This window comes from Diabrotica undecimpunctata, chromosome 1 (assembly GCF_040954645.1).
Source record: "Diabrotica undecimpunctata isolate CICGRU chromosome 1, icDiaUnde3, whole genome shotgun sequence".
Lineage (NCBI taxonomy): Eukaryota > Metazoa > Arthropoda > Insecta > Coleoptera > Chrysomelidae > Diabrotica > Diabrotica undecimpunctata.
Window position 1 is genome coordinate 121,329,467 of NC_092803.1, and position 72,089 is coordinate 121,401,555.

Sequence of the window (72,089 nt, forward strand, 5' to 3'; positions counted from 1 at the left end):
AAGATCTTGTAACAAAATGACTTTAGGGCTTATAAAAACTAATATTATCTTTATCTTAATGATTTTATATATTTTTTTATTATTATAAAACAGTTGTTTAACAAACATTGCTTTTATGAGCAATCATTTCTTATTGCAGAAAATTATAGAACTTATAGGTACCTTTCTTCTGTAGAAAATGATAAACATATTCCAACTTAAAGCAATTTTATTTCTATTCATAATAACAAAAGTAATAAATGCTTGTCTAAATAATCATTTTTTGGCATTTTAAACACTATGATTAAAATTCAAATTTGATGCAATAGCTGAACACAAAGCGAATACCAAAATATTTCAAAGGTTTTTAAAGAAATCTAAGTAATAATGCGGAACACAGGTTCTAATATTATATTATCAAATTCAACATTTTTTCTGTGATTAATAATTTTGGTTTCCATAAAACTTTCTTCGCCATACGAGTACTTATAAAACAAGGTAGTGGGATCAGATTTTTGCAGTTTAATAATTCGGAGAGTGGAAAATTTGACGTGCTTTGGAATTGTTATGTTTTTATTAAATCTAATTTATTGTCTTTATTTATTATTAAAATATTCTAACATTTAATTTATTTAATATTTATTTCCACTTATTCTAATTTATTACAGTCTTATACACTTATTCTAATTCACTAAAAAACACAATAATTTATATTAATTTATTTTACAACTTATTCGATACAACAATTTATTTTCGACTAACTGTTCTCAGCAAAGTTCCCTCTTTAAATATAAAATGCCGTTAGTTTTGGAATTCCCTCGAAGCAGACATGAATTGGCTCGAACATGGGGGAAGACCGGTCGCAGCGGTGTTGACCTGAATTGCCTCGAATGAACGGGAATCCAGACTGGTTTTTTTATAGCGGCTCGGAGAAAATACTAGAACAGAAAAGAATAATATTGTAGTATTATTATAATTCTAATTTATTGTTTTTATTTATTATTAAAGGTTCTATTTATAACACTTACAAATTTATTAAAGTCTTTATTACTAATTTATTTCACAATATTTATTTATCACGTACAATTATATTTTCGGACTCAAACTAACTGTTCTTCAAAAACTTTCGTGTTTATATATAAAATACAGTTATTCTCGAAGTGGCATTGGACCTTCCAGAACTTCTCCGATCGTCGTGGAGCCAAACAGGTCTTTTACCGTAGGGGACTAGACATTTCTGCCGGCAGGTATATGATCTGGAAAATACTTGAGTAGAAAAGATATTAGTAATAAATATTGTTTACAGTTTTGAGTCATATGACACGTCATTATCTATCGTAACATTGCCCCCCTCTTAAAAGATGGTTCCTCCTGGAACCTTGTCGGGACTGGAACCGGAACGGTATGCTGGTATCGGCAACTGGACCCTCTTTTACAACTTCCAGTTGTATAAAAATGACAAGGGACGGTTTTCTCTCCGCACCAGTAACTATGCGGATTGCAACAGACTAACACCTGGACTTCGGTGTCTTTAAAGATCTCCTCCACCATATTTCGGATAACCCTCCAATCTAATTGGCGGCACTCCAACTTTGGCATGGCTAACTTTTGCACGTCGGACTCTAGTACGTGCTCTCTCAATTGAAGTAAGGCTTCCCATCTCGGTAGGTAGGTTAGTCACGGGCAGTGTCTTTTGCATCGAGCAAAAAGACAAAAGAGGGAATCTAATCGTTATGAAAAGGAGACCAAAAAAGTGGCCTCTGATGGCGGACATATCCGGAAATGCGAATGCGCCAAATTTAAATTTCATGACACTTCACAATAATCATACAGTGGTGTAGGGGTTCTAATTTATCTATTTATTTGTTATATTACATAATATTAATATTACATTATATTAATACATAATACACTTAAAATACTTTTTTTAACACTAGAACACAATAAAGTTTTAATTAAATAATAACAATAATAGTCTAAAATGTGAAACAATTGTTAAAAAACTTCAATTCAAATACAAATAATCTTTCATGTGACAGTTGGGACAAACAATAACATCAGCAATAACATAACCCAACTAAATTTGATTTCTTAAACAAGGAAAGAGCCTCTCTTTCCTTGTTTAATGTGGCCTCTCAAGATGGCACTTCCTGTCTATCAATATTTTTGCCCCCACTACCTTTACATTCCCTCTTTTGTCTTTTTGCTCGATGGTCTTTTGTTACCAGGTAGAAAAGGTAACGTGATGCATCTTGGAGTTTCAAGGCTTTCCCGGGAGCTGGCATTTGGCATTAAAGTTCTTGCTTTTCTTCAGTGGTAACACCATGTCTTGCTTTACCGCTACCTCCATAGGCAACCATGAATTCCTCAAACGTGAGGTCAGACACATCTTGGACTTGGTTTACTTCCAATTCTTCATCTACGTCGTGGTCACCTTCGAAAGACGCCAGCCGGTTATGGTGTACTATCATCGGCTTTCCCCTCGGAATCTTGCTTATTCGGTAGATGACATCGTTGATCTGACCATAATGAGGTATGGACCTTCCCAAAACTGCTGCAATTTGGGAGAACAACCTTTTCGCTTCTTGGGATTATAGAGCCAGACTTTGTCGTTCTTCTTAAAGCAACCCTTTTCGGCTTGTGTATCGTACCGTTTCTTCATTCAGTCGCTAGCGATCTGAAGATGGGGACGGACCAACTCATGTACATCGTCCATTCTTCTTCGTAATTCGATCACATCATCCTCACCTGCTACATCTTCTCCAGGTCCACACCCAAACTCTAGATCACAAGGTAGTCGCATTTCGCGTCCGAACAGGACTCTGGCTGGTGTCTGGCCTGTTGATTCATTAACAGCAGATCTGTAGGCCATTGTGAAGAACGGAAGATATTGGTCCCAGTCTCGCTGATGATCGGACACCATCTTTGTCAAATACTTGCCAACTGTCCTATTCATCCGTTCTACCATACCATCCGATTGCGGATGATATGCTGTAGTTCTTGTTTTTTCATGCCTATACTATTGTTACGATAAATTCTGACCCTAAACTGTAAATATTATGACTAACTCTTTTTTTTGTTGTAGTTATTCGAGAGTGCGACGATCTCTCATCGAGGACCGCAGACTGGTTTTTCTGGTCCCGTTTGGAAGTATCGAGTCGTGGAAATGACTCATCATAGGTCTTTCGGCAAAACAGCAGTCTATGTTCGATGTGTTTCGAGAAACAGCTGTTTTCATTCTCGAATAACAGGACTTTATATTTATAGAGGATTTTTCATTGAGGGAGTCAGTTAATTCTGACTCCCGCGGCCGCGAATTTATTGTCACGTTCGCCTTTAAATAAATTATGTATTATTGAGTAGTTAAATAAATTAATATCAGTTATCGTGCTTTTTAATAAATTAAAATAAGAACCTTTTAAATAAAGACAACAGTTACATAAATATCATTTCAATGGTGTCGGAAGTGAAATAAAAGTAAATTAGACTTATAGTAATCATAACAAGTATTTTTCCGAAGAGAATAAAATAAATTGTGAAAATGACTACGATTTATGAGCTGACAGTGACCAATTTAAGAAGACATCTTGAAGACAGAGAATTAGCTTCTACCGGAAAAAAGGCTGAGTTAGTCCAACGACTAAAGAACGCTTTGCTAGAAGAAGGACTAGATCCAGAGACTTATATATTTGAAGATGCTGTCCTCTCGTCGATTTCGAAAGTTTCTGGAGATGTAGCCAAAGTTTCTGGTGATGTAGCCAAAGTTTCCGGTGATATCGCATCATTAGAGAACAAAGTTTCTGGCGATATTTCGAAAGTTTCCGGCGACATCGCTTCTTTAGAAAGCAAAGTTTCTAACGAGATTTCTTCTCTGAAAAGCAAAGTTTCTGCTAACATCTCTAAAGTCACTTCTGAGATATCTGCTCTTGACGATAGAGTGTCTTCGTTAAAAAACCAAGTTGCTGCCGATATGTTGGCCTTCGAAGAAAAGATATGGAAAGAGATGGAAAGGAAGATGGAGGAAACAGAGACAGCAGAGTAAAAAAACAACCCGATTACAATAGAGACAAAAGAAGACGAGACGAAATGTAAGTTGGAAATACGGCCGAAATTTGAAGGAAGTGGAGGTTCTGTCCATGTGAAAGTCCCAACTTTCGATGGAAAATCGTCATGGAACAACTACATGAAACAGTTCGAATCAGCTGCAAGAGCGAATGGATGGTCTGAAAAAGAAAAGGCTGTAAACCTGACTATCGCTCTTAGAGGAGATGCCTTAGATGTGCTGCAGACCACAAACCATACATTTTCACGTAAATGGTCAAGGTCAAGACAGCGAATTACTTGCCTTTCCAATACAGAGATGTCGCCTTCAGTCAACTGTCTTGTCATATTTAACAATTGACATTGACAATTAAATTGTAGGCTATTTTTTTATTTATTTAAATGTAAATAGTTGTTTAGTTGTTTACACCATGCGTTCGATCATCCCATGTTGTGTTTCCACATGTAAAAAAAACAATATTTTGCTTCATAGGTTCCCAAATCCTAAAAAGCATCTTAATAGATTTCAGTTTTGGTTGCAGAAAATTAATAATCCTGAACTTTATTTAATGAAACCTGAAAAAGTTTATTCCAATAGACGAGTGTGTCATCAACATTTCGAGAATATATATTTTTCGGAAGGTTGCAAAAGATTACATACAAATGCAATTCCGACTTTAAAGTTATCAGGTAAGTTATTTATCTAAAAAATCCTACAAGTTATTCTTTCAAAATTTTCATTGAACTAAATGTTAAACATGTATTACAAAAACAGTGCTGTCACATGATATTAAAGTTTAGCCTTTTGAACAAATTGGAAAATGAAAATATTGTAAGTTTTTAGTAAAATTATGATTTTTGTTGTATTGGTATTTCAGCCCTAATTACAATACAACACTACCTACTACCAAAATTTTCAAATATATATAGATTACAGTAACTTTCATATTTTCAGGTAATGGAATAAATCTTATTTCCAACCATATGATTAATCCTGGAGAAACTGAAAAAGAGGACAAGATTGAGTTAGGTGAGTATGACTCTTCAAAGTATTTTAGTTTCATCCATTAGACTAAAAAACATTTCTCTTATAGTTATCTCCCATGATCATTCTTATGCTTGATCAACGAGATGTATGGAGCAAGAAAACTACAGAGACTATGCAGAAAGTATGTTTCATGCACCATTATTTCCTTTTATAGAACTAAAAAAAGTTATTTTTAGATGTGGGAGTGTTAAATGACCATAACTATGCATCATGCAGCAAAGAATACAATTCTGAAGTAACTGTTGACACTACCATTCCTTTTAATGAAACTACAGGTGAGTAGTATGCAGTAGAGTGCATATAAGTATATTGTTGTGGCTTATTCTTAACATTCTCTCTAAAAATTCAGAATGCCACAAACAAAAAGCTATAGAAAACACAACCTTAGTAAACACAATACACAATGTACACTAAACACAATAGTCAACCTATTGCAACAGAAATATGAATGCAAAGGAGAGCTTAAGGCGCAGGGCATGCAGACAACTTTTAGTCAAACAAGTATTTAGTTGTGTATTATAAGTCTATAGCAATACATTGAAGTGTGCATACTTTCAACTCGCTAGTTGCTCGACTAAAAGATTAAAAGACCTCCTTGATCACCTTTTGACTGAATAGTAGAACAACTATCAATCAACTCAATTTCCATGGTATTAGATGGCCCAATGCATACACTCAACTCAACAGTTGTTTGACGATTATTCAGTTGAGAGTAGCAACTGGCTAAATTATTATGGACTTCTTATATACAGTTTTTTTAGTTCTTTTTTTATATTTTCTAATTCTTTTACCATTTTGTTTGTATTGTTTCACATGTGTGGGTATAAAGGTTATTTAACTTTTTCTATATTTTTATTCCTTAAATACTATATTTGCATTAGGAAAGAATCAATTATATATCTATTGATTTGCTCTCACTTAATACAATTTTGGGTATCAACAGATGCCAAACACTCAACATCAAAAGTTCAATTGGAACTCTTAAGTTAGTCAATCTCAGTGTAATCAAATGAACTTTTTCTGAACAAAATTGACCCAGGAAACAGACCTCGAGAAAGTTGTACAAATGTTTAATGTTATAAATGTACAACTAAGTAGAAATCATTACAATTTTTAATGATCAAATTAAACTGTATCTTTACTATATTATTAAATGATATATTTTATTTTCAGAACAAGGCCCGAAGAACATTTTAAGACAATGTGGAATTAGAAGAAATGATCTAACGCCTAAAAAAAAAGAAACTTTATACTGAAATGAGGCGATTATACAAAAAGTATAATCATACCAATATTTCAAAGTTATCTTTTAAAAAGCGATTAGCGGAATCAGAAAAATTCCAGAAAACATTTTTTCTACAAGAAAATATTGACAAACTGAACCATATGTCATCATTATTATTCAAATGTCAATATAGAGAAGCAGATAAATCTAAAAAGCAACGTCGTTTTACTATGGATGAGAAAATAATGGCTTTAACCCTGTACAAACAAAGTGCTAGATCTTACCGCTTCCTATGTAAAATATTTATTTTACCTAGTAAAGCTACTTTAAATAGATTATTAATTAAAATTCATTTTGAACCTGGCTTAAATAACAACATTTTCCAGTCGTTGGAAAAAAAAGTTCATAAACTTGATGACACTGAAAAATTTGTGTCAGTAATTTTTGATGAAATGAGTCTAATGCCAGGATTGAATTATAATGAAAGGCAGGGTTTTATTGAGGGTTTTGAGGATTTTGGAGATGGTAGAAGTACCTACATATGTGATCATGTTCTCTTTTTTATGATTAGAGGTATTAAATCAAATATAAAAGCTCCAATAAGCTACTGTTTTTCTAGTAGAGGAGGAGCAAAATCCACCCAACTAAAAAACGCCTTAACCAGTGTGTTGCAAAATGTTATAGCTATAGGTTTGAAGCCCATAACAGTAATATGTGACCAAGTTGGTGTAAATGTAAGTGTGTTAAATTCTTTAATGAAAGACACAAAAAAGAAATACTTGGAACAAGGAAGAAGTGACAAATATGAATATGGTTTTTTTGAAGTAGGAGATTTCAAAATTTATCCAATACTGGATCCACCTCATTTGTTAAAAGGAATAAGGAATAATCTTCTAAAAAAAAATTTACAATACATGTTTCAAAACACAAAAAAAGTTGCAAAGTGGCAACATATTAAATCATTATATGAAAATGATTGTGCTTCTGAAAATAATGAAGGCTTAAGGGCACTGCCGCACATCACAGATTTACACATTGAGGAATCAAAAATGAAGAAAATGAAAGTCAAATTAGCTGCTCAAGTTTTTAGTCAACGATTTTCATCAACACTTATGTTAGCTAGTAGACTTGGTAAGTAAATTTGACAAAAACTGCTGTTGCAGTATCAGTTTATTCTATTGTTTTGTTTCAGACAACAACAAGGTTATTGGGGAAGGTGCAGCAGATACTGCCAGACTTCTACTCTTCTTTGATAGATTGTTCGATTCAGTGAATGGTGGAAGAAAATCTGCAGAGCGAGGAAAAATTCTGAGATGTGGAATAAGTGATACATCTGATCATATTAGATTTTGGACAAATGAGGCTTTGCCCATGTTGCAGTCAATGGTATTTGAAAAAAAAAGAGTACATGACCAAGCTCGTCCCCCGAGCCTCAAAAATTGGATATTTACAATTAAAAATTTAATTTCTATTTGGAATACCTTGAAAACATCTGGATTCAAATACTTGTTACCCAGACGTTTGAACCAGGATCCCATCGTTGTTCCCATGTTGATCCCATTGTTTTAACACTGATAAAACTGTAACTATGTCGTTTAGAGTAATTTTACAACCTCTAATGCTTAACAATAGTCTAATAAATATCGCAAGTTCAATTAAGTTTTTGGGACTTTTTATTGACGATACCCTAGATTTTACTTTAAGAAATATAAAAGATTTATTAATCCTGCTCTATTAATTTTAGAATTCATTTACTTAATTCACAAACACATTAATACTTTAATAGAAGGTGCTATTTCCAACAAGAAATGTAAATGCTGCAGTTTATTTGACATGATCAGCTTCTGACTTAACAAAAAATTCCATCAATCACAATGCCAGAAAATTGTGCAATAATATATCTGTATACATAACGGTTTATATATCTATAACGATTTATATTACATTGGGAAATGCAACAATGCTCTTTTGTAAGAATGAACTATTCAGTAGCGCAATTTTTGAACAAACTTTAGACTTTTAGTATTTTTTATGTAGATAGTACTTAAGATAATTTTAAGTTATTGTATAATTACTGAATAAAACATTGAATTGTCTTTCTTTTGTTTTAATTTCCTACATTTTAAATTTGCAATATTAACCAGTATAGGTTATCTGTACCTTTTATTCAAAAATCCCGCAAAATTTCTAGTTTGAAATTCCCGCGTAACTATATTTTGTCAATTTAGTTGCCTTTCCAATTAAGAGATGGCGTTCATTCGATCCGAAAGATCAACATGGTCGTGGAACGTCTATGTGCTGCAGACCATAGCCGTAGAGGAGACGGATGATTTCGAACAACTGAAGAAGAGGTTAAATATGCGATATGGTCACGAACATTTGGAGCATGTATATCAGTCACAGCTTAAAAATCGAAGACAAAAGAAAGATGAGGCTCTTCAAGAATATGAGGTAGATATTGCCAGATTAGTACGATATGCTTATCCAACAGCTCCCGAAGACATGATGGAAAAGTTGGCCGTTCAAACGTTTATTGATGGTCTTCGTGATCATGAAATGCAGAGAACACTACGATTAGCTCGTCACAAGACGCTGATTGATGTCTTATCCGCCGCCCTCGAATACGAGTCAGCTACGCAGGCCTCTGGCGGGTACAGTAAAGTTAGGACTGTAAAAGAGGAAGGAGAGGAAGATAAACTTGACCAGCTCGTTAATATGATGAAAAGTATTACATGCAAGAAAACGAAGACCATAAAATCAAGAAACTCACCATCAGGAAAACCAGAACGAGTCGGCTTTAGGGGAGCAGCTTCGACCCGGAACTTTTCCAAAGACCCTCTTATACTAATAGCTTCTTTGAAATGTCGTGAAGATAGTGTATATGTAGATGGAGACATAAATGGTAAAAAGCATACGTTGTTGGTGGATACCGGAGCGACCAGAACCATTATACGCCCAACAGTTATAAACAGCCGTAAGAAACTGTTACCAACGAGGTTGCGACTTTGGACCGCTACAGGTGAAAATGCCAACATTCATGGAGAAATCCAGGTACAATTGGGAATTGGAGCAGAAAAGTTTGTCCATACTGTTATAGTTGCTGACATCGAAGAGGATGTTATATTAGGAGTGGACGTAATGAATATGCATGGATTCCAATTGGATTTTAAGAATAAGGTAATCAAAGTTGGCAACGAGGAGGTATTTCTCCATCCAAATAATGACAACACTGTGCAAGCAGCCATTAAAGAAGATACAGTCGTGCCTGCGAGAAGCGAAACGATCATAATAGCGCGGCTACAGGGAATTGTGGACGAAGGGAGACCTGTTATGATGGAGCCTTGGAACCACGACGATGAGGTTGGCCGTGGAATCATAATTGGAAAGGAATTGGTGATTTCGGCTAAAAAAATTCCTGTGAGACTTATCAATGTCAACGACTACCCAGTGACCATAAAGAAAGAGACAAAAGTAGGAACTTGTGTACCTGTGACATCCATAATCCGTCAGGCGACAACATCTGATAATTCCAACGACAAATTCGACCAAATGGTTGCAGTTGCAGGACAGTCTCTGAATCAGATTGAGAAAAGGAAATTAAGGGAATTTCTTCGGCAGTATCGTGATATTTTCGTACCGAAAGGAGGAAAGACGGGAAGAACTACCGTTGTTAAGCATAAAATTGATACTGGTAATGCTAAGCCAATTCGTCAAACAGCTCGACGATTACCACAGGCGAAAAGAGAGGAAGCTGAAACGATTGTTCAGGAAATGAGGAAAGACGGGGTGATAGAACCTTCTACGAGCCCATGGGTCTCTCCGGTGGTCCTGGTTAAGAAGAAAGACGGAACGACGAGGTTCTGTGTGGATTACCGTTTGCTGAACAACGTTACCAAGAAAGATAGTTATCCTCTGCCTCGGATCGATGACACATTGGACACATTGGCTGGAAGTAAATTGTTTTCTACTTTGGATTTGAAGTCTGGATACTGGCAGGTAGAAATGGACCCAGTAGATAAAGAAAAGACAGCCTTCACCACAGGATCTGGATTGTGGCAATTCAACGTTATGCCATTTGGACTCTGTAATGCTCCTGCGACATTTGAGAGGCTTATGGAAAATGTGTTGAGAGGATTATCTTGGAAAACATGCCTGGTTTATTTAGATGACATAATCGTCTTGGGGGAGACATTCGAAGATCATTTGAGGAATTTAGAAAACGTTTTTAATCGACTTAAAGCTGCCCAATTGATGCTAAACCCCAAGAAGTGCCAGCTATTTCAAGGTAAAGTCAATTATCTGGGTCATATAGTCAGTAAAGAAAGAGTGGCCGTGGATAAGGGAAAAATCGATTCCATTAAGGAATGGCCAAAACCAACTGACAAACATCAAGTGAGAAGTTTTCTTGGACTATGTACTTACTACCGGAGGTTTATTAAGAAGTTTGCAGATATCGCTAAGCCATTAACGCGACTTACAGAGGAAGCAAGAGAATACCGCTGGGATACAGACTGCCAAAATGCCTTTGAGACCTTAAAAAAACATCTAATAACAGCACCAATTTTAGGGTATCCACTGCCAGAAGGAGAGTTCATCTTAGATACGGATGCAAGTAATGTGGGAATTGGAGGAGTGCTGTCTCAGATTCAAGGAGGACAGGAACGAGTCCTCGGATATTTTAGTAAAGTTCTTTCAAAACCAGAACGGAATTATTGCGTCACGAGAAGAGAACTTCTGGCAGTAGTGAAATCAGTAGAGCACTTCTATCAATACCTCTATGGCAGAAAGTTTCTAATCCGAACCGACCATGCCGCCCTTAAGTGGTTGATGCAGTTTAAGAATCCAGAGGGTCAGATAGCCAGGTGGATCGAACGACTCCAAGAATGCGATTTTAAGATCGAGCACCGGGCCGGAGTTAGCCACAGAAACGCTGATTCTCTCTCCAGAAGGCCATGCCCAGCAGAGTGTTCCCACTGCAACAAAACGGAATCCAAGGAAGCAGCAGTGCTAAGAACGACGATTGTCAACGACGACTGGACGCCTACTAAGATAAGGGAAGAACAAGAGAGAGATCCAGTTATACAGAAAATCCGAAAATGGAAAGTAGAAAACTGTCGACCACCTTGGCAGGAAATATCAAACCTATGCTCAGTAGTTAAGACGTATTGGGCCCAGTGGGACTCATTTATCATCGAAGATGGCTTGCTCAAACGAGTCCTGGAAAATGATGACGGTTCAGAGAAGAGAAGACAGTTGGTGATCCCAAAAAGCAGAATAGCCGAAGTACTTCGTCAGTTACACGACAGTCAATCAGGAGGGCATTTTGGTGTAAAGAAAACCCTTCAGCGAATTCGGGAACGGTTTTATTGGATGAACAGTTCCGACGACGTAAAAGACTGGTGTAAGAAATGTACTATTTGTGCTACGAGTAACGGGCCTTACCGAAAAAGGAGAGCTCCTATGAGACAATATAATGTTGGAAGCCCGTTTGAAAGAATAGCTTTGGATATCGCTGGGCCATTTCCAGAAAGTGAAAATGGGGGCAAGTACATGTTGGTAGTAATGGATTACTTCACTAAATGGGTCGAGATTTACGCACTTCCAGACCAGAAGGCCGCCACCGTTGCAGATAAGTTGATCCAAGAATATATCAGCCGATTTGGAGTGCCTTTGGAGATCCATAGTGACCAAGGCAGGAACTTCGAAAGTGATCTATTCCAAGGAATATGTGATAGACTAGGCATGAAGAAAACAAGAACTACCGCGTATCATCCGCAATCGGTAGAACAATGGTATGGTAGAACGAATGAATAGGACAGTTGGCAAGTATTTGACAAAGATGGTGTCCGATCATCAGCGAGACTGGGACCAATACCTTCCGTTCTTCACAATGGCCTACAGATCTGCTGTTAACGAATCAACGGGCCAGACACCAGCCAGAGTCCTATTCGGATGCGAAATTCGACTACCTTGTGATCTAGAGTTTGGGTGTCGACCTGGAGAAGATGTAGCAGGTGAAGATTATGTGATCGAATTACGAAGAAGAATGGATAATGTACATGAGTTGGTCCGTTCCCACCTTCAGATCGCTAGCGACCGAATGAAGAAACGGTACGATACACAAGCCGAAAAGGGTTGCTTTAAGAAGAACGACAAAGTCTGGCTGTATAATCCCAAGAAGCGAAAAGGTTGTTCTCCCAAATTGCATCAGTTTTGGGAAGGTCCATACCTCATCATGGAGAAAATCAACGATGTCATCTACCGAATAAGCAAGATTCCGAGGGGAAAGCCGATGATAGTACACCATAACCGGCTGGCGTCTTTCGAAGGTGACCACGACGTAGATGAAGAAGTGGACGTAAACCAAGTCCAAGATGTGTCTGACCTCACGTTTGAGGAATTCATGGGTGCCTATGGAGGTACCGGTAAAGCAAGACATGGTGTTACCACTGAAGAAAAGCAAGATCTACTCGCGCTCCCCGATGACTACTCGCTGGCCCTTACCATCCCGGCCAGTATCAAAGACGCACCAGGGTTGGCATCCGTCTTTCGAAGGAAGTTTGGTCGAGTTGCAGAACTTCAATGCCAGGTGCCAGCTCCCGGTAAAACCTTGAAACTCCAAGATGCATCACGTTACCTTTTCTACCTGGTAACAAAAGACACTGCCCGTGACCAACCTACCTACCGAGATGTATGGGAAGCCTTACTTCAATTGAGAGAGCACGTACTAGAGTCCGACGTGCAAAAGTTAGCCATGCCAAAGTTGGAGTGCCGCCAATTAGATTGGAGGGTTATCCGAAATATGGTGGAGGAGATCTTTAAAGACACCGAAGTCCAGGTGTTAGTCTGTTGCAATCCGCATAGTTACTGGTGCGGAGAGAAAACCGTCCCTTGTCATTTTTATACAACTGGAAGTTGTAAAAGAGGGTCCAGTTGCCGATACCAGCATACCGTTCCGGTTCCAGTCCCGACAAGGTTCCAGGAGGAACCATCTTTTAAGAGGGGGGCAATGTTACGATAAATTCTGACCCTAAACTGTAAATATTATGACTAACTCTTTTTTTTGTTGTAGTTATTCGAGAGTGCGACGATCTCTCATCGAGGACCGCAGACTGGTTTTTCTGGTCCCGTTTGGAAGTATCGAGTCGTGGAAATGACTCATCATAGGTCTTTCGGCAAAACAGCAGTCTATGTTCGATGTGTTTCGAGAAACAGCTGTTTTCATTCTCGAATAACAGGACTTTATATTTATAGAGGATTTTTCATTGAGGGAGTCAGTTAATTCTGACGACCCGCGGCCGCGAATTTATTGTCACGTTCGCCTTTAAATCAATTATGTATTATTGAGTAGTTAAATAAATTAATATCAGTTATCGTGCTTTTTAATAAATTAAAATAAGAACCTTTTAAATAAAGACAACAGTTACATAAATATCATTTCACTATCACATATTCCTTGGAATAGATCGCTTTCGAAGTTCCTGCCTTGGTCACTATGGATCTCCAAAGGCACTCCAAATCGGCTGATATATTCTTGGATCAACTTATCTGCAATGGTGGCGGCTTTCTGGTCTGGAAGTGCGTAAATCTCGACCCACTTAGTAAAGTAATCCATTACTACCTTCATGTACTTGCCTCCATTTTGTCCAAAGCTATTCTTTCAAACGGGCTTCCAACATTATATTGTCTCATAGGAGCTCTCCTTTTTCGGTAAGGCCCGTTACTCGTAGTACAAATTGGTTGCCAAGTTGGTCGACGGTTTTCCTCTTTCCATTTTCAAATTTTCTGTACAACTGGATCTCTCTCTTGTTCTTCCCTTATCTTGGTAGGCGTCCAGTCGTCGGAACACTCTGCTGGGCATGGCCTTCTGGAAAGAGAATCAGCGTTTCTGTGGCTAACTCCGGCCCGGTGCTCAATCTTAAAATCGTATTCTTGGAGTCGTTCGATCCACCTGGCTATCTGACCCTCTGGATTCTTAAACTGCATCAACCACTTAAGGGCGGTGAACAAATTCCCTTCGTTGGCTCAGTGAAGATGTTCGTTCTGTTGTAATGGAAACACCAAATAATAGTAGCAGAGTTTATTGTTGAGACGTACACTATGGGTGTAGACCCGGGATTACTTTGAGTAGAGACTGATGAAGTTGATCGTTGAAGACTATATGTTCGTTGAGAGAATATTGATTGAATGCTTCTCTAGTCAAGAGATATTAGTTTTATATAAATTCTATTTGGGTCAATATTTTTCGCGTACCTAGCGTGATATGTGTATTTAATTTATGTAAATTGTTTAACTTTGTCAGTACTTTTGACTGATGTCCAAATTATTATTTATAATTGACCAAATGTGTATGTAACCTAATTAACTACGTGTGTGTATTTAATAACAAATAGATTCATTCGGTCTACTGGGTGATAAAATTATACTGTCCAATTTCGGATATGAATTATGAAGATTTGATATTGGACATACTGCGGAATCGGGCAATCTGGCCCAAGTGTCAATACTCAAAGTTTACATATAAGTATTACATAACATAGTAAAATTCAAACATGATAAATTATAAATAGTTTAAGAATAATCAATAATCTTCCAACCGTACCCTAGCTATCAATGTCCGACTCTATCTCTAGATTAAAATTAGGGCAATTGGATGAAAATGTGGAAAGTGGGATGTCAACTTGGGAAGTCGACCGTACATTGTTGTGCCGATTACTAACTAATACAGGTACTTCCTGTTCGTTAGTCTGAGTTTGTGGATTCCCTGAACGACATAGTCGTGCAACAGGACGGTACTTCCATAACGTGAGTATCCCAATTATTACCATTATAGTAATGATCCCGGTGGCCACAAAATAATGCCAATTAGATTCGTGAATCGATCGCCATTGCGTATGCGTCATTTCTTGTTCCAGACTCTCCTCCTCAAGTAACACATGACGTAGCTCTCCTCCTGGTATGTCAAGGTAGGTGTTTAGAGGCGTGTTAAACTTGCGGGGTGTCCTCGCCACCAGTTGGGCCACGGGAGTGATTGGCGACTTCAGGTAACTCGTCACTGCTCTGTCCACCCCACTGCCAGTGGGGAGTAATGTAATATTTTTCGTTTGGGCGATACATTTGGGTGAAAGCTTCAGGAATGTGACTCGTTCCAGTACTCTTTCGCTCCGATTTCCATCGCAAATAATGGATATGTGTATCGTGACTGGCGTGATAACTAGCCAGAGGTTGGGAGTACCCATCTTACTCCATTGAGCTGTCTGTATTGTCCTGGCTACCACTGGACATGTGCTATTCTTAGATCGCTCATAAATTTCTTCTAGTATGCAGTTTGGTTGGGTATCCATGTTTCTTATAGCCGTTGGTGAGCACGCTATCTGCGCCTTTGTCAACAGTAAGCACCTTTCTCTATCTTCCGTGGTCAATTCGAAGTAGTGCAGTGTGTTATAATCTACGACCAGTAGATTCCTTGGGGCGACAAATGTGCGCAACACCGACCCCTCCACGTTAAGTGGTATGGCCGTGACTTTGAGCATGCTGTACTTATTTTTCCCTGTCACTATGAAGTAGCCGATGATTGTTATATATCTGTCGTCATGACTGACTTCTGTTTCTATAATGGGTTGTCGTCGTATTTCGACCCCTTGAGGCAGTATCTGCCCTGCTTTCCCTATTAATTTGGTTATTTCACCCGGTTTCACTATATCAATGAAGTGTCCGTGGTTATAGTGAAGGTTTAATATTCCCTCGTAAAATTGAGTATATTCGTTTATGAAGTCCATAACTTGTAATGCTATCGTTTGTATTCGTAACGTGCTATATTCGGTTTCTAGTTTTTGTGCTTTGTCTTCTACTTCGTTAAGTCCTTTAGATATTTCTTGTAGACCTGTTATTAGTGCTTTGCCAAACTTGTTCATTTGCTCGTTTATCCTGGTCTCTGTGTGATTGATTGATGTCATTGTTTCTAACATTATCTTCGCCTGGTGCTGTGATCCCTTTATTAGCTCCTCTTGGTTATTATCTAATGCTTCAATGTTACTGCAGGCTTCGTCATTGACTCCAAATACTGAGGTTAATATTGTTCCTAATATTCCTCTTCTTTCCCTTCCTTTTATTTCTACTGTCAACCCCTCGCTTACTGACTCCGCCTTTCTTTGTCCTTCCTCTAACTTCTCTATTATACCCTTACAATTCACGATTTTTATCTCATGACACAGTTCTCGTACGCCTTGTATCATATTTCCTATTAGTTGGTGCTCTGTTCGAATTCTTCCTTTTTCGAGTAACACCTTTATTCGAAATGTTCCCCGGTCTATGACGACCTCTCCAAGGTCTTCTGTGAAAAATCCTGGTACCGGATTATATATTTTATACGGTTCTGCCTTTATTGGTTTTAACATCGTTAAAAACATTATAGCTACTAGTATTTTCTTCCATCTTAGTGCTGCTGCCTTTTTCGGCTTTTCCTGTTTCTCTTCTTCCAGTCGTATTAGCTTATGTATGGGTCTTTTAGTCAGTTTCCCGTTTGCCTTTCTCACTGTTACTACTCTGGTTAATCCCTCCGCTCCAGGGTGTGTTTCTGTTACCCTCGCTAATGGCCATCTGCCTGGAGGTGTATCCTCTTCTTTAATTATAACTATTTCTTCTTCTTTTATGTTAGGGTGCGCCTTATGCCATCTATTTCTCTGTTGTAATTGGTGCAGGTATTCCTGTTTCCAAATTTTCCAGAAGTCTCTTTTTATTTTCTCCACTAATCTCCACCTCGTCGGCATCTTCAAATAAGTCGTAAGCTCTTCTTCCCGATTTGGTGATATAATTTCTCTCCCTATAAGGAAGTGAGCTGGTGTCAGGGCTATTTTCCCTTCAGGGTCTTCTGATGACCCACATAATGGTCTCGAGTTCATACATGCTTCTATTTGTGCCAGCACCGTACTCAATTCTTCATATGTTAGAACTGTTTCCCCGATGATTCTTTTCAAGTGATATTTCATTATTCGCACTGCGCTCTCCCATAATCCTCCGAAATGTGGTGCATATGCAGGTATGACATGCCACTGGGTACCTAGTGCCAGTAATCCTTGTTTTATCTCGTCATCTATTTTTTGATTTTCTTTTTTCAACAAATTTGCTGTTCCTACGAATGTGGTTCCGTTATCGCTGTATACGTTGTTGCACTGTCCTCTGCGTGCCGTAAATCTCTTGAACGCTGCGATGAAAGCATCCGTAGACATATCGCTTACTACCTCAAGGTGTACTGCCTTCGTTGACAGACACACAAATACTGAGATGTAGCCCTTATAGCTCCTCTGTCCTCTGCCTCTCGTGGTACTTATTTTTATTGGCCCGGCATAATCTATCCCTGTGTTAGTAAAGGGATGACTCGGGTTCACTCTGTCTTTCGGTAGATCTCCCATTAATTGTTGTGCTGCTTGGCTTTTATACCTCCTGCACCTTAAACATTTTGCTAGATGATCTTTCACGGTTCTTCTGCCGTTGATTATCCAGTATTTCCTTTTTATGTACTGTAGTGTTTGTTGTAATCCGCTATGTAGATTTCTTGCGTGACTATCTGTTATAAGTAACTTTGTTAATGCACTATCCTTTGGCAAAATTATCGGATGTTTTTCTCCGTACTTTAGATTCGTGTGTCTCAGTCTTCCGGTGACTCTTAGAATTCCTTGTCTATCCAGGAATGGTACCAATGACGCTAATTTATTTTTCTTGTCTAATTGCTGTTTCTTCTCCAGCTTATTTATTTCTTGTTTGAAGTAGGCGTGCTGTGTGTGCTTTATCACCTTTAATAGCGTTTCCTCTAATTCTTGGACTGTAATCTGACTTTGTCCATTGTCCTTCTTTTTTCTGCATTTGTCTGCAAATCTCCTACAATATGAAAGTACTCTTCTCATTCTTTCTAAATTTGAGAATCTCTCGCATATGTCCTCCTTTATCGTTGTCGTGTGCACCGTTATTTTCGTTTTGACTTCCTCCTCATTTGTCTTTGGTATTTCTTCTGATTCCTGAGTTAAAGTTTTGTTACTAGTCAGCCAAGTTGGTCCCTTCCACCATAGCTCTGCTTCTAATAATTCTGATGCGGTACTTCCACGCGAGAGGATGTCCGCTGGATTTTCCTTTGTATCTACTGTCGACGACAACCCATTTTGTATTTGAACGGTCCGCCACTGCTGCTCAGCCAGCCAGCTAGTCGGTACAGACGACAGATGACAGAATGACATTCCATCACCAGCCGTTGAGAAGCATAGAACTATTTGTTATTGTTTTCATATTTTTGTGCAAATTCATAAATAAATGCAGTATTTTAGACTATTAATTAATTTCAATGAATACAGTCCACTACAACAATAAACATTGGTCCATTCGACCCGATATTTGTGATAAAATCAGTGCTAAAAGTGATTCACAGTTAACGGTCAAGTGAAAGAACACGTGGGATTGCCGAACAATATACAGCCAAAAATACCGGTGAGTTCCCATCTGATTCCTATACCTATTTATACTGTTTTTGTTTGTGTAAGTTGCATAAAACTATTTACAATCTATATATCTATTTAAATTCAATTCGAATCTATTTGATTAATAAACAATGTCGGACGAACACTTAAAAAGATTAATTAGAAAACGCGCTGGTCATAAGGCTTCATTTACAATTTTCTCCAAATTTCTAGAGTCTATTAAATGCAAATTAGAATTACATGATGTTGAAAAAATCGAACTAAGCGACAGAATAAATAAACTAGAAAATACATTTTTAGAAATTAAAATTATCCAATCAGAAATAGAAGAATTGGCAGACGATCCCGAACCACACTTTGTGATAAGGGAAGAACTTGAAAACATTTTTATTCACTATCGGCTAATGCCAAAGCATTGTTAAATAAATTCATTTCAGATATTGATGATAAAAAGTCGGTGACAAGCGAGCATACAAGCAATAACACTTCTATTTCTGACGGGGCTTATCGTTTACAAGGTGTAAAACTGCCAACAATACAAATTCCAAAGTTCGACGGCACATACGAATTTTGGCTAGAATTTCGAGACACTTTTGAGTCACTCATTCATACAAATGATAGTATTACAAATATTCAGAAGTATCATTATCTTCGGGCATCATTACAAGGAAATGCCGCCGCAGTCATAAAACCTATCGAATTTTCCGCAGACGGGTACAATTTGGCATGGGACTCTGTATGTGATCGATACAATAATAAAAAACTCTTAATACACAATCATATTAAAGCTTTATTTTCATTGGAATCTATTCACAAGGAATCTTTTGTAAAATTTCGTAAATTAGTAGATGATTTTTTAAAACATTTAAAGTCACTTCAACAATTAAATCAGCCGTGTGAACAATGGGATGCCTTACTTATATTCATTATAACATCAAAACTAGACGAAACTACTATTAGGGAATGGGAAAAGCATATTGCTACTCAAACGGAACTACCAACTTTATCCGATCTAAAAGGATTTTTAAAATCAAGAGCAGATTTTCTAGAGGCAATTGAAATGAACATTGAAACAAAAAATAAAAGTAAGGAGAACAGGACGACTAGGGGATTCTTAGCAACAAAAACAAACTATACATGCGTCTCTTGTCAAGGCGACCATAGCATTTACACTTGCGAAACATTTTTAAATTATCCAATAAACGAAAGGTGGAATTTTATTAGATCAAAATCATTGTGTACAAACTGCTTGCGATCGGGTCACTCCAATAAACAGTGCAAACTCGGGCCATGTCGCAAGTGCAAAGCACGTCACAACTCACTTTTACACAATAATACAAATGATAGGAGCATCATTATAAGCCAAAATAATTCGGGCACGTTCAATAGAAATTCGAATATATCCAATAGCAGTATTAATACAAATCCATCACAAAGTACAAGTGAGCCAATAAATCCAGTAACAAGTAACAATACATTTTGTGGTAACAGCATGCTTTCTTGTTCTGATACAGGCTATGTTTTTCTCTCAACAGCAATCTTAAGTGTTAAAGATATGAATGGTAAAATGCAAAGGGCTCGTGCACTATTGGATTGCGGGTCTCAATCTTCATTTATCACAACAAACATGTGTAACAAACTAGGAATCAAACCACAAGATGTCAGCTTAAATCTTTTGGGCATAGGCAACAAACTATCAACTATTACAGGTCAATGTCAGTTGGAGATTTGCACATCTAATAATAAATTTGTAAAAATAATCAACTGTTTTGTATTGCCAAAAATAACAAATATTCTGCCTCATACAAACATTGATGTAAGCGCTATAAACATTCCTAATACAATTCGGTTAGCAGATCCTAATTTTGGCAATGCTGGATCTATTGACATTCTTATCGGCGCAGATATTTTTTGGCATTTGATTTGTAAAGGTCGCATATCTTTAGATCAAGGTCCTATTTTAACAGAAACAATATTTGGGTGGATAATTTCTGGCCCGCTGGGATCGGTTCCCCACAATACAATATCTTGCAATCTTAGCACAAATCTGGAACTAACTAAACTTCTTCAGCAATTTTGGGAAGTAGAGGAATTGCCAAATATTCCTCATCTATCTGAAGAAGAGCAATTGTGCGAGGACAATTTTCAAAAAACTACTACACGTGATCCAAATGGTAGATTCATAGTTATGATGCCATTAAAACAATATCCGCATGTGTTGGGTGATTCAAGGATACAAGCTGAAAGAAGATTTCATCATCTAGAAAAAAGATTAGCACAAAACAATCCTCTTCGCGAACAATATATACAATTCATGCGCGAATATCAGGAGCTAAACCACATGTCGTTAGCAGATATCTCTGAAAACTCTACTGTCGACTACTAAATGCCACATCATGGTGTCCTAAAGGAGGACAGTCTTACAACAAAACTTCGTGTCGTGTTTGACGCATCTTCACCAACAAGCAACGGGTTATCATTAAACAATATTCAATGCGTCGGACCCAGTATACAACAAGATCTATTCTCAATTCTCATCCGATTCAGAAAACACAAATTCATCATAAGCTCAGACGTAACCAAAATGTACAGGCAGGTGTTAATTCATCCCAGCCAACGCAGTCTTCAAAAAATAGTCTGGAGGGAAAGTCCTTCAGATCCATTACAACATTTTGCTTTAAATACGGTTACTTATGGCCAAGCATCAGCTAGTTTTCTTGCTATCCGATGCCTTTTCGAGTTAGCTAACGAATGCCAATTGTCGCAACCAGAAATCGCGAAGATATTACGTCAGGATTTCTACGTAGATGACTTGTTAACCGGTGCGGATACTATTACTGAAGCTTCGAACATTTGCCGTGAAGTCTCACGTATTTTACTTACAGGTTGTTTTCCACTCAGAAAATGGATTTCAAATGACCCAAGAGTTTTAGAAAGGGTAAATAATCAAGATGATTCCTTTGGAATTCTAAACCTCTCTAAAGATGGAGTCACAAAAACTTTAGGACTTATTTGGTCATCCCAACGTGATTCACTATTATACAATGTACAATATAACAATTACAAGGAAACTTGTACCAAAAGAGATGTTCTTTCTTTAATTGCAAGAATATACGATCCACTAGGCTTAGTAGGTCCTTGTATCATACTTGCGAAGATTCTAATGCAAAGGCTATGGACTGAAAAACTGAATTGGGATGAAAAATTAAGCGGTTCATCACTAAATACTTGGAATAGATTGAAAAATGATCTTGCCAATCTGAAACAATTAAGTATACCACGTCATGCAGTGTGCAATAATGCTAAAGATATAGAAATACACGGTTTTTCGGACGCATCACAACAAGCCTACGGTGCTTGTATCTATTTAAGAAGTACTGATGACAAGGGAAATATCTCGGTTAAAATTCTATGTGCTAAATCAAAGGTTGCCCCTATCAAAACTCTAAGCATTCCACGCCTAGAGCTTTGCGCAGCTGTATTACTTTCACGTCTTTTAACTAAGGTAATTGAATCCATTAATGTAGACCTCAATAAATGTTATTTATGGTCAGATTCCACAATAACCCTTGCTTGGATCAATACTTCTCCTAACAATCTTCAAACCTTCGTAGCTAACAGAGTCTCCGAAATTCAGGTCTTAACAAAGTCCTATACATGGAAGTATGTACCCACACAAGATAATCCTGCAGACCATCTATCAAGGGGATTATCTCCTTCTCAAATACTAAATTCTTCACTATGGTGGGACGGTCCGTCATGGTTGTCTTTAAGGGAAGAATTTTGGCCCCTTTTAAATCCAAAGGTAGACATTCTACCCGAAATAAAATCTCAAACTATTCTCAATTTTGTTTCCTATTCTCAGCAAGAACAATGGTTTCCATTCAAGGCCTTTTCACAATATTCGCGTTTACTGCGCGCATTTGCATACATCCTTAGATTTAAAAATAATTTATTAACACCCAAAATTCTTAGAGAGTGTGGCTCTCTAACATTAACCAATATTAATGACGCTCGTCGTTATTTATTGAAGATCATACAACTACACTCTTTTCGCGAAGAGTATGATCAGCTGTCAAAACAAAAAAGCGTTAGTTCCAACAGCAAGCTCTTCTCTTTAAACCCATTTATTGACCAGGATGGTTTAATACGTGTTGGTGGTCGCTTGGCTAACTCGGATTTTCTATATGACAAAAAACATCCCATTGTCTTGGATTCAAAACATCATTTCACGATATTATTTTTCCGTCATGAACACCTGCGTCTATATCATGCAGGCCCTCAGCTGCTTCTATCTACTATTCGGGAGACATATTGGCCTATATCAGGCAGAAACCTATCTAGGTTGACTGTTAAACAATGTACTACTTGTTTACGATTTAACCTATACAACCAATCATGGGTGATTTACCACGTGACCGATTACTATACACATTTCCCTTTGCCATCACTGGTATTGACTACGCCGGTCCGTTTTTGTATAAAAATAAGGGCAGAGGTGCCAAATTAAATAAATGCTATATTTCATTATTCATATGTTTTGCTACAAAGGCGATTCATCTTGAGCTCGTAACCGATTTGAGCACTCAAACATTCATGCTTGCCTTGCGCCGCTTTATCGCTCGTAGAGGAAAGCCAGCCAAATTGTACTCAGATAATGGTAGAAACTTCGTAGGTGCCATGTCTGAACTTAAAAGATTTTTAAAAATTAACAATGCACACATACAAGATTCATGTACACATGAGGGTATTGAATGGCATTTAATTCCGCCATATTCTCCACATTTCGGGGGACTCTGGGAATCCGGAGTAAAATCTTGTAAATTTCACTTAAAACGTTCACTTAAAAATACAAATCTTACATTTGAGGAGTTTGCAACAATACTATCACAAATAGAAGCAGTACTCAACTCCAGACCTTTGTGTCCTATTAGTCCTGATCCTAATGATTTAACACCACTCTGTCCCGCTCATTTCCTCATCGGTAGAATGCCAACGCTAGCTCCAGAACCAGATCTACTCCAAGAGATTCCACAACGACTCAATAGATTTCAACGCATCCAACAAATTTTCCAAAGTTTCTGGAAGAGATGGTCTTCCGAATACGTCGTCGAGCTACAGAGACGTTCTAAGTGGCAAATATCCAAGGGAGAATTAGTAGAAGGAACTTTAGTCCTTATCAAAGATGACTGTCTGCCACCAGCAAAGTGGAAACTAGGCAGAATAACTCACATACATGACGGATCGCAGAATACCGCTAGAGTTGCAAAAATAAAGACTCAAGAAGGTATCATCACGAGGTCATTCTCCAAAATATGTCCTCTCCTTCCATTAAATTGAAAGATTCAGGATCTTTCAAGGCCGGGAGTATGTCGACGACAACCCATTTTGTATTTGAACGGTCCGCCACTGCTGCTCAGCCAGCCAGCTAGTCGGTACAGACGACAGATGACAGAATGACATTCCATCACCAGCCGTTGAGAAGCATAGAACTATTTGTTATTGTTTTCATATTTTTGTGCAAATTCATAAATAAATGCAGTATTTTAGACTATTAATTAATTTCAATGAATACAGTCCACTACAACAATAAACATCTACCTTATGCCAATTTTTCGGTCCTATAACGCGTCTTATTTCCTCTACTCTGTTGGCGACGAACATTTTCCACCTTTTTGATGATCCCCTTATCCAAGCCAGGGTTATCGTTGAGTCCGACCATGCATATACCTCAATGTTTTCCCTGTTCAATGCTTGTAGGGTTTTCTTCATTAAATTTGCTAGTAGTACCGCGGCACACAGCTCGAGCCTCGGTAACGTCGTTTTCCCTTTCAATGGTGCGACTTTCGATTTTGCTATCATTAGATTCGTTTTAATTTCTGGGCCTAATACCCTTGAGTAGATTACCGCTCCATATCCTTTCATAGACGCATCTGCAAATCCATGCAGTTCTACTCTGTTTATCTTGCTTAAGTTGTTCCACCTGGGCAATGTTATTTTCTCCAGATTTACTAATTGCGCCTGGTATGTATTCCACCTGCTTTGTTGGTTGCTAGTTAATTCTTTATCCCAACTGGTCTTTTGCTCCCATAATTCCTGTATGAACATTTTCGCCTGAATTACTACAGGTGCTATCCATCCCAGTGGGTCGTATAGTTTTGCTACTTCTGACAGTACGTGTCTTTTCGTTATTTTCTTTGCCGTCGTTATCCCTATTTTGAATGTGATTATATCCTCTTTAGGTGACCAGTGTATTCCTAACGTTTTCCGTACTTCTTCTTGTTTGAATGCCTTCGAGTCTACGTTCCTCATATCCTCCGGTACGTTCTCCATTATTTTTTCTTCGTTGCTCAACCATTTTCTAAGAGTGAAACCTCCTTTTCTGAACAGTTGTATTAATTCCTTTTGGGCTGTTTCTGCTTCCTGTACTGTCTCAGCTCCTCCTAGTATATCGTCTACATACATGTTTTCTTTTACAATTTTCGATGCCAACGGGAACCTCGCTCCTTCGTCTTCTTGTAATTGTTGTATTGTTCTTAACGCTAAAAGGGGTGCTGCGGCCGTGCCGTATGTCACCGTCGTTAAGTTATACTCTTGTATGTGGTCCTTTGTGTCCTTTCTCCACAAAATTTTTTAATATTTTTGGTCTTCTTCTGCCATTCTGATTTGTCTAAACATTTTTTCCAGATCCGCTGAGTATGCTACCTTATTGGATCTCCATCGTAATAGTATATTTGTCAAGTCTTGTTGTAATTTCGGCCCTGTGTGCATAATATCATTCAGGCTTACTGCCGATGAGCTTTTGCTTGATGCGTCAAACACGGCTCTTATTTTCGTTGTAGTACTGTCCTCTTTTCTCACTGGATGATGAGGTAAGTAGTACCCATCTCCCTGGTTTTCTGCTATAACCATATGACCTTGGTTTTCATAATCTTCCATGAATTGTCTGTAATTCGCTTCTAACTGTTTGTCTTTTGCAAACTTCCTTTCTAGTTGCATCAATCTGGCGAATGCTTGCTGTTTAGATTCTCCTAACTTTGCGACGTCTTCCCTAAACGGAATTTTTACTTCGTATCTCCCTTCTTCATTCCTTTTTACAGTCTGTCGATACAGTTCTTCACATTCTTGTTCTTCCACTGAGAAACTTGTATCCTGATTTACTTCTTCTAATTCCCAGAAGTTCTTTATTTGTACGTCCATTTCTTGTCTTGATATCATACAGCATACTTCTGCTTTTATATTCTCCCTTTCTCGTGCTATTCCCGAAACTATCCATCCTAGTTTGGTGTTTTGACTCAGGAGTCCATTACTTATTCTGTGCATCCCTTCTGTCAATATGTAACTGTATTCTTTTACTCCTAGTAGTAAGTCTATCTTCCCTACCTTGTAATATCTTGGATCTGCCAGTATTGCATTTTTCTCGTTATAGTCCGGTAGAATTATATCCTTTTCCGGTAAATTCCTTGTTATCTTCGGTAGTACTAGTGCTTCTATTTCCATCTCGAAGTCACTTTCGTAATGAGTTTCGATTAAAAGTTTCATACTCCAGTTGGCTGTTTTTTCTCCTGACGAGCCTATCCCGGATATGGTCGCCTGTATGGGCTTCCTTGTTGTTCCTAGCGTCGTCGCAGCTTGTTCCGTTATAAATGCGCATTGTGACCCTTGGTCGATTAGTGCTCTCATTATGTGTGAATCTCCTTTCGCATCTCTTATGCGTACCACAGCTGTCGCTAGTAATGCTTCACCTTCCTTATGGCTTGCACAGTTTACTGAATTCTGCCCTCTTTGCTGGTCGTTGCTATTCCTAGGCCCATTGGTATCTTGTGTATTTTCTCGCCTTCCGTTATTTTGTTCTCTGGCGTTGTATGGATTATTATTTCCTCCTCTGTACCTATCAGCTTGGTACCCGTTTCTTCTATTGTTTGAATCTCTTCCATTTCTTTCTTGTGTTTGTTCTCGTTTCGTTTCATTGGAGTTTCTTTTGTTGCTTGTGTTTCCTTTTTCATAATGCAACATATGGTGGTGGTCTCCGCCACAGTGTCTGCACCTATATTGTGAATAACATTGTTTTTCTTTTTTATGTGCTAGGCAGTTTGTACACAATCCTTTTTCTTTTATCATCCTGTTCCGGTCTCTTACATTGAGTTCCTGAAATTCTCTGCAGTTCGGTACTCCGTGATCTCCGTTGCATATCACGCAATGTGTTCTTGGTTTCCTAAGAGATCCTCCTTGCTTCTCTTGTCTTTTTTCTGACTCCAGCAGTTCCAGTGTCTGAAATCTTCGTTGTAAGAATGTTTGTGTCGATTTGTACGTCGGTATCTCTCTACTGTCTCCAATGTGGTTTTCGTACAGCCTCCTAGTTTCATTGTCCCATTTCGTTATGATAATTCGGGCTATCAATGGGCTCCACGCTTCCGTGTCTGTTCCTAACCCTCCTATGGCTTCCAGACTTTCGTGGAAGGTGTCATGTAGTGATTTCAATGCTCTAGCAGAAGATTCCTTTACTTCCTGCGCTAGTAGCATCCTGTCTATTAATTTAAACAATATCATCCTTGGGTTCTCATACCTATCTTTTAGCATGTTCCAGGCCACTTCGTAGTTGGCCTCGGATATGTTTAAGTGTTGTATCATTCTGTTGGCTTCCCCTCTTACTTGAGTTTTTAGGTACTGCATTTTTTCTGCGTTTGATAACTGGTCGTTTTCATGTATTACTTTAGTAAACAGATCGTGGAAAGTTCTCCACGTTTCATATCTGCCTTCATACACAGGGATTTTTACCTGCGGCAATGTCACACCGTCCCTCCTCTGTGTGCTTTCTGGCCGTTGCATTCCTGGCCTTATTTTCTTTAAAACTTCCCTGACTTTCCTCTTTAGATGATTTATTCTCTCTACTTCTCCAATATCTGTAGCGTCCAGTTCCTCATTTACTGCTGCTTCAATCATTAGTGTATTCACCTTTTCCATGTATTCTCTTAACTCTGACTGCAATTCTTCATCCTCCTGCAAGTCTTGTTCATTTTCTGGCCGTAATAATTCCTCGATTCTTTGTTTTCTTATCTGTATCTCCTTTACTTTCGGTGCTTTTCCTCTTTTCAGCACCCTTCCATATTCTTCCAACAGGGTTTTCCCCTCAATGTATGTCTTAAATACCTGATCATAGTATTTTGTTTCAAAATATTTTTCTTTCGTTATACCCCCTTCTAGCAGCTTTTCGTGGTTATTTAAAAATTTTGCCCAATATTCTTCTAATTTTTCCTGTCTATCCCGGATGTATTGTTGATTTTTCCGAGATTGGGAATCCTTTTTTGTATTTGAAACGAGTTTCACTATTTCTGTTCCTATTTCCGCTTGCTTAACGTATAGACTCTCCATGATTATTTTAAAAAATTTTTACATTCAGCGGTAAATATATTAGACAATACTAAATGTACGTTATGTATTAAATAAGTATACCTGTATTATAACACTTTCTTTTCTATCGGAATGTGCAATTTAGCGAAATATGAGTTTGACCTTGCCTGCTGTGCTATTCTTTGCATTGAGGTAGGTCAAGATGTAATCCACACACTCTTATAATGATATATATACATATATATATATATATATATATATATATATATATATATATATATATATTGTTATCAAAATAAATGAAATTATTTGCTACGTAATTATTTTAATTTTTCGAAATAAAATATTTAATTGTAATTAAAAGCAAGCTATATGTATGAACGTTTCTTTTTTCAAATTGTCATACAAAATTACTGTTTAGTTAATTATAGTTGTGAATGACGTTTATTTTTGTTTTATCAATTCTCTGTATTATTTAAATGGTATGCATTCTAAAGTACATTATTATACGATTGATAGAGTGGAGATTGTTGTTCTAAATTGTTAAATTGTAATAAAAAAAAAACTTGTTAAATTGTAAGATTGTAAAAGTTGGAAGATTTTGTAATTATTCAAAAACTTACGGTTTTTTGTGTTCTTAGACGTTGAGGATCCTTCGCTAGTATGGCTCTCGGCTTTGGTACTGCTCTCGGCTCTAATATGGCTCTCGGCTTTGGTACTGCTCTCGGCTCTAGTATGGCTCTCGGCTTTGGTACTGCTCTCGGCTCTAGTATGGCTCTCGGCTTTGGTACTGCTCTCGGCTCTGGTACCGCTCTCGGCTCTAGTATGGCTCTCGGCTTTGGTACCGCTCTCGGCTCTAGTATGGCTCTCGGCTTTGGTACCGCTCTCGGCTCTAGTACCGCTCTCGGCTCTAGTATGGCTCTCGGCTTTGGTACTGCTCTCGGCTCTGGTACTGCTCTCGGCTCTAGTATGGCTCTTGGCTTTGGTACTGCTCTCGTTCTCCCGGGTCTAGTGGTCTCTCTCTGCTACTGAGGGTGTTGCTGCGTGGACTGTATAGGCTCTCTCAAACTTCCTTGAAGTATTCTGTTTCTCGATAGGACCATGAACAAATTCCCTTCGTTGGCTCAGTGAAGATGTTCGTTCTGTTGTAATGGAAACACCAAATAATAGTAGCAGAGTTTATTGTTGAGACGTACACTATGGGTGTAGACCCGGGATTACTTTGAGTAGAGACTGATGAAGTTGATCGTTGAAGACTATATGTTCGTTGAGTGAATATTGATTGAATGCTTCTCTAGTCAAGAGATATTAGTTTTATATAAATTCTATTTGGGTCAATATTTTTCGCGTACCTAGCGTGATATGTGTATTTAATTTATGTAAATTGTTTAACTTTGTCAGTACTTTTGACTGATGTCCAAATTATTATTTATAATTGACCAAATGTGTATGTAACCTAATTAACTACGTGTGTGTATTTAATAACAAATAGATTCATTCGGTCTACTGGGTGATAAAATTATACTGTCCAATTTCGGATATGAATTATGAAGATTTGATATTGGACAGGCGGCATGGTCGGTTCGGATTAAAAACTTTTTGCCAAAGAGGTATTGATAGAAGTGCTCTACTGATTTCACTACTGCTAGAAGTTCTCTTCTCGTGATGCAATAATTCCGCTCAGGTTTTGAAAGAACTTTACTAAAATATCCGAGGACTCGTTCCTGTCCTCCTTGAATCTGAGACAGCACTCCTCCAATTCCCACATTACTTGCATCTGTATCTAAGATGAACTCTCCTTCTGGCAGTGGATACCCTAAAATTGGTGCTGTTATTAAATGCTTTTTCAAGGTCTCAAAGTCATTTTGGCAGTCTGTATCCCAGCGGTAATCTCTTGCTTCCTCTGTAAGTCGCGTTAATGGCTTAGCGATATCTGCAAACTTCTTAATAAACCTCCGGTAGTAAGTACATAGTCCAAGAAAACTTTTCACTTGATGTTTGTCCGTTGGTACTGGCCACCCCTTAATGGAATCGATTTTTCCCTTATCCACGGCCACTCCTTCTTTACCGACTATATGACCCATATAATTGACTTTACCTTGCAATAACTGGCACTTCTTAGGGTTTGACATCAATTGGGCAGCTTTAAGTCGATTAAAAACGTTGTGTCCCCGAAGACGATTATGTCATCTAGGTAAACCATGCATGTTTTCCGAGATAACCCTCTCAACACATTTTCTATAAGCCTCTCAAATGTCGCAGGAACATTACAGAGTCCAAATGGCATAACGTTGAATTGCCACATTTCAGATCCTGTGGTGAAGGCTATCTTCTCTTTATCTACTGGGTCCATTTCTACCTGCGAGTATCCAGACTTCAAATCCAAAGTAGAAAACAATTTACTTCCAGCCAATGTGTCCAATGTATCGTCGATCCGAGGCAGAGTATAACTATCTTTCTTGGTGACGTTGTTCAGCAAACGGTAATCCACACAGAACCTCGTCGTTCCGTCTTTCTTCTTAACCAGGACCACCGGAGAGACCCATGGGCTCGTAAGACGTTTTATCATCCCGTCTTCCTTCATTTCCTGAACAATCGTTTCCGCTTTATCTCTTTTCGCCTGTGGTAATCGTCGAGCTGTTTGACGAATTGGCTTAGCATTACCAGTATCAATTTTATGCTTAACAATGGTAGTTCTTCCCGTCTTTCCTCCTTTCAGTACGAAAATATCATGATACTGCCGAAGAAATTCCCTTAATTTCCTTTTCTCAATCTGATTCAGAGACTGTCCAGCAACTGCAACCATTTGGTCAAATTTGTCGTTGGAATTATCAGATGTTGTCGTCTGACGGATTATGGATATCACAGGTACACAAGTTCCTACTTTTGTCTCTTTCTTGATGGTTACTGGGTAGTCATTGACATTGATAAGTCTCACAGGAATTTCTTTAGCCGCAGTCACCAATTCCTTTCCAATTATGATTCCTTGGCCAACCTCGTCGTCATGGTTCCAAGGCTCCATCATAACGGGTGTCCCTCCGTCCACAATTCCCTGTAGCCGCGCTACTATGATTGTTTCACTTCTCGCAGGCACGACTGTATCTTCTTTAACGGCTGCTTGCATAGTGTTGTTATCATGTGGATGAAGAAATACCTCCTCGTTACCAACTTTGATTACCTTATTCTTAAAATCCAATTGAAATCCATGCGTATTCATTACGTTCATTCCTAATATAACATCCTCATCTATGTCAGCAACTATAACAGTATGGACAAACTTTTCTGCTCCAATTCTTAATTGTATCTGGATTTCTCCATGAATGTTGGCATTTTCACCCGTAGCTGTCCGAAGTCGCAACCTCGTTGGTAACAGTTTCTTACGGCTGTTTATAACTGTCGGGCGTATAATGGTTCTGGTCGCTCCGGTATCCACCAACAACGTATGCTTTTTACCATTTATTTCTCCATCTACATATACACTATCTTCACGACATTTCAAAGAAGCTATTAGTATAAGAGGGTATTTGGAAAAGTTCCAGGTGCCCCCCTAAAGCCGACTCGTTCTGGTTTTCCTGATGGTGAGTTTCTTGATTTTATGGTCTTCGTTTTCTTGCATGTCATGCTTTTCATCATATTAACGAGCTGGTTAAGTTTATCTTCATCTCCTTCCTCTTTTACAGTCCTAACTTTACTGTACCCGCCAGAGGCCTGCGTAGCTGACTCGTATTCGAGGGCGGCGGATAAGACATCAACCAGCGTCTTGTGACGAGCTAATCGTAGTGTTTTCTGCATTTCATGATCACGAAGACCATCAATAAACGTTTGAACGGCCAACTTTTCCATCATGTCTTCGGGAGCTGTTGGATAAGCATTTCGTACTAATCTGGCAATATCTACCTCATATTCTTGAAGAGCCTCATCTTTCTTTTGTCTTCGATTTTTAAGCTGTGCAGCTGATTCGAACTGTTTCATGTAGTTGTTCCATGACGATTGTCCGTCGAAAGTTGGGACTTTCACATGAACAGAACCTCCACTTTCTTCAAATTTCGGCCGTATTTCCAACTTACATTTCGAATCGTCTTCTTTTGTCTCTACTGTCCCTGTTTCTTCCATCTTTCTTTCCATCTCTTTCATCTTTTCTTCGAAGGCCGACATATCGGCAGTATCTTGGTTTTTCAACGAAGATATTCTATCGTCGAGGGCGGACATCTCAGAAGTTACTTTAGAGATGTTAGCAGAAACTTTACTTTCCAGAGACGAAATCTCGTTAAAAACTTTGTTTTCTAATGAAGCGATGTCGCCGGAAACTTTCGAAATATCGCCAGAAACTTTGTTCTCCAATGATGCGATGTCACCAGAAACTTTGGCTACATCACCAGAAACTTTGGCTACATCAGAAGAAACTTTCGAAGTGGACGAGAGGACAGCATCTTCAAATATATAAGTCTCTAGGTCCAAGCCTACTTCCTGTAAAGCGTTCTTTAGTCGTTGGACTAACTCAGCCTTTTTTTCGGTAGAAGCTAATTCTCTATCCTCGAGATGTCTTCTTAAATTCGTCACTGTGAGCTCATAAATCGTCGTCATTTTCACAATTTTACTTCTGACACCACTGTTAAGTCTTTATTAATTCTAATTTATTGTTCTTATTTTAATTTACTAAAACACGATAATTTATATCAATTTATTAAACCACTGTACAACAATTTATTTGACTAATAATTACATAATTTATCTATACGGACGTTATAATTTAAACGCGAGCGCAAGCTTCTTTTTGACTGACTGCTTTCTTTAAAAGGTCCTGTTATATACCCAATACCGTTAGACTAGAAAAGTCGATGGCCCTCTCGACTAGACAGAGCGGCGAATGGTCTCCAAAACTGGTATTTTTACATCGGCTCGTCTCCAGAAAGTTCGATTGTTGTTTTTATAGCGGAGGGGGACCCAAAAGTCGCTATAGGAAAGATGGCAAAAATGTGGAAGAACTCTCAAATTTCACGAACTCGAAAAATGAGGTTGATGAACTGCTTAATATTTCCAATACTAACATACGGATGTGAATCTTAAGCACTACCACAAGCGGAAAGAAGAAAGATGCCATCGAATTGTTCTGTTGAAGAAGAATGTTACGAATTCCGTGGACCGATCACATGACAAATAATATAATTTTAAATGAGCTAAAAGTCAGCAAACGGCTATCCAAAGTCCATCTCCAACTATTAAAATTCTTTGGACATGTAATGAGAACCGACACAGAAAATATGAAAAGACTTATTATCCAAGGAAAGGTAGAAGGTCTAAGATCACGAGGAAGAACAAGATGGATCAATCAAATTACAAGAAATACACAAAAGACATTCAAGAGTTAAAAAAGAAATGACTAGAGACAGAGATCTTTGGAGACGGACAATACAGGATATCACGATGACCACTACACTCCCTTCGGGGAATCAGGATTGAAGAGAGAGGCAACAAGTCCTAGTTCACTTAAACCGCCTTCGTAAACTTTATGAAACACTGTCCTACATCTCTTATAATTATGTCTACTATAATGATATTATCAGCGAATGAGAGAATTTGTGTCGATCCATTAAAGATGGTACCTGAGTGAACATTTCTTCGATCTAAGAAAACGTCGAAGTGAAGACGATTCCAAAGCTCTTTAGTGCTTGAACGTGCATACGACGTTATTCAAGCCACAAGAAGTACAAGAACCGGCAATTATTGAGTGATGGCCTACTTTTTATCGAGGTAAAGAAAAGTCTGGCAACAGACTTATAATTACCTCGCAGACGCCGGCTAACAGCTCGTAGAGAACGTTCCCTGGCCAGATAGATATTATCTTTGAAATAGGGAAAGACAGGGTTAATTCATTAGAATCCAAACGTTCTACGATCTGTCTTTACAATCTATAGTGCAACTTAACTTACCGATTAAACGATCGGTAGCACAACAAATCGTATCGTCTGTGGGCCTTTTAAATAACTTTGACATGCCTGCTGCATTTATAAAATGACGGCTCCAGCAGTCGTGTACGTGTATGTATGACGGCTATAATCCAACAACGCGTTAATATTGGTAACGAGCATGTGTGCTTGATTGTATAGTAATTTCCGGTCGCAGTCAGAATTTAGCCAATGTAGCAAAAAAAGATTTTCTAAATTTACTAGACAATTGGCACTGAGCACAGTGAACAAGGTATATCTCTATTATAAAATAACGTTCTCTATTTGTGATGATGCTGTCCTATATTTTATATCGTCTAAATATTTTGAGCATTGTATTTATTAAGATCATCAAGGTGATTTCTTATTTAAAAGTGATATAGTACCTTTCAGTATGAAGGAAAATATTCAAGCAGCTGAAATAATAAAAAACTGTTCAAGGTTTTAATCAATTCATAGTTTTTTAATAGTAGTAGTCATCCAATAACTGTAAATGTTAATGGGTCTTATTTTAGAAATCTGTATAAAGAAATAAGCACCATCGTTATTAATTTTTCTTTTGATACTGGTGCTTCGAGTACTGCTGTGACAAGGTTACATACATATGTAACGCATATATCTTTTATTTGATTTGTACTAACTGGTACAAAGTAAACAAATCAAATGGATTAGAATAATCAAGAAGCGTTTTAAGATTTTATTTAACATTGAAACGCTTAAAGAATATAAAGTATATGTAAAGAGACATGAAATCATAAAAATTTTGTTGTGTTATTTACATATTAAAGCTAATCCTGCCTAGAATCGTACAAAAATTTAAAAATTGTACTTATGGCTCGTTGGTGAATGTACTGTTGGCTTCGTGCAGTTGGATGGCTTGTTAAACGTAGTTGTTGGCTTCAAATGTAGCTGAATACAGATGCTTGTATGTATCTATCTTCAGGTAGCCATTTAGTCCTGAATAGTACCTGCAGCTTTTATTTCACGGAAAGTCCTTGTGTGGTACCGCGAGGCTCAAGAAATTCCACCCATATAGTTAGGATACGTCCCACCAAAAGGTGTACAAGAAAAAATTAATAAGGCCAAAAACCTAAAGTGAGAAACCTTGTGTTAACAACTGCATATGTTTTAAAGATTTCTTTTTCATAGAAAAAACAATTTTTTGAAAGAAAGTAGCTGATGGCAAGGATAAGATGTAAAAAAATAATCAACTACAAATATGAAATAAATTTTGGACAGAAACATATCTTTTATAGATAAAATATGTACATAAAAACAGGTTCCCTACTTCTGCACTGAACTAAGACTGACGTGACAAAAGTCAAGAGTTACCAACTGACAAAGCTTGGAACAGGCATAGACATCGTAGATATTTTATATATGTCTATGGCATAGAATATAATGGAGTAGGTATGAGGTCTAAATACGGAGAATATAATCAAAATAAGTGAAAGATTAAAATAAAAATTTAGATTATGTTACAATTAATGTAACATGCTAAATTTGTCGTCAAATTTAATTTCATTTCTTTTTCATTTCACCCCATTTTTATTGTAGCAGTAGACACTTCCATTCTGGGTTGATATTAATTCTCGAATTTTTATTTCCGAATTAAGCTCACGTTTGAACTAACAAGGCGTTGTAAGTATTACATATTAAAGGAAATAATACTACACTTGGTTTAGGGAGAAACATCACATATTTATTATTACAGATTTTTGTTTAAGTTCTTTTGTTCCGATAATGAGTTTAGGGTTTTTTATTTTAGAAATAAGGCAGTTATGTCCAAGGGCAAATGCATATATAGTTTTGTGTATGCCTTCTAAGTTGCCGCAATATAAATTTTACCTGCTACCGGTAAATTTTAAAATTTGGAGATTGGATGTTGAGATTCCTCTCTAAAGATATTTTTTTCGTTACTATGTTTCTTATATCCAGAATGTTTCTTAATATTTGAATTTCAAGCGAAGAGTATCATGATTATCTACAAACTCTTGGATCCAAATTCATAGTAGCAGGATACTTCCAAACACATCACATGAATATCACTCAACAAAATAACTTAAAATTCTTATCCACATACTGGCCTACGGACACCAACAAAATCGCCAGATTTGGTAGATTTTGCTCTAACAAAAGGAATAGCTGACATCCACAGTACAATAGAGTCAAACTTCGATTTAGCATCAGACCACAGCACAATAATAATAACTTAAAGCACACACATAATATGGAGAACACCACCATCCTGTAGCGATTATATTTGCCTACCACAGTGGGTATCATCACTTATAGGTTGTTGAAAACTGGGAACAGAAATGACTGGGCTGGAGATAGGGTAAACAAACAAACCGGAACGTTTGCAAACGGCTACTCTTGGTATGGTTGGAGAGCTGGGTCGTAAGTAAGTGAATAGACTGGAAAGGGGCAACTACAAAAGAAGAAAATCAAAAAGTACTTACATGGATTTCCTGGACAACACAACACAAGAAGGTTCCCAAACAATTTAAATTGGACCCCGTTTACAAGAATCTTCCTGCTGGATGGAAAGAATCAGGCTTTTCTTTCCTAAAAAAATATTAAAAGGGTTAGAATCTTTTTAAAGGAAATAATACTATACTTGGTTTAGGGAGAAACATCACATATTTATTATTACTTCACCATAAACAGTTAATACAAATAAAATTAACAAAATGCAAAAACAACTTACAATGGTGCTATCGGTTTACTACAAACTCTAGACGTTGGGCACACTATAAGAATTTAAATTATTATTAAATTGAAAATATCTAGATTTTTCAATGGAGCTTACATTGAGGTCAACTTTCAAATACAAACAAAACAATTCAAAATTTATGGTTATGTACCAAATTTCCGAAGAATATAATGCTAACTGTCGTATGTCGAAATTAAATATTAAAACATTTAACTTTTTGAAATAAATAAATAAATTAAATTGTAAAATTATTTGCATTTAAAAAAGGATAATATGACAATTAGCCAATCCCTAAAACATAATTTTATTTGTTACAATTTTCCAACTTGCCATGAAAGCAATTATTAATGAAAAATGTTTATTTTTACTTGAAAAATTTTAACAAAAAAGTACCTGATATTACTGGCTGATGTATTTCCTTTAAAAGTTTTTGGGGTTGGAACTGGAATCAAAAAACTGCAAACAGACCAGGGAAAACAAATAGACCATTCTTTGGAAGTTGGGCACTGGATTAGGGCTTCGGATTATTTTGGATGACAAAGAAACTGTGATCTTCTAAGCTCGGCTTCTCAAGTTCTTGCTTGAAACCATGTGGACCTTTCAAATTGTTGTGACGTTGTTTTTCAGATCTCTCAAATAGGACACAATTCAACAAATCGGTGATCAAATCAATAAAACTGCCACATTTGCATTTGATTAAAATTCACCTTTCCACAATAAAAATTTACCGGCTTTTTGAAGATTACACGCCGAGCTCTTTACCCGTCAAAATTTCAAATCCAACTTAATTTGACCTCGACCTGACGCTCTGTCGTACCGGCTCTTGGCCTTCCTCACCTCTCGACCAGTTTTCGCAGCGGGCCAATCAGAATTTTTTTCAGTGACGCGTTTCACGGGAAATTGGACCTTAACATTGCTTGGCTTTGAAAATTGTAGAATTAAAACGTAAAATATGACCATTATTTCACTACGCAAGGAATTTATACATAACAGCCAGGGGCGTACCAAATAAATCTTATACATTAAATATTCGATAGTTCTAAAGAACTTATACATGCTACAACCCAAACTCACAACTAAAGAAACAAACTAAGATGTAGAGAAAGCAGTAAACTATTTAACAACAGTTTTACAAACAACAGGATGGGAAGCAATACCAAAGCGCCAAAGACCATAAATGTGCAAGAAAACCATAATATCCCCTCCATTTAAGAGAATTTGTAGCAGAAAAAAGAAAAGCTCGATGCATTTGGCAACAAATGGGAAATTCAATTAATAAAACGTACCTTAACAGGATAAGTCATAGACTAAATAGAGCATTACATGAAACAAACAATATCTCTTTCCAGTTTTATGTTGCCTTATGTTGCCTTATGTTGCTATCACATGAAGACCACTCTATATGGAAACCTACAAAAAAATTTAAACGACCGAAAATAACAAATTCACCTTTAATTAAAACAGATATGACCTGGGCCCGCACAAACGCAGAAAAAACAACAGTATTCGCAGAGCATCTTGATAATATGATATAAGAATGTACCTCGAAACTCCATGTCAACTATCTCTTCCACTGACAACATTTACTCGGACAGAGATTCGACAAGAAATAAAAATGCTTATTCCTAAGAAAGCTCCTGGCTATGATTTGATAACAGGAGAATTACTTCAGAAGCTACCGAGAAAAGCAGTGGTGTTATTAATAATAATATATAACAGCATACTACGTCTTCACTACTTTACAATACAATGGAAATTTGCTCAAGTTACTATGCTTCTGAGACCTGGTAAGCGCCCATCACAAGCAAATTCATATCGAGCTGTAAGCCTGCTCCCAATAATGTGGAAAGTTTTAGAAAGTCTACAATTGCTTCCACGCTTTTCTATCTTTTGCAATTCTCATCCACTGCTTTCCAGCTACAGCTGTTATATCGTCTATCCATCTCTTTTTGGATCTTCCCACGCTTCTTTTTGTTTCTCGAGGTCTCCAGAATGTCACTTTATGAGACCATCTGTTGGTGTCTTGTCTTGCTACATGTGCTACCCATTGCCATCTTAATGTCGCTATTTTTTCCATGATGTCGGTTACTTTAGTTATTCGACGTATTTCGGTGTTAGAAATTTTGTCTCTGAGGCTTATATTTAACATGGCCCTCTCCATGGCCCGTTGAGTTACTCTTAATTATTCTGCCATTTTTTTTGTTATTGCCATAGTTTCCAATCCCTAAGTTGCAACTGGTAGTATACAAGTGTCATAGGTTTTTCAATGTCAACTATACTTTATACGAAAATCGTATCTTACTGACCGTTACTTCCAAGTCAAAATTGTCAAATTACCACATCATACAATCTGGCGTACCTCAAGGTAGTGTTCTAGGCCCATTTTTGTATATGATATTTACAGCAGACGTTCCAATCAGCAATGATACCATAACACCGATTGCTATATCCGATACCTTCTTAGCTACTTTTGTCGATGACACGGGAATCTAGGCAGTGGATATCGACCCTAATGTAGCATCAGAAAAAGTACAAAATCATTTAGACCAATTACAAAACTGGCTTAAGGGATGGAAGATCAATGCCAATGCCAGAAAATCAGTACTCATGTCCACAAGTTTCTATTAATAATACTCCCATTCCCATAAAACCAGGTTACGGCAACTTTAAATTTTTGACTACGACCTGACAACGAATTTCTGATCCATTCAACAAACTGAACACGAAATAACGTAGAAATCAATTTTCCAAAAAGAATTTGATGCTCAACACGATCAAAAGCTTTGCTAAAATCTGCTATACTTGGATGATTTTTAATGTTTTCTTTCTCACCGCATTTAAAAATCGGCACAACTAAATTTGGAGGCAAAATGATAAGTAAATATCAACTTATTGTTTTTTTGCGGTATATTCGTTTCGAAAGTCGTATTGTACAGTTTTAAACGAAACAACAAAATAAAGTTATTAACCTTTAATGAAAGTGAAAGAATCAACCAAGTTGATCCGTTAATAGTTAATACGGTTGGAAAAGTTTAATAAATAATAAGTTATAAAATAAATTAATGTTTGTTTCGACATTGAGTATATCACTCGCCTGTGTGGCATCGTAATTGCATTATTGCAATTCGGTGTATCCTGTACGACAGCTTAAAACCGTACACTTATTTAATCAATGTGAAGACAATGCAGAGGTGGCTTTTATACTTCAAAAATTTGTTAATACAATTTTTAACTGTGCATTGTTTCTTTGAGCAGTAATCGTTTTTATGATTGGTAGGTTGCTAACCTTGCCAATCACCCTCCATATTTTAACCGGGCTTGGGACCGGTTGTGGTAACCGCAGAGCTACTCAATCCACTCCAAAATCACCCCAGGAAAGCTCGAAACTGCAGTGAAAGATCAAGTGAATAGAGCAAACAGAGTCACAGGTTGCCTGAATGAAACAATATGAAAAAATAAAAATTACGGGAAAGAAATGAAAGGCAGAATTTACAAAACAGTCATCAGAACAATAATGGCACAAACGCGACCTGGCACAGAGAGGACAAAAAGGATGTTAGAAAGAGCAGAGATGAAAAATTGATGGTAAGCCACTATGGGACAGAGCTAGAAGTACAGATATACGACGTATGTGCAAGGTGGAGGTTGGACCAGCTACCAATATGTCGCAAAATTGCGGATTATTAATAGTGTAGTAAATAGTAAAATTAAAAATATAATAATTAAAATAAGATTTCCAGTAAAAATATTTTTATTTTAATATTTACATAAATAAATAGCAGTATCGGAATTGGCAACAAATCACTCTTTTTGAATGATAATAAAAAACATAAATGTTCAAACAAAATGTTCTTAAAATACACAACTGTACATATTAATTGTTTTTAAAACTAAATAAATGCGATTTATAGAGCAAAAAAGTTTAGTTGTATATCCGGCAACCCTGTAATTTTTCGTACCGGTATTTACGAAATATTGGCACAAAAACTGTCGACTTCTTCTGTATAAATAGTAATAGCAGGTACTTACATATTTTATGCACTGACACTGAATTTAACTTAGGTAACTATTTAATAAAAATAAAGTTAATTTAAATCTGCTTCTATTTGAGAAGCGTGAAAAGGATTTACTTGTTTCTAGTTAAGAAACCAAAGAGGAAGTTTCAACCAACGTGTTTCTATTTGAGAAGACTAAGACAAAGTAAGTTAAGGGTGTACGATACGGCAGTAAGTAGGCATTTCATGCTGATCGTATAGTCTTTATTTTAGTGAGATGGGAAATTGAAATAATTTAATTATTATTGTTTATTTATTAATCAAACTATTGTAGAAAGAACAATTAATTTTCTACACCAGAGGTGACCTCAAATTAAGAAATAAATTTTCAGGAGGAAAAGGTAAAGGAAGTATTAAGTAAATCAAAAAATAGGAAATCACCAGGAGAGGTCAGAATACCGAACGAAATTTTAAAGTACGGAGGACCAGATCTGACCAAAAACTATTAAAAATAATCCAAAAAATATTAGAACAAAACACATGGAGGTCAAGCATCCTAATACCTCTCTTCAAAAAGGGAAACAAATCAGACCCGGAAAATTACAGAGGAATTAATTTATTAAACACAATACTAAAATTAACAAGAAAAGTAATAATAAATAAACTGAATGAAATTATAACACTAGCAGAAGAACAACAAGGTCGAGAAGATCATGTACCGACGCTATATTTATAATAAGGCAAGTGCAAGAGAAATCATTAGGATACAGCAAACCGGTATATCTATGTTTCGTGGACCTTAAGAAGGCATTTGACTGGGTCAAATTAAAGGATGTTATCCACTTATTATACGAAAGAGAGATACCTCGAGCAATAATCAAAACGATCGAAAATATCTGCCAGAACAACACAATAAAAGTAAAAGTAGAAGAAGAACTAATTAACCAAATTGATGCTGGCAAAGAGATAAGACATGGAGATTCCCTGAGTCCTATATTTTTAACCTTATTGTGGATGAAATAATAAAAAAAGTAAGAATTAAAAAAGGATACCAAATAGGAGAAAAACAACTTAAAATAATATGCTATGCAGAAGACGCAATACTACTCTCTCAAAGTGAGGATGATTTACAACGTATGGTGCACCAATTTAATACAATGGCCAGAAAATTTGACAAAGTAATTTCCCCAAAAAAGACAAAATGCTTGCTTATAACAGCAAATGTACTGAGATGTAAATTAGAGCTGGAAGGTCAGATAATAGAACAAGTAATGGAGTTTAAATATCTACGCACTACATTATCTAGCTGCGGAAAGCTCGAAACAGAAGTGGAAGATCAAGTACAAAGAGCAAACAGAGCCGCAGGTTGTCCGAATGAAATAGTATGGAGAAATAAAAATATTGTGAAAGAAATGAAAGACAAGACAAAAAGACTATAAAAAACAACAGAGATAAAACCATTAGAAAAATTTAAGGTACAACAATATGGAACAGAGCTAGAAGTACAAATATATGACGTAAATGCAAGGTGGAGAACATCAAGCACTGGGTAAGATATTGAAGAGTAGAATGGCACGATCATATAAGCCGAATGACAACAACCAGAGTGGTAAAGACGGCAAAAGATGGCAAAAAGAAGCAGACTTTGATTAACATGAAGAATTTAAAATGTGTAAAAATTAAACATAATACAATTTTAAACTCTAAATATCATTTTAATGAATTAATTCATTTATTTTTAACATTTGAGACTGATTTTGTCCACTTTGTATATGTTGAAAAATATGTTATACAATACATAATATTAATTTTACAGTTCACTGAACTTGTAATTTTTACAGACCGATCCTGTATGCGACATTTTAAAAATAACAATTCCTGACTTTAACATTGCAAAATAGTTAATGGACGATTGCGATTGAGATTTAGATTGGCGTAATTAATCTTAAGATGATTTATTTCAAAATACACTTCTGTGTATTACAATTACATGACGATACATCAAATACGAAATACGAGACTATATTTATTAATTTTCACCAATTTTTCGGATGGTACATGAAAAATTTATCTTACAGCGCATTAATAAGTAGGTGCAATGTGGGAATTTGTATGGGTAATTTTTATACATATTACATCCATAAAATACACTTCAGAAAAGGATAGAAATTTATTTTACAAATGAAAGAAGATATTGGTAATTTGTAATATTAATGGAGATCTTTACAAGCAAATATGGAGAGATTGCTACAGAGAGCTCTTGACGGAGAAAACACCAGGAGAAGAAATGAATAACGAGGAGAAAACGATGCACGAAGAAGAAGCAGACGAAGTAGATAAAGTAGACATCGAAATTTCAAAAGAACCAACATTAGAGGAATATGATGAAGTAATAGAGGGAAGCAAAAAAGCTCCTGGTAAAGATGGAATTAATATGGAACTAATAAAATACGGAGGAAGGAAACTAAGAGATACTGGCACTATTAAAAAATATATGAAAAGAAGAGAAAATGCCAGGGGACTGGGAGGTAGGGTAGATCATAATACATTAAAAGGGAGACCAACAAATTTGTGAAAATTATAGAGGAATAACGTTACTAAATACAGTATATAAAATATTGACATCAATAATAAAAAGGAGGTTATCACAGATCATAAAAAAGACAGTGGGACAGTACCAATGTGGATTCACAGAAGGAAGATCTACAATAGATGCAATACACACAATAAAACAAATAATGGAAAAAGCCAACGAATATAAATTAAAATTGGAAATGTTATTCATAGATTTCAAACAGGCTTTTGATTCAATTAAAAGGAAAAGATTAATGATAGCACTTAAAAAATTAAAAATTCCACATAAACTCAGAAAATTAAGAGAAATGCTAATGAGAACTACAAATATCAGCATAAAGACACAAAGAGGAAAGACAGAGGAATTCAGTATAAATAAAGAGATGAAACAAGGAGATGCCTTATCAACAACGCTATTTAATCTAGCATTAGAATATGTACTACGGAATATAAATAAAGAAAACCTAAGAACAAGAGGTGGTCAAATAATGGCATATGCAGACGATATTGCTATTAGTGCAAAGAACAGGAAAATAATGAAAGAAATGCTAGAAGAAATACAAGACGAACATTTATAACACTTTAATTCGGCCAATATTATTGTATGCAGGAGAAACAATGACGATGGTCAAAAAAGATGAAGAAGACTTAAGAATAGCGAAAAAAAAAAGATTATGAGAACCATAATGGGACCAATCAGCACCAATTCAAAATGAATATAGAAGCAGAACAAATGCAGAGATTAGGGAAGAACTTAAGGAAGACATCATGACTAAAATAAAACAATGCAGAGTTAGATAATTAGGTCACATTTGGCAAGCAGGAGATGAAGCAGTGACATACGCAATGATAGAATGGAATACAGAAGGAAGAAAGAGAAGGGGAAGACCAAGTGGCTGCAAGAATATGAAGAAGACCTCCAAAGGGCAGGAGTCAGATAATTTAGAGAAAAAACTAGAGACAGGAAAAAATGGAGAAATATCGTCAAGAAGATAACATAAACAAGAGGGACTGATCCATCCAAGAAATAGGATCTAGAAAGCATTCGCGCTTAACCCCACGCTGGGGTGTATAGCCATTATATATATATATATATATATATATATATATATATATATATATATATATATATATATATATATATATGTATATATATATATATATATATATATATATATATATATAATGGCTATACATTTTATTAATTTCCCTGGACATGTTACAAATGGCCTAGTTAATGTAAATTGCTATTTTAACTTATTTATAAATTCAATTATTTTTGTATTAAAAAAATGTTTTCAAAATTATAAAAAAAATTTCAGAGAAGCATTTATTAGATTAAGACATTTTTATATTAATTATTATGTATTAGCAGCAATTTTTATTTACTAAACTAATTTTTATTTGGTAAGTTAACAAAAATTGTTTTTTCTTTCTAGTTCAACCTTGTAAGATATTTTGTCTTTTATAGCTCTTGATAATAATTGTAAACACAATTGAAAGCTCGAGATTAAAAAAATAGTTAACCAATAGCCCTTTTATTGACTCCAACTCATCCAAAACAGTTATATATATATATATATATATATATATATATATATATATATATATATATATATATATATATATATATATATATATATTCTACTATTTAAAAAAGGAGATATAAAATAGCCAGAAAACTACAGAGGTATAAACTTATAAAAATTAAACTAAAATTATACGAGAACTAATGAATCAGAGGATAAGTTTAGCGGATGAACAACAGGGTTTTCCTTCTAGACCAGAGAAATTAGCAAATAAAAATTTTTTTCGTGACACTATTTGATCCAAGTATCTAACAACTGGTTTTGAATAATATGGTGAGAACAATATATAATGAACAAAATATGCAAAAAATTAAACGTAATTTTTTACTTATAAACAATGTAAGACTATTTGATTTTAAATACCTACTAAAAATGAAGACCAGAAAATTATACGAGTATAACACAATTTTACTTAAAAAGCATGGGAGTTTGTTATTTTTGTTAATTTGTTTCTTAATTGTTGCAAAATTAGCTTCAAAAGCGATTTTTTGAAAATTATTAATAACTTTTCAAAAAATGCACAAAAAACTTTATTTCGCGTGATAATAGGGACAATATCACATTTAGGGTATTTAGATATGCAAATTTTAAGAAGTTTTACTTAACAGTTATTGCAAGCTTTAAATTGTTTATTCCAGAAAGGTTTTCTCTATAACGTTATTTGCGTAAACTATTAGATCTACATAAATTTCAAAAACACTAAATTGAAGAGAAAGGCTTACTTTTTCAAATTGAATATTAAATTAATTAAAAAATTATTATTAAATATTATAAAATAGGTTTACAAAAGTACTGTGATTTTAGCTTATAAACATTTAAAATACCTCAGACATGAGGAACTTATAGGAAGTTAATTTTTTTATTCAAAATTTCAGCATTTTTACGCGAATTTAAAAAAAATCAACGACCTACAACACTTTTTTGTATGCAATATGATATATAACAACGAATCCGAGTTAGCATTTGTTTTTTGATTTCTCGATTTTATTATATAAAAACTAAATTCATAAATTTAAAATATCTTTAACCCAGCAGTAACAACAAAGACATATTTAATTCAAAATAACATTCCAAACGACTTCAAAAACATGTTCTCGAAACTCATGAACAAAATATTAATGTATTTTGATAGTATGATAGTAAATTTACTAACACAAGTCATTAACCAAAGAAATTCTTAAACATACTTAAAGTTGTCACATGGAACGCTAATGATCTGTAAATCATAAGCAGGAAGTAATTACTTAAACCGGAAAAAATTCAATAAAAACGAGAAAATTAGAATATCTCGGACATATTACACGTGGAGAGAAATACACCTTGCTCCAACTGATTATCCAGGGAAAGATCCAAGGAAAGAGAAGCATAGGGAGGCGTAGAATGTCATGGCTGCGCAACCTGAGAGAGTGGTACGGATGTACATCAAATGAACTTTTCAGAGCAGCCGTCTCAAAAGTCCGAATAGCTATGATGATTGCCGATCTCCGCCGCGGAGATGGCACTTGAAGAAGAAAAAGAATAAAATCGATGTTTAGCACACCTCATCCCGATAGTACAGCTCATGGTAACTCAGCGATAATCATCCACAGCTGCAAATCACATAATGAATTGCCGAAATATGGAACAGAAAAAATACAACCAGCATTCGTTGAGATATTGCGGAGTTAAGCCCCTTTCATACAATCAGCTACAGCCCAACAACAAGAACCACAAGAGCACAGTAACAACAGGAGCTCTACTCGCTGAAGGTGCTGCCCTGGAACATCAGCCGGCGCTCACTCAGGCGGGACGACCAAGGCGGCGTATTAAATGACTGTGTCTATAAACGAAAACATTTTGCGCTTCTATTACAAAGTGACGAACCTCAGTCGAGAAACGATCAGCTATCGTAAACATCTGTATGTCGAATTTTGCAGAGAGTACCCAAAGATTCAGAGTATCTGAACAGCGAATATCAGATCAATAACGAGTAATTCGGGAGAACGGGAGATTCATAACCAAGAGCTAGTTGTAGATTAAGTCCCTAATGAAATCCCTAATGATCAGACTCCTGAGTTTCTCATACAAGAAACTCAATCTGTTAATACGCAGCAGGACAACAACGAGTTGCACGATAGCCTGGTAAGTAAGATGGTATGTGCCGTACAAGAGTTTAATGAGACAAACCTACTTAGCAGACCACCGCTACCAAAAATAAACTCTTGTAAGACACTAGGTCCGCTGTTACAAATTGTGAACAATGAAGTCCTACCCAACTATATCGTGGAAGCATATACATTAGAATATTTGCATATGCTGATTTACTGTGCAGCAACAGTAATTGCCAATGTTATGGACATTAAGATCAAAACACGTCGGGTTACTAATATTGAAAGGACTAAAAACAGCATTGCACACTGGGAAAAACGACTGCTGAGGAAAATTAAATCATTGTATAGCGATATTGAACAAATTACGGAGTATATCCGAGGAGTAAGAACTCGAAAAGTAATTAAAAGAGCTACAGGAATAATTCTGAATACTCCAAGACACTCACAGCATAATCCAGAAAACAACACAAACTCAACACTGTCTGGACACATTAAAACAAAACTCCCCGTTTATTCAGGTCGGCTAAGGACATACCTATATGTCCTTAGGCGACCCTATGTAATAAATCCTACCCAAGCCAAGAAAAATTTATGAGTTTTGGGTAAACCAACTTTCGACGCCAGCTACTCATAACAACAATGCTGGATGGATTGAAGACACGACGAACAACTGTCAACACTACAGTAATATTTCCAGAGGATTTCTTAATGGCGACTCCAGAGTCGATAGACTATATAAATAAGTTAGATGTTCGTTTGTAAACATATATGTAATGTTTTATACAAAATATATGTAAATTTAAATGTAAATGTATCAAGTAAAATACGATAAATAAATAAAAAAACAGTAATATTCACCATGAACTTTTCACCACTGAAAAAGTCTCGAACTCTCGATTATCAAAGATTTTATAACTGGAAATCTTCTCGACCAGACGGAGTTTAAAACTTCTGGCTAACGAGGTAGTGTAGTGGCTAATGAGCTTTTAACCGTATTAATTAATCATGTTATTTTTAATCCGCAGGAAATACCGCCATTTCTTACTCAGGGAACCACTTATCTAATATCGAAGGATCAAAATAACATCCAAGATCCAGCCAAGTACCTCCCAATTGCTTGTCTTCCAACTTTGTACAAATTGGTCACATGCTGCGTAGCCTAGCGTATCTACCAACACTGTTCTTTAAACAATATCACAGGACCTCAACAGAAAGGATGCGCTAAGGGTTCCATGGGCTGCAAAGAACAATTTATAATAGATTAAGTTATTTCCGACCAGGCATACACAAAACAAAGAACCTTTTTACCTCTTTAGTGACTACAAGAAGGCCTCTGAATCAGTACCGTATGATAGGTTTATAGATATATTGAAAATATATAAAGTAGATGATAATATAGTGACCCTTTTAAAGCATATAATGACGGAGTGGAAGACTAAAATTCATATTCATATATTTCAAAATACCCGGTGAAAACAACATCGCAACTGAAGATATCCCAAATAACCGAGGACTCCAGTCCAGGACTTCCAGTGGAACTCGTTGAGTCCACTTTGGTTCTGTTTAGCGATGAACCCACTATCTCAGCTACTAAACCCAACTGACTCAAGTTTTAGCATAACAAATAACAACACTGTTGTGGCGAAGGTTAATTATCTGTTGTATATGGATGATTTGAAATTAATGGTTTCCACTCGAAACCACCTAGATCAGATGCTAAAAACTGTAGAAACTTTCTCAAAGGATATTAGTATGCATTTTGGACTAGACAAGTGCCGTCAAAGGAAAGGTTCAGCTAAGAGATTTCGATAAGCAAGATGGCCAAAACATCGAGTCAATGGGTAAAAATGGTGTACAAATATCTCGGAGTAAAGCAAGCGCGGAAAATTGACCATGAAGAAATGAAAACCGAATTAACTTCCGAGTTCATACGAAGAGTAAGACAACTAAATCGGTCATATCTTAATAGTAAAAATTTATTTAAGACATTAAATACTTACGTTTGTTCCGCGCTGAGCTACTCATTTGGTATTATAAATTAGTCAAAAACGGATATAGAGAGTCTTCAGCGGCAAGTAAGAATACTTCTCACAAAGGAGCAAAAACACCATTCACGCAGTGCAGTAAAGAGAACATTACCGCGATATCAAAGGACAAGAGGACTTCTGGATATGGCGAGCAACTGGATAAATAGGTTTCTAATCTAAGAACTTATTTTCAGGTATAGGCTGAGACATCTACTTTACATGGTGCAATTTGCGCAGTAGATGATACAACGCCGCTTAAACTGAGAGAACAAGAAATGCACATAAACTACCTGAGTAAGCAAAAAAAAATACTCACCTGGATGACTAAATCTCTGCATGGGCGACATCTCAATGAGATCAGCCAATAATATGTCGACAATACAGCGTCTAACTATTGGTTGACGATTATCAGGAAAGATGTACCTGAAACGTATTGTTAAAGAACCTCAAGTCCAAAATGATAATATTAAATAATAGTGGGGTATACACAAACTTAAATGTGGCAACTGCTCAAAAACTTACATCGGTCAAACTGGTAGAACTTTTAACAGACGGATAGCAGAGCACAAAATGGCTTTCAATAATAGAAAAACAGATTCTACGTACGCACTTTACCTTCTAGATCATAATCGTTCTTTTAATAATCAATTTTGAATTCTTCACATTCAAAATAAAGACCTTAAGCTATCTTTATTAGAATGAATGAAAATTAATTAATTAAAAAATACAGTCATAATTCTGAATGACGAACTTGAGACAAACAGTTCTCAGTTAAATACTAGAATGTGTAAACGGATGCCAAAAATAGATCACTTGAGAAAGGCACTCTGCTGAAACAGCTGTAGTGATAATAAATTATAATACATTTTGTAGACGTTTTGAAAACAAAAGTTTTCAGTGTTTAATTGTGAGATAAAATAAATTTCCATCAAGTAACGGTCGAATCTATAAATATATATTATTATATAATATTAATTATACCATTACGAGTATATAGATAGAGGGAAAAAAGTTATACAAAAACCCTCGTGGATTCAGCAAAACGCAAGATTTAAAAAAATCTGGAATATACTAGAAAGTTTAAAAATCTATGAAAAATGTGAACAGTGCAGTAACATAGTTGGAAGAAGAAGAGAATGGGAAATAAGGATATATTAAGAAACTATTATGGAACACAAAAACATAATAGAAATCTTACAATTAAATCTCGCACGTTTTTTCGGCATTTATCATCACTATTTTTTTTCTTCATATTTTCAAGATCCGTTTAAAAATTGAAGAAGACGTAACTTTTTGTTTCACTTCTATTAAACGCACTTTGTTTTAATATACCCTTTGTTGAGCCAATTGTTGGTTTATATAGAGAACGACTTTTACTTTTAGATAAAGACAACTTAGACATTTTTGATGAAGATTTTTTCTATAAAGTTTTTAGATATTTTTGTTGATCACGACACTTTTGCAGCCAGATAAGTGGATTAGACTCATATATACTCACGTTTAATCATAAATCTTTTTTAATTTCTCCTCGCAATAGGCAAATACAACCGTAATAAAAATAATTAAAATTTTGATGATTGCATAAACAATCTATCACGATTTTTAAATTTCTGTCTTGGTAATGAAGCCAAATGCTTCATCTTAAATTATTATAATTATGTTTAATTGGTATGCGCACAGTTTTGATTTGTCAATTTTAACTGGAGAGGATTTTAAAAGGAGAGCAGCCAGGTCAGACAAAAAATATTTAATAACAGAAAATTAACGTGCGTTCGAAACGTTTAACATTGAATTTATTAATTACGAAGAAGTTAACAATTAGAGGCAATTAAACATAGTTTTACTTTTTTAGATTCAGATACTTTGTGACCTTACTCATATGATGTATAAGGAATTCAGGAATTAAAATAGTAGCATAACAATTATCAGTACCGTGTACGTCATAGACTCATAGAATGATGTCATACAATAATCTTACTAATATGATATTAAAAAATTCAATAAATTTTTTTCTAAACTTATCTTCTTACTTATAAACTAACGCTACTTATCCCACTAAAGGATAACTACGTTCATAATGTAGATAATCATGTAGATAATCAAACTTACATTTTTACATACATCTAAAATTAGAAGAATACATTGATAATAGGTTGCCAGTCAAAAAGTGGCCGCAAATATTTTTAATACGATTAATAGTCCGGTAAAATAAGGATGCAACCTCGGAATAAAAGATAATAAGCTGAAAATTTGCATACGTCTTTATTTTGATGGTATAAAACTTACCTCAAAAGTCTCATATAATCACGTGTCTGCGACTTAAGATATTTAAGGTCAAAGGTCACGAAAATGAGTTTTCTGCAAATATCTCGTTTCCCTTACACTTTATGACATTTAAGGTGGTAAGAAAAATTGTAGAATGGAAAATTTTCTTCAATTTTTGTCTCAAGTACTTTTATGTACCTTCAACCCTTCTTAAGATAGAGCGCAAAGAGTGGGGGACCGCTTACCTGTGTAAACGGTAACGCGAAGTCAGCCAGTAGGATTCAATAAATAATAAGTTATATAGTTAATTATTCACTTAAAATACTATTATTATCATTACGTTTTTATTATTTATTATTTATTAAACTATATTTATAGATAATAATTATAAAATATATATTTTTTATATAATATTTATTTTATTTTTAACAACATACAATATTAAATGAAATATTTCAAATGAACTTTAATGATATTTTTAACAGCTGTATATACGATAAATTAAGATCAAGTGCAGAATTCAAAAATAATCATTTTTATATTTATATTTTATATTTTTTTAAATTATATATTTATTTATTAATCCAATAATCGATTTATTAAAGTTACAAATATAATATATATTCTTTTATTATGTATGGCTAATATTTTTGTATTAATTTTCTTCTTCATCGTCTTCTTCTTCTTCATCTGACTGCTCAATATCGGATTCATCATCATCATCATCAAGTGCAGAATTCAACAATAATCATTTTTATATTTAATTAAATACTGAAAAAATCATATTTATTATTTTTTTAAATTATATATTTATTTATTATTTTTCTTCTTCTTCCTCTGACTGCTCAATATCGGATTCATCATCATCATTCTCATTTATTAAAGTATCAGAATAAAAATATTCAAGAATATCAGGTGCATATTCACTTTCTTCATTGAAATCATCTGAAGTTGATGAAGCGTTTAGACATGATTGTCCATTACACTGCCCACAAATTAAAGTAAATTCCAATCCTGATTTCCTGCATCCGCAATTAGAACCACAACCTTTCTTGCAATTGCAAAATATTGTATTCAGCAGTTCTTCTGGTGCTGGCTGTAATAATGTTGTTATTGGTTCCAGAAATTCATTTTGCATTACCCAGCCGAATTCTTGGGGTTTTAAATCATTTCCCAACCAAATTTGGGTCTGATAATAGACACGAATGATATGCTGACGTGCTGCTGCACTTGAAGGTGGAAGACTTGATAACTGCACTGGTTTGTTGATTTGATGAACTGGGTGTATTGAAAAGAGTCTATATCGTCTTCTGATGTTGGAGCATTATACGCTGCTAAGAAAATACGTACTCCATTTTCAAATAATTCTTGTACAGAGCAGTTTTTTTGTTGAAATAGTTGAGGTGACTGATGTAAATGGTGATTTTTTTCGAACATTTTATTAAACAATATTTTACCTTTCCTATAAATCGCAGAAGTCGTATCACATCCACTAAACGCGTGTAAAAATAAGATGTGTTTCTTAGAATGAGGTTATTTATCAAAACTTTTCGGTATTTTCAAATTTTTTTCGGTAAAGAAATACTAACGCAGAGAAATAGCTCTACCCTACCATTCCCACCATCAAGTGAAATATCCCTCCACCGCTATTGTGCGTATATACATAGAAGTCCCAAACTCATTCGTCACGGTGTGTAGAAAGTCATATTAAAAAAAACCGGTTAGGTCATATATAACAAAGGAGCATCTGCTACAGCTTCGCAGAAACAGCAACCGCCGTACAAGAGATTTGTATTTCGAGAGATAATATTCGTAGTAATATGGACGAAAAGTATTTTATTTAATATTGTATGTTTGTTAAAAATAAAATAAATATTATATAAAAAATATATATTTTATAATTAATCTCTATAAATATAGTTTATTAAATAATAAATAATAAAAATTTAATGATAATAATAGTATTTTAAGTGAATAATTAACTATATAACTTATTATTTATTGAAACCTATTGGCTGACTTCGCGTTACCGTATACACAGGTAAGCGGTCCCCCACTCTTTGCGGTCTATCTTAAGAAGGGTTGAAGGTACATAAAAGTACTTCAGACAAAAATTCAAGAGAATTTTCCATTGCACAATTTTTCTTACCACCTTAATTGTCATAAAGTGTAAGGGAAACGAGATATTTGCAGAAAACTCATTTTCGTGACCTTTGACCTTTAATATCTTAAGTCGCGGACACGTGATTATATGAGACTTTTGAGGTAAGTTTTATACCATCAAAATAAAGACGTATGCAAATTTTCAGCTAATTACCTTTCATTCCGAGGTTTGCCCCCTTTTTTGCCTTATTTTACTGGATTATAATAGTGATTAATTTTTGAAGAAAAATTTTATTTCGTTCATTTATTTTTTAAATAAAATACAATACTCATGACGTATATGCATGTTTTTATATATAAAATTAAAGATAATATTTTTCTTAATATGATGATATGAGTTTGCCTGTGAATCGCGAGGTATCAAAGATAAAATAAAAGACAGCGCGTGGTTTGAAGTGACAGTTGTGTGAATTTTTAAAGCGTGCGTCGATAGATACTGGTATAGAAAAAAATATATCTGACTATAAGGTATTAAGACAACGTAACGAACTGAAAATAACGAACGAAAAAATATTATATAGATTTCTATCCGAGAGAATAACATGTAACTACATGTCTGTGATAGACCCTTGAGCACTATGGACAGCCTTGTCTGTACATTCAGTACATTGTTGCCGAAAGAAAGTTTATTTTGGAGATGGTCTGGGGAAATATTTCAACGATGTGATTACAAGATTTAGAAGCAGGTTTATATCTTAGATTAAATCAACAGTTTCTTTCCTCTCAATTCATAAAAAATAACATAATAATTTTTTAACGACATAAATCAAAACAATTTATTCTAAAAAATAACAATTTTATAATTCTAATTAAAACTATTTTAAATTTCGGGTGTTATACTTTGAAAGGCCTGAATGATTTTTTGACGTAATTCTCCTAAATTTCCGACATGTTCATGCATGTGTTGGTAAAGTTGTTGCTTTACATAACCCCATACGAAAAAGTTAAAAGGTGCAAGATCAGTAGAGCTAGGTGGCATTTTTATGGTATCTTTTGTACCAATAACTATCTGGAAACGTAATGTTTAAAATATTAATAGGTAATGCTCAAACTGCTGGAATTATGTGATTTCTCAGGATATCTAGATATTTACGACGACACAGAATACCCACGATGAAAAAAGGACCAATTATGTTGTCACCTAAAATACCAGCCGAGACGTTAACTTTTTGACGGTATTGTGTTTTGTAAGCAACACTTATGTGCCTATTTTCTGTAGAGTACCCTACGGTTCCAGATGGATTGTGATGGCCAATTAAAGAAAAAGAAGACTTATCTGTAAACAAGATTTTTTTTCATGAACTTTTCGTCAAGAGTAATGTGTTCTATTATGTCAAAACACCATCCGTATTATTATTCCGTTATTACAAATCCATTATTACAAAACACCATCGGTCGTTCATATTCAGCAGGGAAAATTTACTGAGTTTTTTTACAATTTGTAGCAATGGTACTTGTTTCTTTTTATATTTATTCGTACAGTTTTAGCACAAATACCAGTTTCTCGTAAAATAACGGGTGTTACTACAAGGAAAATTGATTTCAGCTAGACTCATGGCAGTTTATTTACGTGCCATCGAAAGTCACGGACGGGTTTCTGTTCTATAAAAATACATTATAAACCTTAAATATATAGACTTAATTTCCTGTATTTAGTTAATAAAATAAACTTAATTTACAATTAGAAAATACATATTTATTTTTTCCGAAAACTTTAGGGACATGCGTTATTGTTACAAATAAACAACTTACGATTTTTTACAGTCAAATCCAGGGACAATACGTAATCTGTTTCAACAACCTGTTTACTGTAGATACGGACATTTATTTTCGGCACATATTTATTTCTTATTGCTACAATCCACTTTTTTCTCATCAGATTATCTTTGGGAAACATATGCCAAACAATATTTACTTAGAAATAGGCAGATTTGAACATTTGACGTGACCTCCAACTACATTAGCGCCATCTACGTTGAGATTTCCAGATTAGCTGCCATTTTGTACAACTTTATCGCCCAGCGAAGCGATATTTTTTGTCTCGCTGCGACAGATCACGCTTTATGGGATGAGGATAATGCAATACTGTGTAATACAAGTAGATCGCTCGTCTGCCTCGGTCAGATATCGCTGTCCGCCGCGGCAGACCGCGTTCTTTATATCCTAGGTTATCTCTTTTGTATGCATGTTATAGATGAGTAATAACGCAAAGAAACTCTAAAATCCAACTTAACGAAATAAGATTTCTCAGAAGAGTGAAAGGCATTACAATACTTGATAGATACGAAAATGAAAACGTAGGACAAGTACTAAACATTTCTTAATTAAGATCTACACAAATCGACTAACTAAACAAATCATCATCATTATCATCAATCTGTATACGTCCACTGCTGGACATAGGTCTTTCTCAGTTCTTTTCACCTGTCTCTGTCTTATACGGCTTGCATCCAGTTATTGCTAACACGCTTTAGGTCGTAAGTCTATCTAGTTGGTGGGCGTCTTTTGTTCCGTATTACTTCTTGTTTTGGTCTCCACTCTAAAATACGTTTTGTCGATTGGTTGTCTGATAATCTAGCGACGTGTCCTGCCCAATTCCATTTTAACGACGCGTTTCTTTCGATGGCGTCTGTTATTTTTGTTCTACGACAATTTGTTGTCGACGTTGTATTTTTTCGTTTGGGATTCGGTTTCTCAGAGAGACACCCAACATCTAGCTCTCCTTAGCCCTCTGAGTCACGCGAATCTTATTCACTACCTTTTTTATAAGTGTTAATGTTTCCGCTCCATAAGTACAGAGTACAGAGTACAGGTAACATACATTGGTCAAAGATTTTTCTTTTGAGGCGTATGGGTAGATCGGATTTAAATACATAGTATATACCAAACGCTGTCCAGGCTAATCCTATGCGACGTGGGAGCTCACATGTCTGATTATCTCTGCCCAACCGAATTTCATGTCCTAAGTACTTATACGATGTAGTCTGCACAATATCCCTTTCATCAACAGCAATTTTTTGATTTAGCACCAGAATCGTCATTATTCGGGCCTTGTTCATATTAATCTTTAGTCCGATCTCAAAGGAAGCGTGATATAATTTCTTAAAGATTATTATTGTATCAATCATACGATCAGCTATAAGTACGATGTCATCTGCAAATCTCAAATGATTGAGCTTTTCTCCATTAATGTTGACACCATGCTAATATACCAACTAAACAAATACTATATTAGAAATCGAAAGGAAACCAGCACAGGAAAACTGTACAGGTTATAGCATAGACATATAATACAAGATATACTGACTGCTGCAATACAGTGGAGTTCCCCCAGTGCGGTAGAGAAAACTGACGCAAAGCAGTCCCTGCATCTTTGGGTAATGCGCCGGATTCATAGACCACGTCGAACCTTTTCATTGGCCATTTAGGTTACGCGGTCGTTAAACCTGACAAACTAGAAAGAGATGCAGGGACTGCTTTGCGTCAGATTTCTCTTTCGCACTGGGGGAACGGGCTGGTATTGCAAGGATCAGTTTATTTTGTATTATATGTCTCTGGGTTATAGTTATATTTATGTAAAAAATGAATATGTATAAAATTATCGGTAAAGTTAATAATAGTAGGCATATTAATAAACACAGACATGCAATATTGGCATAATTACTATAACTTTTTTGATCTATATCTTTATAAGACAGCACCCTAATATGGGCTTTTTATAATTTCAGCATTTAATTTACTTTGTACCATTTGACCTGAACATGCTTTGCAAATTTTAGAAAGCGAAACCGGTCGTTTTTGAATAATAAAATTAAATTGATTGTGAGTAAGTCTAATTTCGTCTAAAAAGACGAGAAAATAGTAGGAACATATTCTCATGCCCTCAAAATTTTAAACAAATCGTTCCACACTTCCACATAAGATATGTGTCAATGTTTGTAGCATTGTTTGTCCTTCCTCAGTTAAAGTAAACTGTAGATCAAAAATTACTCGATATAAAAGGATGTTATCTTTTTAATTCTATTTTGCATTAGAAGGCATCACTAACCTTCTTAAATCCCAAAAAGCAAATCACTTAACCTCCAAAAGTAAAATAAGCTTAATTGTTATAAATTGCTATGACTGTATAATTACAACTTCAACCCGTTAATGTATTTCTATTAAAAAGAAGAGATAATTAAATATAATCAGATGTGTTTTCATTACAGGAAGTAAACATTAACTTTCTATAAACATCATGACCAAAAGAATGAAAAATGCACTAACATAAATTTACGTACAGATCTTGATTATTAGGCAATAAAAAAATAATGTCTATTGTGTACGGATGATCAAATATATTCATGGGTCAATGTTTTTTTACATGGTCAAATACTTTCACTGACTTATTCCGCCAGTATCGTACTAAATCAAGAAAATCTTTTGTTTTTCGTACATACAAGGTGTTAATTAATAAATGCGATAAACTTCAGAGGGTGATCCTATATGAAAAATTAATGACAGTTAGCTATATAAACATATGTCTATAAATGCTTGGTTTCCGATATACAGGGTGTTGAACTTTTTTTCAAACTGACGATTTATTTGTTGCTCTGAAACCAGTTGACATGTGCACATAAATTTTGGTGAGTTTTAAAAAGTAATTATTGCACATATTTTGATATAAAACTCTTAAAATTTTTTACCTTCAACATGTTGCCTATGTGAGTCCTTTTAAAATTAGGTAAAACGAATTAAGAATAAGACTTACTCACAAGAAAAGAAAAAAATAGAATAAGATTGGATCTTTGTTGTCTTGGTAAATATACCTTGGATTATTTGCACACCCAAACTAACATCATAAAGAAAGCATCTATCTTATTCTACCTTGTTACAGTGCTGTCTGTTCAAGATTAATAATTTCAATAAATAACACACATTCTAAATATATCTCTTAAATAAATATTAAATACTTTTAAATACTAAAATATATTAATAATAAAAATAAATTAAATAAAAAACTTTTAAATAATATTACATCACACTTAATTTTCAACAAACAAATTACATTAACTACATTCCTATCCTGGTTGTTAATATTACTCTTTCCTTCAATAACTTTCTCGTTACTCGTTAAATACTTTCAGTAAAATTGATGATCACCTGTCACCAAATCACCATAAATGATTTTTAAACTATGTTTTCTACAACATTTATTAATAATACTTGTATCGGCATGTAAGTAAGACTATTTAATTTTCATTTTCGTTTAATTATTTGTTTCACTTATTTATTTAGTTAATTGTCAACGCCAAACGTCATTTTAGAAATTACGAAGCTGATCAATTTGATGAAGAATCCATTGGCAAAAAGTAGGCGCGAAAAAAAAGTCTTTGCGTAGTAGATCTTGCACACGTTGGATATGAAGCGGATACAATTGATATTCTTTAAGAATTTTATATATAGTAAAGTTGTGTACATTCAATATTTTTTCAATTTTTTGCCAAGCTGCGAATAGTCTAGTGTTCGAACCATGAACTGCTATTCTTACTCCTTTATGTGTTTTTTTTAATGAATTAGTGTAATAAGTAAAGATATCTCTTATCATTTGAACGATTAAGTTTTTGTTACCTCATATTTGTTTTTAAAGACATTCAGTTTTAGCTTAAGATCCTATTTTGCAGCCAGAATGTCTATGGGCACCTTCATGGATTGCATTGTTCCAACTCTTAAAATTCCTAGAAATCGTCAGACCGCCGCGCCCGGGTTTTAGATATAACCTACAGATTAACTAAAGGCAATTTCTAGAACGATTATTCTAACTAATTCTAATTTATAAAGTTTTCTAAAAAAAAAACGCATAATTTTCATCTTAATAGAGTTTGGAAAAACACAAAAACAGATCAATTTTCAAATTTGTGTTTTTACATCTAATTTTTTTCTGTTATATTTATTGTTAAAGTCTTAACATATCACCATTTATCTCTCATTATTTTTTTTATAATTAATAATAAAAACACAAAAATATATTTTATTTATTTTCGATATATTTCAGCTCGAGTTTTTTGTTTCTTTCGGTTTTCACTTGATACGCCTGCTCAAACAGGTTGTTATTTGACCCACTTTATCTTTATTTTCAGTATCTAAACACGCGTTGATATTATGCTACCGTCAATTCTCTTCTTTTCAGTATAAAAGTAAAAAAAGTTTCATTTTTATGACCACAACTGATGAATGAATGTTTTTTCGTAGCACCAACCGCTTACAAATTCGTTAGAAAAACAAGTTTAATGCCTATCAAGAATTGGCTCAGTAATGTTTATTTGTTTGCGGAATTCGTAAAAGGGCAATGAATCTTTTAGCTTTATTGTTTTACTATTATGCAGTTTCTTCGTAAATGTATAGAAGAAGCGGATTATTATAACCCACTGTTTGGAATAATAAAGTTTATTAAATTCAGTTGGAAATTGGTGGGTCGCTCTTTCCTATTAAATGTAGGATTGGAGAGACATTAAAAGACCCCGTTAGCGGTTCTCGTAACTTCGTTATGCAACTGAATGGCATCTTGACCATTTCTCTCGAATACAAGAGCTCTACGTAAATTTTCGTTCTCATATAGCAGAAAAATAAAAAGTTTTAGTTTTAGTTAAATAACAATAAATTTGTAACAAATATCTTTTGCAACAGTACAACGTAAAATAAAGTTCCTTTAAATTCATCAAGCAATATTATTACCACTTTAACTTAAAAAATTGTTTCGATGAAGAATTATTTAATCTAAGTCTACATATTTAGCCAGTTCCAACCTCTGGCTCGCTACTTGTGTTGTAGAAAGGAGACAACTCACAACATTTATAGAATTTATCACGTCACCGACTTTTTTACATATATTATAATATTTACTATATTTAATTGAAGAAATGAATAGTCCTTTTAGAGATAAATATAACGGTATAAGGTTTATCTATCCTTCTCGAATAACCCCATGAAATATTACAGGAATATGTAAAAATTGCATATAATTGCAAAATGTTTGCAATTAAATGTCCTACAAGATAAAATTGATTGAAAATTGAAAAAATAATTAATATTTCAAAATTAGAACAAACCATTCAAAAAAGGGTCTACACCGAATGTTATTTCAAAATATCTTTTACGTATTTAAAAGCTATATATAACCTTCAAACACTACATAAAAATTTCAGCACAGTCAATCCAGTAGTTTTGCAAAATAATTTTGCAATTTAAATTTTGGAAAAAAAGTTATTAATTTTCAAAATTATGCAGAGCTAACAAAAAAATTTTAAATACTTAAAATTTTTTTATGGATAGGGAAATTTTTAAATAACTACAATTTTTAAGCTAATAAATAAATAGAATATATTCTTTAATTTTCAATTAACATTTTTTTCCTAAATTTTTTTTTTGCCTTAGGTTCAAGACCTATTTAGCCAGACATTTGGGTGAATACTTAAAAACAATTAAATCCTACACTTCCTTTAGATTCATGACTATTTCCTACCCGTTCGTCATTCACTCAATTTCCTAACCTTTCCATTGAAAACACTATTGGGTGACTATACAAAAAGGATTGAACAGGAATACACGCTTCACGCTAAGGTGCCCTTCATAGCGACTTTTTTTTTACACAAACAATACAGGCAACGGTTAAAGGTAAATGACATAAAAGGAAAGACAATGTGAAAAACAACAACTAACGTCCTACCATTTCGGGTTCATACAACACTGAAAAAAGCAGTTTAGATTTTCCGTTTGGTACGTTTGAAAAATTCCCATTCCAATAGAAGCAACGTTCTGCTGCAGTATGATTTTTTGTTGGGAGATGGCTTGAAATAAAATTTTTATGGCTTCTTGATTATACCGACATTGAAACATCTAGTGGTTAAGGTCGTCATAACTGCCATTACATTCACATATATTAGTTTCGGAAAGTTTTATTTTATATAGGTAAGCGTTTACTGTAGCATGTCCAAAAAGGCATCTAACACACATAGTATGAATTTTCCGAGAGATGGGGTTTCTGTCATTTGAGGGAGTAGATGGAAGAGTTGGATATATACTGCAGTATGTATTTTTGCAACTGTTAGTAAAGGATTGCGGTGAAGATAAAACTAAATTCCATTTGGGCAACTTGTTGTATTCTCTACCCACTTAAGTAGCGTCTTTAGCCAAATGGTCTACTTTTTCATTGCCTGGAATATTAGAGTTACCTTTAACCCATACAAAGTTAACAATTCTTTTTAGATAAGTCAAGATCCTTAGCTTTTAAAGCGCATCTACAATTATTCTGTTGGTATATATGTGTCTAGAGAAGTGTCTTAATGCGGGGAGGATGGACTGTGAGTCAGATAAAACTATATATCGTTCGAAATATAATGTGCTATTAATTATCCAACCCAACGCCTTGACAATGGCTACCAATTCAGCTGTAAATATTGAGCAATCTGATTTTAATTTGTATTGAAAATAATCTTGAATATTGTCTATGTAAATGGCACAGCCAACACCAGCAGGCGATTTTGAGCCATCGGTATAAATTTTACAAAAATGGTTACAGTCTTCCAGCTTGTTCTGTACTATTAAATCTTCGTGAACAATTGAAATAGATGAAGGAATTACTTCAGCAGGTTTATATTCATATAGTATGTCATAATTGGAGTCAAAGAATGGCATCCCTTCTCCATTGAATTTATATTGTGATAAATTGGAAAAAACAACAGCCCGAGTTGGAGAGTTTTTACTTGCTCACCATTTGTTTGTTAGGTTTTCAACAGAAATACAAGATATTTTTTGTAATAAGCTGTTTTGATTATAAAACTATCATTTAAGAATAAATTTTTCTGCCAAAAATAGACGTCTTAATTGTAAAGGTGGCTCGTTACATTCTGCCAAAAAGACTGGTGTGGGAGTAGATTTGAGAGCTCCTAGGACTAACCTTAAAGCTTTGAATTGTATTCGATCCAATTTAATCAAACGAAATTTTGTTGCTGATCCATAGAAAAAGCTTCCATAGTCCAAAATTGATCTGGTATATGGTCTGTAAAATAATAAGTTTATTTTCGGGTCTGCTCCCCAATCGTATCGATTAACGGCCTTAAGGATATTAAGGCTTTTTTCACATTTGGAAATACAGTTATTAATATGCTCGTTCCAGGTTAATTTTCAATCCAAGGTAACACCTAGGTATGTAAAACTGTTATATACAGGAATTTTCACCTGGGAGAATTTTAACGTACTAACTTTTGGTAACCTGTCTCGATACATGTGTCTCGAAATTTATATCGAAAGTTTAGCGAAAGATTAGTCAATTAGTTCCAAAGTTATGATCGATCGAAAATAGTATGAAGCTTTGAGGTCTGTTTTTAAACAAATACCTTCGTTTTTACCTTTATTTTTCTTTTTCTTTTATGCAACCTAGTTAATGTTTATGATTTAAAGTGTAAAAAGAAAATACTACACGCATAGTCTAAAACAATCCTTCGTAAACAGGTTCGTTAAGATATTGTACACCATTAGAAATCACAGATGTGACAAGATTCCTTCTTAATTTTTGGACGGTGAAGATATTTTTTCTAAATATCTCATTTAACTTGCGTGTCTTATGGGTAGTTATGGCCAAAATAATTGACGAATATTTATAAAAATGGTTCCACTATTGTGAAATCTGGTTCACTTTTATCTTTCTCCAAGACTATGTTAAACAATTTTTACCTAACGTCTAAACTATACAATTTTTAATTTAATTTTAGATTTAATCCACCTCTGTACGAATAGTGATCTGGAAATGGAAGAATCCTCAACCTTCCCAATGTTTTTAAACCTCAAGCGGTAATTGCGATACGTTTTTTTAAAACGATATATGAAATCCTTGAAACTGTAACATTTCATTGTAATATTTTCTGTTTAAAACTTTAATTAATAATAAATTTACGAGACGAGTGTTTGGTGTTGAAACGCCTTCATACCTATAAGTATTTGGTTTACATCTTAACCTTTTAATATTATTTCTCAGACTCAGATCTTCCTATGTTAATGGCAGATGTATAAAAAAATACTAAATAAAAAACTAATGTTTCTAACTAATTGTTTTTGACATTATAAGTCTTAATAATCTTTATTAGGTATTTCTGAAAACACATAAAATGAACAATAAAATATAATATGCAAGAGAACATAAAGTCGAATTTAATTGAAAATGAGTTTTTTTTTAATTATGGTTTGTTTTTTAACTAGGAGGAGTAAACTAAAAAAAAAAACAGATTTACACCTAAGAAAGTTACTAGAAAAGTCACCAAATACGTCTTCTTTCTTGGTTAATTATCTCGGCTTTGCGGTAATCCACTAATCAGTAGCGGACGTCGCACACGTCGATTCTAACCTAAGTTTGTTTATGTTTTAATAATAATTTTTTCCAATTCACTTTCAATATATATATATATATATATATATATATATATATATATATATATATATATATATTTGTTTTAATAATAACAACAAAAAATTGTTGGATTGTTATGAAGAAGTTGAAGAATTTTTAGAGTTTATTTATCACATTGTAGAAGAAAATCGTCCGGAATGTATACGAAAGCAATATATTCGTGTTAAAATTATACTTAAAACTCCATGTAATTTTATAATATTTCATCAGCGCATTACCTTAACAACAAATATTGTATGCTACTTTATAGGAATATAATCAGTTTATATGGGCGGTTGTTAATTTCACTTAAATTTTATTTATCGTGGACATTTCATTCTTCAAAAAAAAATCGGTTGCCTGTAAAGTCGGTTTTACGGGCGAAGATTTTACGTGACAACGTCTTTTTCTCGGTAGAATATTTATTGATATGAATATTATTAAATTGCACAATAGGAACAAGGAATTGAATAAAAATAAGAATTGCACAAATTTTAACTATAGAAATATATTTTGTTTACTAAAACATTGTACATGTAAACTCAGTTTCTCAACTTTTGTGTCAATCTAACAATTAATCAATCAATTATAGTTTACGATAATGAAATATTAGTGTACAATTATTTACCTTTATTGTTGTAGTTGTTGTAAATGACGAATCTAAGCACTCCACATTTTCACTACAGACACAGCTGACGATACTTTAACCACACGTGTGAACTTGTATTATGACGCTTTCTCGGTTTTCCAACGCCAAGAACGCTCGAGAAAGACATAGACACAAGCACGCACCGATTCAACGCGCCTAATTCTCTAGTGCTGCGCGCGCAGCGGACCGATCATGTTTGAGTGGGAGAGAGACGCAAGGCATTCGCCGGTCCGGCGGGCCTCTCTCTCGTTCGGTGACTCATCGTAACAGACGTGAGCGGGCGTTACACTTTTTCATGAGTGACTCCGAGCCACAACCTAATTTAAGACGTTGTCACGTCAAAAAAATCTGTGTACTATCTGTCGTACAGATGTTTTAACTCTTTAATCGTATGTTGCAAGGATAGAAGGTCGACTGCCAATATTTTTAGGTCTTCTTACTGTTCCAGTCTGCTTATATTCCTTCATTGTTTTGTAAATAGTTGAATTCGCAACACCTAAAATTAGCACATTACTTTAGTAAGACTTGATTTTAACAATAACTATTCTGCAAAACTAACCTGTTGCCTGTTTTATTTTTGCTACCAAGCCTGTTATTTTTATTTCAGGATTATCAGTTTTTATTTGTTTGTACATGTTTATAATGCATTGTTTTTCATTTGATGATAAATGACCCAAATCTACTCAGCGTTTTTTAGGTGGAATAGGATAATTACCACTAGTAATTGGCATTGAATCCATATTGTTATGTTAATATCACTAATACGTGGCTCAATAGTTCTAAAAAGAACTGTTTTTTATATAAATGCAAGCGAAAAATCTAAAAATTAAAAGAATAACGCAGAAAATACAAAAAATCGTCGATATAAATTTTGAATTTTAAAATTTCATAAATTTCATTAGTGTCAAAATGTCATAATTTAGCGGAGTAAACTTGCCTGCGGTTGGACCTATTACAAACAAGCATTACGGCGCGGTAAATTAGAATTACTCCTCCTGGTTAAAAAACAAACCATAGTTTATTGTGTCTCAACTACAAGGTTATTGACACTGGGTCAATTTTGTTACTATACACTTTACAATACATTAGGTATAATTTATAATAAAGAGAATATGTGAAAGAGAAAGTAATAAAAAATAATACACTAACTATTGTAATACAAGTTCGTTTCTCGAATGAAATCTAGTACATTCTGAACAAGTTCGAATTGGCTAAGGATAACTGTATAGAGTATTTTTTTGTTCTTGCTCTTATTTGACACACTTTGTAAGAGTATGCTGAACGGTTAATGATTCATGCGTCAGCCGTGTGTGACCAGTTCTTAGCCTGCGAACGATTAATTTGTCTCTTCTACTTAAGTTAGGTAGCTGAAAGGTTTCGATGGTAAGTTGTATTTTGTGTACTTTCAAGGTTGAATTCTTCCATTGGTTTTGCCATAATTGGATATATGAGATGGAAAAAGGTAAGTGATATGGAGTTGGACAGAAAGCTTTCAATAAAACTAAAGGGCAAATTCTATAAAACTGATATACAATCAACTATAATGTACGGCTCTTAATGTTGGTCATCTAAAAAGAAAGAAGAACAACGAATTCGCATTATGCAATTGAGAATGTTTAGATAGGCTCCCGAGGTGATCACAAAGAATACCATTAGAAATGTATTTATGATGGGAACTCTAGGTGTTGCATTGTCATCGAATGCGATAGTCTGTGGACAAGTACGCATTTCGATGCGCATCGCCCCGCCTCGAATTTTCCCATTGGCTCTTGACCTGGAAATCCCTATTTATCGCTCGAACAGCGCATATAAATATTGGCGATTTTCAGGTCAGCCAGGTCAGTCCCTCACGGGCTCTCCGAGAGCTTAGTGCTCTCGGGGCTCTACTTCCTGCATTTATTTTTCATACTCTGTGGCTGAGAATTGTTTCAACTTAACTTGGTGTTTTATTTCGACGAAGAAATTGTCATGTAAGAAATATCTTGCCTTTTTCAAAGCAAGACACCGAAGATAAATATTTTCCAAGTCCATAACCCGAAAATGGACTTAAGTAGAGAAGCTCTCGACAGTATATTCGAAGCCCTCTACAGAGCACCCGGGGATATCAGAAGGTGGTTAGACCCTTAATTGTTCCCCCGAGGTGACAGCACCAACTGGTGCAAAAGTGAAAACAACATAAATTAACATGGTTCGCGCACGTTCAACGCCAAAATGATAATCACCCAATATGGTTTGTAAAGAGGATATAGGAGGTGTTGCAAAGAACCCTAATTTAGTTCCCCAGCTGAGATGTCAGTGCACTTCACTTTTGCATTTACATATATATCATTTAGATAATTCCCAGTGCAAAAACAGCCCAAGCCACTTTGAGCCACTTTTGCATTTGCATTTAATCTGTAATTCAGAATAAGTTGTATTTGAAAGTTTACAGTGTTTACAAGTGCGGCAATCAGTAAGACGTTTTTCGTGTCAAGTTTACTTAGAATGGTTTCTGAGGATGAATATTACTCAGGTAATTAATGAATACCTAAATGTAAAAGAAAATGTAGTTCCAGCGAAAAAATTCGATCCATAAGAATATTCTTGTTCTAAAAATGTCATCTCAACTTTTCAAATGGACGCTGCGAAACTAAATTAAAAATTTTTTATGCTTTAGAATCTTAAAATTTAAAAACAGCCTACATTTTTGGACAAGTACCAGTTCTTACAAAAGAACGTTCGTATTTAATATTATGAAAAAGAAAAATACAAGACAATACTTCTTATCAGAGGAAAATGCACAAGAGCATAAGATTTGCAAGCAGTTGTTTAAAATTCATTGGGGGTTTCTGAGGAAGAATAACTAGTTCACTTATATCAAGAAAATCTGAAATCCCTTCGTGACAAAGTAACGCAAGGTCAGCAAATAAAACTTATACTTTAAAAAGTGGCGAAGTTAAAGATTGCAACAACAGGTTTTCGGTTTATGAATCTCATTATTCTAGATCAAAATTCTCGAATAGAAAGAATATGACTCTTCCACGGAACTATTTTTTCAGAACCTGTTAAATTTGTTAGACAACCTGTCCAATAAAAGCAGAAAGATTCTATGCGGTGACTTGAATATTAATTACGCTGTTGCTTGTGCTACCCAATTATCCTTGGTCAATATATTCGAATTGTATGGTTTCTCAATGCCCGTTAATTCTCCTATAAGAATTACTAAAACATCTACCATAATTAATTATATTGTCTCAGATTTCTCACCCCTTGGTGTACGTTTTACAATTAATAATGCAGGACAGTCTGATTATGAAGCACTACATACCAAGTTAATCACTCTTAACAAACAATCGTCGAAAACTCAACGTTTAGGTAGGATTTTTTCCTCTCAGAACTTTCGTAAATTCCAAAATTTATGCTTGACTTCTGGGTGGCAATTTTCCCCTGTGGACGTGGACTATAATTTCAGTGATTTTTTAGATAAGCTTGTCTGTATTTTCAATAAGGCATTTCCTTTAATTACAATTAAGTCAAAACATCACAAACCCTGGACTGCCAAAGGTATCCGCATATCAGCCAAGAATATTCGTTCACTACTGTACATTAAGAAATTTACTACCAATGTCTTTGTCACTGAATATATCCCCAAGTACAGAGGAACCTGTCTAAAACTTATCAAAACAGCTAAAAAAATGTACTATGAGAATCGTCTGGGAAGCTCTAAATCTCTTGCAAGGAAAACTTGGCCCATAATAAACGATTTTCGAAATAAAACTAAGACAGCTCAAACATTTTCCCTTCCAAACCCCGAAAATCTAAATAAATACTTCGTTAATGTGAGTAAAAATATAACATCAGCTATTTTGCCACACACAACAAGATCCTATTTCCTATCTCCCCAATTTAAAAAAGGTCTCGAATTCATTCTTTATAAGAACAGTTGATAAGTCTGAACTGATCCAAACAATCAGTAGTATCAAATGCAAATCTTCCTGTAGTACTGATATACCATCCATAAAAATTTTCTTAAGTCTCCCAAATAATGTGTTGGAAGTCCTGGTCTCACTAATTTACGATTCCTTTGAAAAGGGTATATTTCCAGAGTGTCTAAAGACAGCCATTATTAATCCTCTTCACAAGGGTGGTGATAAATCTAATGTCTGCATCTATCTACTGTCTGCCTTACTACCGGTCCTATCCAAAATTATTGAGAGGCTTATAAAAGCCCGACTTATGTCCTTTCTCGTTGAAAACATTTTATGACAAAGTCAGTTCGGCTTTTTATCTAATAAATGTACCAGCGATGCAATACTTTCTGTACTACATGAGGTCTATCAAGCACTAAACAATAATCTTTATACTGCCACTGTTTTTTTGTGACTATGCCAAAGCTATTAATTGTGTAAATCACGACATTTTGATAAAAAACTAAATTTTTACGGAATTCAAGGTATTTCTTTGAATTGGTTACAATCTTACTTGAGGAATAGGAAACAACTAGTTAGAGCAAATGATACTGACTTCAGTCATAAAAGCATTGTATGTGGAGTACCACAAGGTTCAGTACTGGGTCCTCTACTTTTCCTTATCTTTATAAATGATATCACTAACTTAAAAATCGATGGAAAAATGTTTCTTTTTGCTGATGATACCAGTATTACCTGGAAGAACTCTAATATTGCAACTCTTCATGCAATTATAACTTCTGATCTACTTAAAATAAAAACCTGGTCCGACTCTAATTTACTCTCTTTTAATGTGGATAAGACAGTAGCTCTTCAACCCTTGCTTCTTAATAACAGTCAGATCAGTATAGTTGGTTCTGTAAAATTTCTTGGTATTTTTATAGATAGCAACCTTAAATGGTCCCTTCATATCGATTTGTTAAGTAAGAAACTAGCCTCAGATTGCTATGCAATAAGATCTGTTTCGAAGGAAATGAATTTAGCATCTTCCAAAATAACATACTTTTCTTTGTTCAAGTCTCATCTTCGACATGGCCTTCCTTTTTGGGGTTCTAGTACAGCTGCTCAATCTGATGTCATTTTTAAATTACAAAAAAGAGCAATACGGTATGTTTTTGGTCTCAGTAGAATAACACATTGCAAAAGTTACTTCAAAAATCACGGGATTTTACCTCTACCCTCTCTATATATTCTAGAAACTGTTTGCTTAATTCGTAAACACCTACATGTTTTTTCAGCAAGACCTAATCATGGCTACTCCACCAGAAATTCAAGCTTTGATGAGTTTGTAAAGACATCTATATTATATTCGACAAAAAAACTATACAACCATCTCCCTTTGCAACTTAAATCTACAACTTCTTTCCTAAAGTTCCGTAAATTGACAAAAGCATATCTATCTGAAAGACCTTATTATTCAGTGGAAGAGTTTCTTAACGAATAAGTAAGAAATTACGGTACGTTTAGGTACAACAATAAAGTATTTTTATATGTATATATTTGGGTATCACATGCAGCAGCTTAAACTTATTCGTAATCTAATTCGTAAGGTTTTATTATGCAATTTGCAATTTAATGCAATTTTGCAATGGATTGTATATTTTATTATGTTTTATTCTGTGATATTGACGATTTATGTAATTTTAGTAAATTTTAATTGTTATTGTTATTATTTTTTTTTACTTTTTGTAAGCTTTGTCCATAAAATTGTACACTTTTCAGTGACAATAAAGCATATTTCAAACATTTAGCTTCAGACCTTGACATTGTACAACTTGTATCAGGCAGAGGTACAAAATGCCGTGTCGATGTTCGTTTTCCGTCAAATTTTCTATGAAGACCTCAATTTGTCCTTTCATGCGTCAGATTCAGACAATTGCCGCAAATGCGATGGCTTTGAAATTAAAATGAAGGCAGCTAAGGCTAATGGTGAAAAATGTCAGGCAATTAACGTGGAAAAAGAACTGAACGTGGAAAACATTGGCGACGCCAGTTATTTCCACAGGTGTTTCTTATTACAAAAGAAAACTTTGGACATTTCGTTTTGGGATCCATAATTTGCATACGGATGAAGTTCATATGTACATGTGGGATGAAAGCGTTGCTTCATGGGGTTCTCGTGTTAATCATAGTTTTTATTTAAAACTTGCACAAAACGTACGAGTTAAATATGATGGCTTATTTGCAGAGAAAGATAATGATCATGAAGATAATAATTAATATCTATTTTTAATGAAAAAAAGTATTTTTGAATAAATAATTATTGGATTTGAAATCATCAGTAATTTGATCTCTTTGATTATGGGCTATTTATTCTCTAAAAATATCCAGAAGCAGATAAATGTAAAAGTGGGCCATTCCACAATCAAACTCTTTTTTACAGTAAAAATTAGCAAACAAGCTCAATTCAGTATTCGTTAGTACCCACATGTATATTCATATATATCTATATATATATATATATATATATATATATATATATATATATATATATATATATATATATATATATAGTGTGTAAAAGCCAAATGGAATAAATTCATTATTTAGGTTACTGTACATATTTATAAAAAATCCCGAAACACGTCAAATTTAAATTATAACTTGACATTCTTTAACGTGAAAATGCAACTCCTACCTTCAACCACCTTAGAATGACAGATACAACCCCCAATTTTTAAAATAGGAAGTATAGGCTTGTGATATATCGTTTGAAAGGTCTTTTCATTCTCCAGTCAAAAATGTTGTCGCTTTCAAGTTTATTAAGATTAATTAAGATAAAATAAATTAAAATCATGTGGTTACCGAAATTCGCTAAAATATACTCAAAACTTTTTTCCCGTTTAGGTCTTGATAATGAGAAAGTGAACAAAAACCATAGCAATGTGGTTTTTAGATGGTAACCATTAAAAAACTTTAAAGAATTTCCGTGGCAACGTTATTTTAACACGCATTAGTAAATTGTTTTATTTAAGTTGTCAGTATTTTAATTTAAGTAAAAAGTTCGTTCAATTTAATTCTGAAAAATGGTTAGATTAACGGAAATGCATAAAATAACAGTTTTACAAATGATTGGTTACGGAGATAACACCCGAACACAACAGGAAGTAACTCGCCTATTTCATAAGAAATTTCCTAATTTACCACCTATATCCCAAGGAACAATAAGTAAAATAGAGAAGCAGTTTCGCGAGTTTGGTCACGTAAGGCAGATAAAAAAAGCAGCTGCCAATGCACTGAGTGATGAACTCAAATTAGATGTGTTGCTTGAGTTTCAGGAAAATCCACATACATCGAGTAGACAGGCATCCACTACGTTCAATGCTAGCCATACATCGATAGTAAACATATTAAAAGAAAATAAATTGCATCCCTATAAGATGATACCTACTCAGGAGCTCATGGAAGACGATTTTGATAGGAAAACTTTTTTTTGTGAGCAAATGATGGACATGTTGGATAACAATATTATCCAATTAGAAGACGTTATGTTTTCTGATGAGTGTACTTTTTCACTTAACGGTCATGTTAATCGGCAAAATTGCTACTGGGCCTCGGAAAATCCTCACTGGATGAGAGAAAAATACACTCAATACCC

At 34.9% G+C, this 72,089-nt stretch overlaps 1 long non-coding RNA gene across 1 annotated transcript; it reads right to left on the bottom strand.

Moving 5' to 3' along the window:
- Nucleotides 1-472: 472 nt before the first annotated feature.
- LOC140431263 (uncharacterized) lies at nt 473-37,538 on the bottom strand. The gene is made up of 3 exons (XR_011949647.1): nt 37,166-37,538; nt 36,519-36,624; nt 473-917 (listed from the first exon to the last, which is right to left on the bottom strand). It is a non-coding gene; the product is annotated as an uncharacterized lncRNA (long non-coding RNA).
- Between the last annotated feature and the right edge of the window lie 34,551 nt (nt 37,539-72,089).